Below are 72,089 nucleotides of genomic sequence, written 5' to 3'. Positions count from 1 at the left end.
ATTTGATCCCGGCATTTGATACCATAAACTAACAGTTTTCTTACGATATCGTTTCTATTTCTTGAAAGCTTACTTGTGAAGATAGTGAATCTGTATAATTGAGTTCAACTCTAGGGCGTTCATCAGACTTTATAAAACATAATAATTATTTTAATTCTCAAAAATATACCAACATAGTCTAGGTCGTGCAGTTATACCGCCATCAATGACGATGTCAACTACAGAAGAGGACACATGTTGGCGCTCTTACAGTTAGCATTCAATGGATGGAGATGTTGGACTGCAGAAGAACTTACGTATATGTACATTACAATGTCATTTCCGAACATTTACACAATTATCTATGTCCAATTTGTCTCTTTTAAGACGTGTCGGAGTGGTCATGTTCGTTTAACTCCAAAAACAATATATTTCGTTGTTTATATTAACCCTAGAACTACGAAGGGGGTTGTAACCACCCCCCCCCCCCCAGATCTTTTATCCGTCATAAAAACAACGCACGCGTTTACGCCCAAACGACCTAAGCTAATCATAGATACATCCTTTGCGCTCATTTTGGTGATAAAAATTTTCGGGGTTGGTGAGGCCCCAATGATTTTTATTTCGCTCTTGTGAAATTTTTTCAAGCGCTACAGACTTTTACTTGTTAGTTAGGTGGAAATGGTCATTTCCTTTTATATGTAGCAGAGAATTCGATCGCATTTTTGAAGAAATTTTTAACCGAAAATCAATTTTGCCTATACTTTCGTACATAGCCAGAATTTTCCAAATTTGCATGGGCTCCCTCACATTATGACGTCATAGAGACATTATGTGGAGAATGTTTGTACTTATTTTGGTGTCATTGGATAGAGGAGACCGTAGCTATACATTATTACCAAATATAATGGTATATAACGTTTATAAATGAAAATTAAGGGGAGGGGGTCGCCCGGGGAGGGTCGCAACAACCCTCCTCTTCGTAGTTCGTGTTACAAAATATGGCTCAGTAGTTCTAAGGTTAAGGCATTCATGAAAAGTTAACACTACTCCTTGGTTATTTGAATGGGTACGGAATGCAAAACATGTATTTTCAAACATTGATTAAATAAGATATTGTCTTTCTTTCTAGATTTGTGTCGTTTTATGAAGATATTAATTTCGTCACTCTTTACATCATAACTCGAGAATTACAATACGGTATATTAAGACAGTGGCGTAGCCAGGATTTTAAAATACTATTCGCATATTTTAGCCGTCAATCATTATCATTCAACACAATAACTCAACACAATGAGAAAGGACGACCACGATTAATGTTCAAAGTAGTGAATTTATTATGCAAATATTGTTTACATCGATTATTAATTGATACCGTAAATTCAAATTTCAAGTAAAGTTTTCCTTTAAATTTCCCATGTTCATTTCTTATTTATCTACTCTTTTTTAGCAACTACACCACAGCAGAAAACAGCGATAAAGTAATTCTTACGACCATATTGTCACCCTGCTACGATAGGTTTAACAACAAAGTACAAAATGGTTTAAGCATGCATCAGTCACGTAATCAGCGTAATTATTTCTGATTATTTCCTTTAATTAGTCTTTCTCGTTATTATTTGTTCTTGTGCAAATATTGGTGAATACATATGTTTAATGCATGCTTGAACCATATGTTATACTTTATTCTCACAATTACAAAATAAATGACTTCGGCAATTATCGTAGCAGGCTAACGATATCTCAAAATCAATTATGGGAAAATGATGTCACAATTGCCTGAGTTCAATTCGTTTTCGACGTTACCGATATTTATTTATTTATTTATTTATTTATTTATTTATTTATTTATTTATTATTTTATTTATTTATTTATTTATTTATTTATTTATTTATTTATTTATTTATTTATTTATTTATTTATTTATTTATTTATTTATTTATTTATTTATTTTTGGCAGTACAAAAAGGTTTTTTAATACTTGATATACACTACATAATTAAAATGTATTATAATTGTTATAATTATTATTATATATGCTTCGTACATGTTTGGTGCCAAATAGAAATAAATAATGTTGAAAGTTTTCTAAACATAACTTTTTTGATTTTCTTATATTTTCTTTCTTTGTTTTAGTTACAAATAAGAAATTGAGTCCGACTACCTTCACCATTTTATAGTCAGCTCTATGATAACGCTGATAACCATAATAACAGTCTATTGTAAAGCGCTCCACAGACTCCGAGTATTGCAAGTACAATATTGTATGCAACATATCTACGTTATTTAATCTATTGCCATTATATTTCCAGTAATGTATAAGTTCTAACGAATGTTAGATGACGAAAAATCGATAATATGTTACATATAATATCTAGTAGAAATATTTTATCGATTTTACGTCATCAAACATTCGTTAGAACTTAAACATTACTGGAAATAGAATGGCAATAGATTAAACAACGTAGATATGTTGCATACAATATTTTACGTACAATAAAAAGTCTGAATACTACTTTAGTCTTATAATTATCTAATTCTATCACGTGAATTAATATCAAATCTATATAGCATTATCTACAATAAAATATCATACTCATCTAACTTTATGATAAAGTAGCAAAAATAATAATATATACCGGTGCATATTTTGATAAACCTTTGAGAATAACAATGTTATTTACAATAAAGCATTTTATTATGTTTCTATATTTTGTCCTGCCGTTCTCTCAGGGTTTTTTTTTATAATTCTGTACATTTTCAGTATACTAATACAAAAATATTACAACTACCTCTATTGCTAAAAACTAATTATGATAAACACTGTAACACAATATGGCTATTGACATTGTTCTTATTTTTTTTTAACATGAATTTCATATTAAAAGTATAGAAGTTGAAAATGAATATAATAAAATATTGAATGACTTAGTAAATTTACAATACAATATTATAACAATCCTCAAGAAAGTACTTCTTCCAACAGAAGCATATGACTACTCCCTATTCCAGAAAAATACAGAACTAATTGTCTGTAATAAAAAAAATATTATATCCCTCATTAATATATTCTCGTTCATTAATTGGTTAAACGAGTATCATGTGACCAAAATAGTTTTGCTATTTTGCAAACTTGTTAAAAAGCCGATTGAGGAGGAACGGGGTACTATTCAAAGTACTATCTCCCGGGGAAATAGTTTTACTATCTCCCTCTCAGCGCGTCCCAGAGCGCGTATGACCTCATACTCGCGTCGCAGTTCCTAGTGGTCAGTGCAACTCGCCACATACACGGGATATCAGTACCGGTTCCGGGGTATTAATGTGTAGCAATTCGTTTTGTCTTGCGAAGCACACAAGCAGCACAGAAGTGCAGCTAAAATGCGGCGGTTTAATGGCATAAATCTGAGTTACATCAGGATCGATATCTTATATTGATGGTGAAATAACAAAGAACATGGTTACTCGTTTCACGGCGGTATTGTAGAGGTTACAACAGCTTACAACGTTTTCACGGTAAGCTATAGTCACTCAACTGTGTGCGTGCTTTGTGCATTCAATCAAAACAAAGCAAGGCCAGCGTAGCCTTGACTAGGCCTAGGCCTAGCCTACATTTATGTCTAGGCCTATGCCTTGTGTTTAATGAACAAAGAATATATTAATGAAGGATATAAAACAAATATTTACTGCTCTAAATTCGGGATCTGGTGGAATCTATTGGTCCCCGAGGTGAACTACTATTTTCCCTCGACCTGGCGGTCTCGGGCAAATAATAGGCTCACGGTCTCCAGTTCACCTCGGGGACCAATAGATTCCACCAGATCCCTCATGAACAGTAAATATTTGTATATTATCCTGTTTTGCCAAATGAAACATAGCTAAATCCTAATCCTTTAATTAGTCCAATAAAAGCCCAAAGACTTGTACTAAGACTAATTTCAGTTTATGCATTCTAATTTTTGGAAAAGACTTGTTTCGTTTTTATAACCAATCATCTAATTAGAGTAATACACAAAAATGGGAATTGGAGCAAAATTGCGACATCTACTCAAGATTTTGAATGTTTAGACTTGTTCCAAGTCTTTGATTTTTGTGACTCAATTGTCAGAAAATACTCTAAAACACAAATTTTACTTTTATTGCCAGCTAGGATTTTATTCCAAAAAAATTAGTTCTGTATTTTTCTGGAATAGGGAGTAGCTTTAAACAATGGGGTACTCGAAGTGGTAGAAATGATTACATAATATAATATCTCCTTTAGTGTTTGAAAGTCACAACTAAGCACTGACATAACAACCTCATTTATTAAAGATCGTGGCTGCAGCTCAACAACTTCAACCCCAATTCACGTTGGAAGAGCGTATTTTTATGGTTGTGACATTCGGTAGCACAAGGGGTGCATAAGATTGTTTATAGATCATCTTCCATTTACATATAACTATGAGAAGTATGTAGAATTGTTAACGGAAATGCTGGCAATAGTGGTCGCCCAAGAACAGCTAGAAGCCCAGCTGAACTTAATATCAAAATCTTATTGTTTTGTAATTATGGATGCAAAAACTTTTCTCAGTTTTACCAATGATGTCTCAGGGATATGAGAAATTACTTTATTTATAAGATAATTTGAAAGAAATTTCATGACTTCATTTATAAATTTAAAAGAAATATTATGAAATTATATGAAGAAATACCACTTTTGTGTCAGGTCTTTGATGTTGAATGCACGATAAGCATATCTGCGCGGTTCAAACATGATATACGCAAACTTGGCAAAAGTGGCCCAGCACGTTTTTTTGGACGATTTAATTAATCGGACATAACTTTTGAACCCAAGCTAGTAAAGAAACCAACTAAACGTCTACGTATAGCCAAGATATTACTGATTGTACTGTATATAACATTTGTGCCATAACTCTTTTAGTTTTTTACTGAGAAGTCAAAATACAATTGTATAAATTTTATTGTTACACCCTGTACATGTAAATGATAGCATCAAGTTTATCAAGAGTTCCTTCGTGAAATCAAAAGAATGCACTGTTTACACAACAATACAAAATTGTTTTTAACGTTTTACTGTTTTATCGTGATACAGGTATAATGATTCTCTTTTCCCACTTAATCTTTAGGCCTACAATAAAATACATGTTTCACATTCTGCTGTAAAATTAAAAATAGAATTATGTCGATGATTTTATCATTGTAAATACTGTTATCTTTGTCACTCAACACATGTTAAAAGACAGACAAAAATTGCACAATCTGTTGTAAAATTTAAATCATTTCCACGAAATACATTGCACATCATAATTATACGTTTGAAATGTTACACTAGAGATTTAAAATTCATTAATGATTTTCATCAAATCATAATTACATTTCCGAGTGTGCAGCAGCTGAATCCGATATTGCTTAAAATCAACAGTTTAGTCCTTTTCACAGTTTGGTTTTAACATTATGGTTCGTGTACATGGTTCACTCAGAGCCCCCTTCCTTTTGCGTGACCGTCACCTGTAGCATAGCAATGCATCTTGTTGCCCTCGTCTTCAATGCAATTATAATAAGCAATTGAATACCTGAGTGGAAGAAGGGCCCAACTCCAATTTTTTTACAAAAATGAGTTAGACCCATCATTTTATAGCCAGCAGACTGTTCTTCCTTGTGTGTGAAAGATGAGCCAAAATCCACGCTCTAAATAGTCTTCCATGTACACTTAATCATGGTTTTCATGGAAGAAAGGCCCAACTCCAATATTGGGTTAAAGAGGAATTTTGTTCATCCATGAAATCTGCTTTTCACTACAATAAACTTTCTTGCTAAAATTATTACCTGCTTCTACTTGTGCAATTAATGGATTTCTGTAGCTATTTATAACACATCTGCTTACGGAACTGGTACTTGCAGTATATTAGTGGAAGAAGGGCCCTTCTTCCACTCAGGTATTCAATTGTTACATAATCATTTCTAATCCTGCAAATGAATGTTCTATTATTAACCATACTGTACAGGTATTTGAATATAATATTCTATTCAATTTCCTAAAAGTGGCACAAAAGGGTTTTCATACATTTGTGTTTAGTGAAGCAGATCTCTGGATTGCCGAAACCAAAATGAAAGAAATAAACGGTATTTAAAAGCTAGGACTTACTGACGTTGATGTAAGCATTATATCCCAATAGTATTTTCTAATTGCCAAAGATAGCGCTTTCCACTTGCACAATTTTTTTCATTGGATTTGGCAGCCATTTTGAAAAGCGCCCTGAACTGTGACCTCCTGGTACACTATTGAAATTTTATTTTAGCGTTACATTACTGTCATCAATACTTAAACCGAAATCTGGTCAATTATACCTCATAATTGACTACACCAGGCACAAAAAGAAACTCGTCAGTTATATTCATCCTTGCTGTTCAATAACTTGATAATTTTGGATTATTCTGAAATATACATTTTGTTAATTGGACTTTTGCTTTCTCATTTGACACCCTGTTCGTGAAAACGAACAAGAATTGACCAAGATATGCGCCTCCAAAGCCTCAAACCCCAAAATCAAAAGTTGCATTTTCAACGATTTTCAATGGGAACGCATCGTTGTATTGCACACAAGCACCACGGGCCAATCCATAAAGCACACAGTGTAACAGGTACAATTGAATCGTTAAAATTGCAACTTTTTATTTTGGGGTTTGACAGTTTGGAGGCGCATATCTTGGTCAATTCTTGCTCAATGTTCACTAACAGGGTGTCAAATGAGAAAGAAAAGTCCAATTAACAAAATGTATATTTCAGAATAATCCAAAATTATCAAGTTATTGAACAGCAAGGACGAATATAACTGACGAGTTTCTTTTTGTGCCTGGTGTATATGGTAACCGTATAATACTTTTCTTTTTAATTTGGGCGGCCATTTTGAAAAGCGTCCCCAACGGTGAAATAATCTAATAAATTCTATCTTTTATCCGACTATTTTAAGAGCATAATTGCTTTTCATTGGATTTTGGCAGCCATTTTGGAAAAAAAAGCGCCCTCACAGGAAAGTTTTCAGGATACAGGATTCTTACCCTATACATTCTTGTTCCTCAGTTTCTCCTTTCATGTGTGGGACCTAGTTCCTTTTTAACCTGGTCTATTTGGCCGTTTTTCAGCATAGCTGTATGATAGGTAATTGCAAGATGAGTAACAGCTTCGCTGAAAGACGTTTTTTCTGGCAACACTGTCATTAAAATATTATCAAATCGTGTCTCACTTTACGGTGTATTGATGCCAATTTCTTTTGATTCAGTATCATTCATTCATTCATTCATAAAGGTTTATTAAGAAATTGTCATCAGTATAAAAACCGAATTGCAACAATTTTACATACAAATTCAACACCATAATAATAATTATATACACGATACGAGAAAATTACAAAAATATCAAAATAGCATTGACTAGTACATAGGCCCCATACACTCATAACTGAACTTTGAGCAACCGTGAGACCAGGGTGCCAAACGGGAGCAGCATATTCTGACAGCGGTCTTACGAAACCAGAGAAGATAGTGACAAGATCATCACGGGGTAAGTTGAAGTGCTTCAATAACTTGAGCATATAAAGTCTACCATTAGCCTTCTTAAGCAAGAATTTTGGCGGATTCAACAACTTGAAGGGGAACATTAGATATGGTAAGAGGAGCCTCATCAAGGGGCTTCCTCGTGAAAGACACTTTCATTGCAGCACACTTATTTGGGTTTAATTGCATGTGGTTATTTTCAGCCCATTGCTCAAAATTGTCAAGATGATCCTGCAGCAGTGAAGTTTGTGCACGCGATCTAGATTCTATAATTGATAGATCATCAACATAATTCAATGTGACCAATGGGGTATCAATGGCGGCGTCATTTACGACGGCGACGAAACTGAGCGGGCCAATACGAGTACCCTGAGGCACGCCTCCATTCAATGTTTTCCAGTCACTAGTTTTTCCGCGATAGCGTATACATTGTTCCCTACCATCCAAAAAGCTAGCAATCCAGGTAACGACAGATGGGCGAACACCTAAGGTAATTAACTTGTTCATGAGGATGTTGTGGTCCACTAGGTCAAATGCTTTACTGAAATCTGTAATAGCGATGGTACTTGTGTGTCCAGGTTTATCTGCGTTCATATGCTTGGTTCCGCAAGCTGATTTGGTGTACGTCATGAGCACACACAAAAGTATATACCAAGTGTGACGTTTGGAACAAAAAATATTTTTATCTAATTCAATCAGTAATTTTCAGCAACATATGTGGCATGTTTTTTACCCAAAACCAAATAATTAGATGTAGTCTATGAGGAAATATCCGAACTATTGTTCTTAATTATGACCTATTTTCATCATAATTTACGGCACACCATAGATTCTCGCGTTAACTTTAACTTCAAGCGGCTTTAATGGCAGAGTGGTTTTGAATACATAATCCTCTATAATCCTCTAGACGTTAAAGTTTGTGGTTTCTAAAGCAGTATTCAGACTTTTTATTGTACGTACAATATTGTATGTAACATATATACGTTATTTAATCTATTGCCATTCTATTTCCAGCAATGTTTAAGTTCTAACGAATGTTTGATGACGAAAAGTCGATAATATATTTCTGCTAGATATTGTATGTAACATATTATCGATTTTTCGTCATCAAACATTCGTTAGAACTTAAATATTACTGGAAATAGAATGGCAATAGATTAAATAACGTACATATTGTACATACAATATTGTACGTACAATACTCGGAGTCTGTATACGACGCAATGAGAAAGGACGACCACGATTAATGTTCAAAGTAGTGAATTTATTATGCAAATATTGTTTACATCGATTATTAATTGATACCGTAAATTCAAATTTCAAGTTAAGTTTTCCTTTAAATTTCCCATGTTCATTTCTTATTTATCTACTCTTTTTTTAGCAACTACACCACAGCAGAAAACAGCGATAAAGTAATTCTTACGAGCATATTGTCACCCTGCTACGATAGGTTTAACAACAAAGTACAAAATGGTTCAAGCATGTAATCAGCGTTATTATTTCTGATTATTTTCTTTAATTTGTCTTTCTCATTATTATTTGTTCTTGTGCAAATATTGGTGAATAAATATGTTTAATGCATGCTTGAACCATATGTTATACTTTATTCTCACAATTACAAAATAAATGACTTCGGCAATTATCGTAGCAGGCTAACGATATCTCAAAATCAATTATGGGAAAATGATGTCACAATTGCCTGAGTTCAATTCGTTTTCGACGTTACCGATATTTATTTATTTATTTATTTATTTATTTATTTATTTATTTATTTATTTATTTATTTATTATTTTATTTATTTATTTATTTATTTATTTATTAATTTATTTATTTATTTATTTATTTATTTATTTATTTATTTATTTTTGGCAGTACAAAAAGGTTTTTTAATGCTTGATATACACTACATAATTAAAATGTATTATAATTGTTATAATTATTATTATATATGCTTCGTACATGTTTGGTGCCAAATAGAAATAAATAATGTTGAAAGTTATTTGATTTTCTTATATTTTCTTTCTTTGTTTTAGTTACAAATAAGAAATTGAGTCCGACTACCTTCACCATTTTATAGTCAGCTCTATGATAACGCTGATAACCATAATAACAGTCTATTGTAAAGCGCTCCACAGACTCCGAGTATTGCAAGTACAATATTGTATGCAACATATCTACGTTATTTAATCTATTGCCATTATATTTCCAGTAATGTATAAGTTCTAACGAATGTTAGATGACGAAAAATCGATAATATGTTACATATAATATCTAGTAGAAATATTTTATCGATTTTACGTCATCAAACATTCGTTAGAACTTAAACATTACTGGAAATAGAATGGCAATAGATTAAACAACGTAGATATGTTGCATACAATATTTTACGTACAATAAAAAGTCTGAATACTACTTTAGTCTTATAATTATCTAATTCTATCACGTGAATTAATATCAAATCTATATAGCATTATCTACAATAAAATATCATACTCATCTAACTTTATGATAAAGTAGCAAAAATAATAATATATACCGGTGCATATTTTGATAAACCTTTGAGAATAACAATGTTATTTACAATAAAGCATTTTATTATGTTTCTATATTTTGTCCTGCCGTTCTCTCAGGTTTTTTTTTATAATTCTGTACATTTTCAGTATACTAATACAAAAATATTACAACTACCTCTATTGCTAAAAAACTAATTATGATAAACACTGTAACACAATATGGCTATTGACATTGTTCTTATTTTTTTTAACATGAATTTCATATTAAAAGTATAGAAGTTGAAAATGAATATAATAAAATATTGAATGACTTAGTAAATTTACAATACAATATTATAACAATCCTCAAGAAAGTACTTCCAACAAGAAGCATATGACTACTCCCTATTCCAGAAAAATACAGAACTAATTGTCTGTAATAAAAAAAATATTATATCCCTCATTAATATATTCTCGTTCATTAATTGGTTAAACGAGTATCATGTGACCAAAATAGTTTTGCTATTTTGCAAACTTGTTAAAAAGCCGATTGAGGAGGGAACGGGGTACTATTCAAAGTACTATCTCCCGGGGAAATAGTTTTACTATCTCCTCTCAGCGCGTCCCAGAGCGCGTATGACCTCATACTCGCGTCGCAGTTCCTAGTGGTCAGTGCAACTCGCCACATACACGGGATATCAGTACCGGTTCCGGGGTATTAATGTGTAGCAATTCGTTTTGTCTTGCGAAGCTTTACAAGCAGCACAGAAGTGCAGCTAAAATGCGGCGGTTTAATGGCATAAATCTGAGTTACATCAGGATCGATATCTTATATTGATGGTGAAATAACAAAGAACATGGTTACTCGTTTCACGGCGGTATTGTAGAGGTTACAACAGCTTACAACGTTTTCACGGTAAGCTTTAGTCACTCAACTGTGTGCGTGCTTTGTGCATTCAATCAAAACAAAGCAAGGCCAGCGTAGCCTTGACTAGGCCTAGGCCTAGCCTACATTTATGCCTAGGCCTATGCCTTGTGTTTAATGAACAAAGAATATATTAATGAAGGATATAAAACAAATATTTACTGCTCTAAATTCGGGATCTGGTGGAATCTATTGGTCCCCGAGGTGAACTGGAGACCGTGAGCCTACTATTTTCCCTCGACCTGGCGGTCTCGGGCAAATAATAGGCTCACGGTCTCCAGTTCACCTCGGGGACCAATAGATTCCACCAGATCCCTCATGAACAGTAAATATTTGTATATTATCCTGTTTTGCCAAATGAAACATAGCTAAATCCTAATCCTTTAATTAGTCCAATAAAAGCCCAAATACTTGTACTAAGACTAATTTCAGTTTATGCATTATAATTTTTGGAAAAGACTTGTTTCGTTTTTATAACCAATCATCTAATTAGAGTAATACACAAAAATGGGAATTGGAGCAAAATTGCGACATCTACTCAAGATTTTGAATGTTTAGACTTGTTCCAAGTCTTTGATTTTTGTGACTCAATTGTCAGAAAATACTCTAAAACACAAATTTTACTTTTATTGCCAGCTAGGATTTTATTCCAAAAAAATTAGTTCTGTATTTTTCTGGAATAGGGAGTAGCTTTAAACAATGGGGTACTCGAAGTGGTAGAAATGATTACATAATATAATATCTCCTTTAGTGTTTGAAAGTCACAACTAAGCACTGACATAACAACCTCATTTATTAAAGATCGTGGCTGCAGCTCAACAACTTCAACCCCAATTCACGTTGGAAGAGCGTATTTTTATGGTTGTGACATTCGGTAGCACAAGGGGTGCATAAGATTGTTTATAGATCATCTTCCATTTACATATAACTATGAGAAGTATGTAGAATTGTTAACGGAAATGCTGGCAATAGTGGTCGCCCAAGAACAGCTAGAAGCCCAGCTGAACTTAATATCAAAATCTTATTGTTTTGTAATTATGGATGCAAAAACTTTTCTCAGTTTTACCAATGATGTCTCAGGGATATGAGAAATTACTTTATTTATAAGATAATTTGAAAGAAATTTCATGACTTCATTTATAAATTTAAAAGAAATATTATGAAATTATATGAAGAAATACCACTTTTGTGTCAGGTCTTTGATGTTGAATGCACGATAAGCATATCTGCGCGGTTCAAACATGATATACGCAAACTTGGCAAAAGTGGCCCAGCACGTTTTTTGGACGATTTAATTAATCGGACATAACTTTTGAACCCAAGCTAGTAAAGAAACCAACTAAACGTCTACGTATAGCCAAGATATTACTGATTGTACTGTATATAACATTTGTGCCATAACTCTTTTAGTTTTTTACTGAGAAGTCAAAATACAATTGTATAAATTTTATTGTTACACCCTGTACATGTAAATGATAGCATCAAGTTTATCAAGAGTTCCTTCGTGAAATCAAAAGAATGCACTGTTTACACAACAATACAAAATTGTTTTTAACGTTTTTACTGTTTTATCGTGATACAGGTATAATGATTCTCTTTTCCCACTTAATCTTTAGGCCTACAATAAAATACATGTTTCACATTCTGCTGTAAAATTAAAAATAGAATTATGTCGATGATTTTATCATTGTAAATACTGTTATCTTTGTCACTCAACACATGTTAAAAGAAAGAAAAAAATTGCACAATCTGTTGTAAAATTTAAATCATTTCCACGAAATACATTGCACATCATAATTATACGTTTGAAATGTTACACTAGAGATTTAAAATTCATTAATGATTTTCATCAAATCATAATTACATTTCCGAGTGTGCAGCAGCTGAATCCGATATTGCTTAAAATCAACAGTTTAGTCCTTTGCACAGTTTGGTTTTAACATTATGGTTCGTGTACATGGTTCACTCAGAGCCCCCTTCCTTTTGCGTGACCGTCACCTGTAGCATAGCAATGCATCTTGTTGCCCTCGTCTTCAATGCAATTATAATAAGCAATTGAATACCTGAGTGGAAGAAGGGCCCAACTCCAATTTTTTTACAAAAATGAGTTAGACCCATCATTTTATAGCCAGCAGACTGTTCTTCCTTGTGTGTGAAAGATGAGCCAAAATCCACGCTCTAAATAGTCTTCCATGTACACTTAATCATGGTTTTCATGGAAGAAAGGCCCAACTCCAATATTGGGTTAAAGAGGAATTTTGTTCATCCATGAAATCTGCTTTTCACTACAATAAACTTTCTTGCTAAAATTATTACCTGCTTCTACTTGTGCAATTAATGGATTTCTGTAGCTATTTATAACACATCTGCTTACGGAACTGGTACTTGCAGTATATTAGTGGAAGAAGGGCCCTTCTTCCACTCAGGTATTCAATTGTTACATAATCATTTCTAATCCTGCAAATGAATGTTCTATTATTAACCATACTGTACAGGTATTTGAATATAATATTCTATTCAATTTCCTAAAAAGTGGCACAAAAGGGTTTTCATACATTTGTGTTTAGTGAAGCAGATCTCTGGATTGCCGAAACCAAAATGAAAGAAATAAACGGTATTTAAAAGCTAGGACTTACTGACGTTGATGTAAGCATTATATCCCAATAGTATTTTCTAATTGCCAAAGATAGCGCTTTCCACTTGCACAATTTTTTTCATTGGATTTGGCAGCCATTTTGAAAAGCGCCCTGAACTGTGACCTCCTGGTACACTATTGAAATTTTATTTTAGCGTTACATTACTGTCATCAATACTTAAACCGAAATCTGGTCAATTATACCTCATAATTGACTACACCAGGCACAAAAAGAAACTCTTCAGTTATATTCATCCTTGCTGTTCAATAACTTGATAATTTTGGATTATTCTGAAATATACATTTTGTTAATTGGACTTTGCTTTCTCATTTGACACCCTGTTCGTGAAAAACGAACAAGAATTGACCAAGATATGCGCCTCCAAAGCCTCAAACCCCAAAATCAAAAGTTGCATTTTCAACGATTTTCAATGGGAACGCATCGTTGTATTGCACACAAGCACCACGGGCCAATCCATAAAGCACACAGTGTAACAGGTACAATTGAATCGTTAAAATTGCAACTTTTTATTTTGGGGTTTGACAGTTTGGAGGCGCATATCTTGGTCAATTCTTGCTCAATGTTCACTAACAGGGTGTCAAATGAGAACGAAAAGTCCAATTAACAAAATGTATATTTCAGAATAATCCAAAATTATCAAGTTATTGAACAGCAAGGACGAATATAACTGACGAGTTTCTTTTTGTGCCTGGTGTATATGGTAACCGTATAATACTTTTCTTTTAATTTGGGCGGCCATTTTGAAAAGCGTCCCCAACGGTGAAATAATCTAATAAATTCTATCTTTTATCCGACTATTTTAAGAGCATAATTGCTTTTCATTGGATTTTGGCAGCCATTTTGGAAAAAAAAGCGCCCTCACAGGAAAGTTTTCAGGATACAGGATTCTTACCCTATACATTCTTGTTCCTCAGTTTCTCCTTTCATGTGTGGGACCTAGTTCATTTTTAACCTGGTCTATTTGGCCGTTTTTCAGCATAGCTGTATGATAGGTAATTGCAAGATGAGTAACAGCTTCGCTGAAAGACGTTTTTTCTGGCAACACTGTCATTAAAATATTATCAAATCGTGTCTCACTTTACGGTGTATTGATGCCAATTTCTTTTGATTCAGTATCATTCATTCATTCATTCATAAAAGGTTTATTAAGAAATTGTCATCAGTATAAAAACCGAATTGCAACAATTTTACATACAAATTCAACACCATAATAATAATTATATACACGATACGAGAAAATTACAAAAATATCAAAATAGCATTGACTAGTACATAGGCCCCATACACTCATAACTGAACTTTGAGCAACCGTGAGACCAGGGTGCCAAACGGGAGCAGCATATTCTGACAGCGGTCTTACGAAACCAGAGAAAATAGTGACAAGATCATCACGGGGTAAGTTGAAGTGCTTCAATAACTTGAGCAAATAAAGTCTACCATTAGCCTTCTTAAGCAAGAATTTTGGCGGATTCAACAACTTGAAGGGGAACATTAGATATGGTAAGAGGAGCCTCATCAAGGGGCTTCCTCGTGAAAGACACTTTCATTGCAGCACACTTATTTGGGTTTAATTGCATGTGATTATTTTCAGCCCATTGCTCAAAATTGTCAAGATGATCCTGCAGCAGTGAAGTTTGTGCACGCGATCTAGATTCTATAATTGATAGATCATCAACATAATTCAATGTGACCAATGGGGTATCAATGGCGGCGTCATTTACGACGGCGACGAAACTGAGCGGGCCAATACGAGTACCCTGAGGCACGCCTCCATTCAATGTTTTCCAGTCACTAGTTTTTCCGCGATAGCGTATACATTGTTCCCTACCATCCAAAAAGCTAGCAATCCAGGTAACGACAGATGGGCGAACACCTAAGGTAATTAACTTGTTCATGAGGATGTTGTGGTCCACTAGGTCAAATGCTTTACTGAAATCTGTAATAGCGATGGTACTTGTGTGTCCAGGTTTATCTGCGTTCATATGCTTGGTTCCGCAAGCTGATTTGGTGTACGTCATGAGCACACACAAAAGTATATACCAAGTGTGACGTTTGGAACAAAAAATATTTTATCTAATTCAATCAGTAATTTTCAGCAACATATGTGGCATGTTTTTTACCCAAAACCAAATAATTAGATGTAGTCTATGAGGAAATATCCGAACTATTGTTCTTAATTATGACCTATTTTCATCATAATTTACGGCACACTATAGATTCTCGCGTTAACTTTAACTTCAAGCGGCTTTAATGGCAGAGTGGTTTTGAATACATAATCCTCTATAATCCTCTAGACGTTAAAGTTTGTGGTTTCTAAAGCAGTATTCAGACTTTTTATTGTACGTACAATATTGTATGTAATATATATACGTTATTTAATCTATTGCCATTCTATTTCCAGCAATGTTTAAGTTCTAACGAATGTTTGATGACGAAAAGTCGATAATATATTTCTGCTAGATATTGTATGTAACATATTATCGATTTTTCGTCATCAAACATTCGTTAGAACTTAAATATTACTGGAAATAGAATGGCAATAGATTAAATAACGTACATATTGTACATACAATATTGTACGTACAATACTCGAGTCTGTATACGACTTAACTTCATTTCGCAAGGTCTCTATTATTATACCTACCACCTCCACTGCCATTGCTATTATTATCAGTATTTTATTATAATCAAATTTGTATTCTTTCATCATTATTATTATGTGTAATATTATTATTATTATTATTATTATTATTATTATTATTATTATTATTATTATTATTATTATTATTATTATTATAAATAGTTATGATAATGATGATTAGTGTGTTGTAATAATTTAATAACCATGTTATATTTATTTCATAAATATTTCTGTATGTGATGTTACAGATTTATGTGAAAATTAAATAATCTGAAAAATCTGAATCTGAATTCTGTTGCCTGCAAAAGCCGACGATCAGGTAAAAGGGAGCGTGAATAGATATTTGCGTTAATTTCATGATATGTTTAAAACGCATTGAAAACGCAAAATTGCAGTCATAAAATATATAATATTAGTAAATCACAAAAACGAATGGCAACGTAGGTATGTAGAAAAGAACTACAATAACAATAACAAACTATGTGCAAAAAGAGTTGTCTTTCGCTTTTTTGAAATATCACCAAAAATATCAAATTTTGGAAAAACGCCCCAAAATTTAAAACAAACACGAACCTTCCAAAATAAATACATATTCGCACTCGGCGGCCCAGTCACTACTTGCCGCTGTGATTTGGGGGTAATTCGTTGCTTCCCCTCTCCAGATATCTGTACAAGTTTGCCTTAATAAATGAAGACCTGGGCGCAAGAAGACCGTAAGTCCACTTGGCCCCTCAACATGTATACACTAAAGTTACGTATAGTTTCTTAGGGTTTTAAAATGTTTAATACATGTTCCAGGGTGAAAAAATCATGAAAGGTTGTGAAAGATTTGTTTTGGCCCCTGAACATGTATAAAACATTACCAAATAATACGAAACTATACGCAACTTGAGTGTATACACGTTGAGGGCCAAGTGGACTTGGTGAAAAGGATATACCACTGGTCATGTTTGCGTGTGCTTTTTTAGTGTATTGTATTATTTTTTTTTTTAAAAAGCTTTGCGTATTGCAGTTTTTTGTACTAAAATGAAGAAGAAAAAACCAACAAAAAACGCAGTCCGCATTGCATTTGAATTTTCACACCTGCTACTGGGAACAATTTCTTTTTGTGCATGTGTGTGTGTGTGCCTATCAATTTTAGGAATATAACTATCGGCAGCACCAGTGCAATCTCTGTAGCCATCTGAGCTCTCGCGCTCCGCGTTCGCAGGGGAACTAAGCCAGTTGAGGAAATAACATCGAATCTGTCGCATCATGAAATCTGTTTGAAATATTTACAGAATTAGAATTTGCGGGTAAGTATTTAGTGTCGGTTTATAACAAAAAAGTAATAATTGTTATGAAATTGCAATAATTGTAGGCATATGCCGTACTGCCCGACGGAGGGTAAAATTCATAATGGCGTGTTCAAAATTGCCACCCTCCCTCGGTAAAGCATTTCAATATGCCAATAGGGTGATCCACGCTACGCCACTGATCCTTTAAGGTTAGTAACTATTTTAAACTGTTGCGATTTGGTAGTTCACAGCATCTTGCAAATGGTAGTGAGCTTTGGCAAACATTGCATATTTTGCATTGATATAGCGAGCGTGTAGAAGAATTCAAATATCACAGATAGGCCTATCCTTTTGTAGGTTTGTTGTTCTTGAGTTGTGCTGTAAAGAGGGCTGATACAACATCACCTTTGTAAAATGTACATAACTCATTACCAAGAATAAATCAAGCATATTTTCAAAGTATATAATCTGAATAAACTTTTGCAAAATATCAAGATGTTATTTTTCAATAACAAATTGATTTAGATCTTGTTGCCTGCCTTGATCAACAATACTTAGTCAACCCTAAATACACTCCTTTGCACATGACAAATTTATAGTTATTTATTTCATTCTTATAAGGCCAATGAAAGTTGATTCCCAGTCTACCCGACCGGTCCCGGAAAATTGTCGGTAAAATAATTTAGTATTTCCAAATGTATCATCATTTGATCTCGTTTCAAAGAAACAACTATTCTCATAAAAAATAAATAAAAAAAACCGTATTGCGGCGTGTCGGTTTGAGAGGCTTTCTGGGAAATGGGAATGTTGTTATTTGAATAACTCTAGCTTATAAAAACAATTAAATAAATGAATATAGATTAAAGACATCATGACAAGTAAGGTAACAAAACTTATGCGCGGAACCAATTATGTAGGACCTATAAGTATCTAATCTACCTGTCTTTATATTATATCAGTTCTTAAAGAATATGCAACTTTACTTTTCATGAGCAGTTTAGAATTTGCTTAAAACACCGATTGAATTTTATTTAACGGTACAGATGTCATAAACAATTTGTATTCTCGCATGATTTCCCTCCACATGCTTCGATTATATCATGGCTGTTGCAAGACGTCGGAAATTATATATCTGAAAACGATGGAACGATTTTCAAGGATATTATTAACTGCTGTCTTATGCTGTTGCCTTACAACTACTGTCTACTATGTAAACTGGAAAACAGAATCTACAGTAAGCACTAATAAATAGGGATGGGAATGAAGCTGTCTATGTCATCATCATCATCATCATCATCATCATCATCATCATCATCATCATCACCACCATCATCATCATCATCATCTTCATCATCACCATCACCATCACCATCATCATCATCATCATACCATCATCATCATCATCATCATCATCATCATCATCATTATCATCATCACCATCATCGTCATCGTCATCATCATCATCATCATCATCATCATCATCATCATCATCACCATCATCATCATTATCATCAACTTAATCGTCATCGTCATCGCATCATCATAATCACCACCATCATCTTTTTTATGTCTACTGCTGATAGCATACAGTTTGCTATCTCTTGCTGAAAACAAACCATTTTGCTGTCTACTGCTGATAGCATACAGTTATTAATGAATTAATTTAATTAATTAATTTCTTTTATTAGTTAATTAAATTTTGCTTTCCCTGCTTAAAACAAACGTTTTTGCTGTCTACTGTTGATAACATACATGTTGTTATCTCTTGCTGACAACAAACATTTTATGTTGTCTACTGCTAATAGCATACAGTTTGCTATATCCTAAAAAACAGCAAAAATGATTGCTTTTAGAAGGAAACAGCAAACTCTATTCTATCAGCAGTAGACAGCAAAAACGTTTGTTTGAAGTAGGAGATAGCAACCTGTATGCTATCAGCAGCAGCAAAAACGTTTGTTTTAAGAATGAGATAGCAAAATGTATGCGATCAGCAGTAGACAGCAAAAGTGTTGTTTTCCGCAGGAGATAGCAAACTGTATGCATGCTATTAGCAGGAGACAGCAAAATGTTTGTTGTCAGCAAGAGATGGCAACATGTATATGTTGTCAACAGTAGAGTGGGGCAAGACAGCTGTCCCGCTTTGTCCCATCATTTGCTACGCCACTGGCTACAGGTATGTTTCTATAAAAAACAAATAGAGTAGTATTTCTTTTCCGTCTTATTGAAGACTTTAGGTGCTGTAGTTTGTCAAAAATCCGAGATTTTATATAAAACGCAGGAAACGTCGTTTATTTATTACGATGGAAATATTAGTCAATCGCATACGTTTTGTTCATAACACAGTACGTACAAGGCGTGCAGGACGGCAATACAATCTTGGCATCATTTTTGACACACATATGTCCATGTCAAATCATATATCATCTCTCTGTGCTAGTGTAACTTATCATCTAAGAAACACGTATCCGTCCTTTATCTGGACTTTGACACATGCAATCATGCCGTCCGATCATTAGTGCTTTCAAGATTAGACTACGGAAACGCCCTTCTCATGGGAACAAATGCCACTGACATTGCCTGACTTCAACGCCTTCAGAATTGGTCAGCCAAGTTGATATTCTGTGCCAACAAGACTATGATCACGCAACTCCCTTCCTGAACGAACTTCACTGGTTGCCGGTTAAGGAACGTATCACATTCCTTTACGTGTTCAAATGCGTCAATGGAATTGCACCGGCATATCTTTCATCTTGCCTAGCCTTATACTGCCCAGTCCGGAGGGGGTTATGCTCATCTTCTGATATAACTCGCTTGGTTGAACATAGAATCCAGAATTGGACACTGAAATTTGCCGCTAGCAAGTCATTCTTTTACACAGCTCCGCCATTGTGGAATAGGTTACCCATTGTCATTTGCACTGCCAACTCACTTCCATCATTCAAGAAAGCTTTAAAATCACATTTGTATAATTAATCATGTTATTATGTTCTCATGCATTTTGCTATCTTTGTTGTATATATTTTGTTTCATATTTGCATTATTGTATTTTTCATTGTTGCGCCGTGATCTATATGAAATGGCGCATTACCTCCATGATTGGCCTATACACTGCGCTATATAATTCGGCACATATAAATCAGAATTATTGTCAGTTTTTGACTCAAGACGCAAGCTTCTTTCTCAAGACTAACGACTATCATATCTGTTCAAAATATACATTCAAGTGCAAGGAACCATATCTGGTTTCTTTATACGAAATCATTTACGAGAGATATTCATCATTTTTCTACCCCGGTATCCAAAGATTTTCGTCTCATATCAAACTTGTGCATAGTACATTCACGTGTATCGATCCCGGATATTGATTTTAGTATCTCTGCTGACAAAGTAATTATTAGCCAGGCGATGTCGGTGTGTGGTAGTAAATTCCAATTTTCTTTGCTTTACCTCAGTTGTTAATTAAGGGACATGTCTAACAGTAATAATATTACTAATACTACCACAATGTCCTTGAAACCCAATTGAATAATGATCATGAAATAATTTCCAAGCTGTCACTAAATGTAAAGAAACATACGTGGAATTTATTCAAAATTACTCTCATGTGACGAGATTTTGAATAGATTCCACTTACGTTCGATGCTATTATGGAAATCGTAACCTCTCTAATAATAAATAACATTTACACCATTGTTTTATGAAAAGCAAAAATGCAATTGAAGACCTGAGCGCAAGAAGACAGTAAATCCACTTGGCCCCTCAACATGTATGCACGCAAGTTGTTACGTATAGTTTCGTATAGTTTGGTAATGTTTATACATGTTCAGGGGCCAAAAAACAACCTATAATGATGTTTTCACCATGGAACATGTATAAACATTATAAAACCTTGAGAAATTATACGTAACTTTAGTGTATACATGTTGAGGGGCCAAGTGGACTAACGGTCTTCTTGCATAATCATGAAAGTCAATTTACGTGGCACAAACTTGATATGCGCGAATATGTCATGTGGCTCAAAACGTTTTCTGGACGATTTAGTAAATTTGGCATAGCGTTTGTGCCTGGACTAGTAAAGAAACCAAAAAGTTTATCTGTCAACCAAGATATTACTGTTTCCACAGCATATAACATTGGTTTGTGTGTTGTTGTTTTTTTGTTTGTTTTTTTGTTTGTTTGTTTTTTGTTTGTTTCATTTTTTCGTTTTTTGTTTTTTGTTGTTGTTTTTTATTCCCTGTACTTGGGATTGGTGGGGGGAAAAGACACATAACAAAGATACGCTCGTATAAGCCACGAAAAAGCATGAAAATGCCCGAGATAGAACCAAGCCAAAACAAATCCAGGAGATTTCCCGAAAACCTATATCTCTGGTACTAAGATAATAACCACCAGTCCCCTGCTCTTAATCAACTACTACAATCAAATCACACATCATTGAAGTTATTTAAAAATTAAAACACATGGAGATGATCTGTGTCCAGTAGAAAGAAAATGCACAAGGCAAGAGGCACGGGCAGCCAAAGAGCTGGAAAATTACAGACACAGATCAACCCAATAGTTGCATCGACATAATAAACAACAAAAACATCAAGAGGATTCATTATTCATAAGAAAACAACATAATTAATTGTACACAGTAGTTATAAAAAAAAGTGAAATCTCCAATATCAGGGAAAGAAGACAAACCAAAACCCATCCACCCTAACACATCCACCCCAACACAAACAAGACAAAATAGGGGACACAAAAACACATACTCATACCAAACAAAAACAACATACATGGTGTAACAAAGAAAAAGAAACATTTCAGGGGTAAAACAAATTAAGAGGGTCAAGGTCAAGGGTCGATTTCTTAAAATGCTTATTAAGCTTTCCCTTGCTTTCAGCAATTTTATATTCTGTGTTTCTCTTAATTTTAACCAAATTTAAGAAAAAAGAAAAGAAAATTGATACAACTATCATATTCGGACAAATTGGTAACACCAAACATTTTTTTTAAAGTTGTTAAATGTAAAAGACTCCCCAGACACACTATTGATTAAAAAGCATAATTCATCCCAAATAGGGGTAACCTTAACACATTCACAAAATAAATGTACAAGTGTTTCAGGCATATTGTTGCAAAAATAACAGTTTGGCGAATCAGCTCTACCGATTCTATGAAGAAATTTGTTAGTACAGATTGCCCTATGAAATAATTTAAAATAAAGGGACCTCAATTGAGTTTCAATAGTACAATTAAAATTAGCACTATGCTATGAATATCATTCCATTCCACTTCATCCAAAATATCAAAAAATAGACCCATTTTTTTCAACCACCACTGCAGCACATTTCATCATAATAGAGTAAACATGTTTGTGAACTTTGGCTACACCCACAAGACCAGCGGAGATTTTAGTAAAAACGTCTTCCTAAATATTCTTGGAATTCTGAAACCCGTTCAAATAAATCCCATTCATTAGAGAATTATATTTTCTCCTATTCTTAATATCAAATTCAACAACTAAATCTTCAAATGTTTTGACCAAATTGTTACCATAATAAAGATTTTTTATTTTCAACCGAACATTTTTATTCCACCTGAAAATCAGACAAATCTAAATTCTCCTTTGTTCCTATATAAATACCAAAGTTTGATACTTTCCACAAGCTGGCAGTTAGATAAAGTATTCAAAACTCAATCAGGGGCATCAGACCTAAACAGGACTGTCCAGTCAGAATGAAAATTTTCCAGAACAGAAAGTTCCAAATGCTTCCAAAAGCTAGAATAGTCAGGGTCAAGCAAGTGCTTAATCCAAATAAATGTTTGAGCCTGAGAAAACACAAGAGGATCAAACATGCGAAGCCCACCATGTTCAAAATCACTACAATGTCCCGCTTGACTCTATCGTTACCCCCATTCCAAATGAATTCGTAAAACAAGTGATTCAACTTTGTAAAAAGGGTTTTAGGGATATTAATGCAAAGAACTGAAAACAAATAAAGAAGTTGGGGCAGCAAAAGGGATTTAATAACAGTAACTTTCCCATTAAGGGATAAATTCCTATGCTTCCAACAGTTAATTTAGTCTGATTAAGTTTGGGGATAAAATTGAGTTCATAAAGGGAGAGCTGACATTAAGTGAAAAAATAATGCCAAATGTTTTAAAAGTGTTTGAATTCCACCTGAGGCCATCATCCTGAAAAGGACAAAGATTGGTTCCCTTAAGACTACCAATGTGGATAGCTTCAGATTTAGACACATTAATTTTAAAGCCAGAAAAGGAGGCAAATTTATCAAGGGTGTTAAAAAGTGCCTGAAAAGAACTCAAATCTCCCTGTAAAAAGCATGTGGTATCATCTGCCAGCAAATTGATCTTTTTTCCATGTTGCCCACCTTGATTCCTTTGACATCATCATTTCTACGAATTCCTCCCATTATAAAAAGTTTTCATCCACTGAATAAAGTTATCCCTAAGATTGAACCTGGATAAAACCTCAAACAAGAAACCATCAAAGGCCTTTTCCATATCCAACAAAACAATTGAGCATGGAATGTCGTTCTCGTCAGCATATTCAATCAGATCAATATTATTATGAATATTACTACCAATATTACGACCCTTAAAGAAACCATTTTGATCTTCATGAATAAGACCATTAAGAACACCTTTAAGCATATTAGCCATTGTTTTTGCAATAAGCTTGTAATCAGTTGTTCAGCAGAGAAATGGGACGGTAACTTTCAACATAATTTGGATCCCTATCTTTTTGGGCAGCAAAGTAAAAATACCGTTTCGTTGGGATGGTGGCAAAATGTCATGTTCAAAAGAAAAGTTCAAAGATGCAATCAACAAGTCAACAATGTCCTGAAAAAAAAAACAATATAAAATTCCACAGGCAAACCATCAAAACCTGGAGATTTATTCTGGGGCATGGATTTCAGGTAAGTAACTCTGACCTTGAAATAGGTATATTCAAAGTCTCTTTCAAATTCTCAGAAAGTTGTGGAATGTCAAGCTGGTCTAAAAAGGAAGTAGTAGCCTGTTCAGAATCCTCAGTGAAACCAGAAGTGTAAAGATTATTATAAAATGGATGCAATTCCTTTAAAATCTCATCAGGATCTGTTTGAAGGGTGCCATGACTGCCATCATCCACAGTGAGACTACGAATAACTTTTTGTTTTGAAAAGTACGCTTCTCTAAGTTACAAAAGTACCTTGAACTTTTCTCACCGTGCTCCATCCATTTCATTCGAGACCGTACAGCCAAGCCAGCTGTTTCCTGACTGATAATGTTATTCAGATCATTTTCCAAGGACTGAAGTTGATTAATCAAGTTATCAAGGGTATCACTTGCATCATTATTATCATCATCATCATAACCAGAAATGTTTTTTCTAACTTTCTCAATGCTATCCAAAAGATCAGCCTTTGTTTTAGTCCTTTCTTTTTTCTTCCTGCTAGTGTATTCTATACAATGACCAGTAATAAAGCATTTCAAACTATCCCAAAGAATGTTGGGGTTTGCAAGAGAATTTGATTATAACCAAATTTAAAGGATGTCTCCGACAATCACAACATTATGCCTTGTATCAAGCACGAATCACATGGTTTTATTTAAAACAAACTCATATTGACCATAAAAATGAATTTTAAAAAAGCCGACACGCGATATATTCAAAACTCTCGCGCCGAAATTGTCTAGTGCAATGACTTTGCTCAATTGTTGTCAGCCTCCATTGTATAACTGAAACCTCATTGCACTGGACAATTTCTGCGAATATCGCGTGCTGAGAGACAGCTGCATGATTTTTAATTCGTTTTAAAAATAAAACCACGTGATTCGTAATTGATAATTAATTATCTATCATAAAAGGCCAACATGGTTTGTTTCCTGTAGCGCGCGCATTTCGTTTTTGACGGCTTATTGTGCGCATTTGAATTTTTTTCTCACTTTTTTTTTAGAGATGTCACAGGCTGACCCAAAAAAATCCTGAACTTGCGAAGCGAAGCGAGCGCAGCGAGCGGAGCTCTCACCCAACACGGCCGGGGGTGCGGGGCTCCCTTAAGGGCCCCCAGTGGGGTCCAGGGGCGAAGCCCCGGTGGGGGTCAAGGGGGCGAAGTCCCCTGAAGCCAGAAGGTTTCTGCACATTTAGCACCACAGGAAAGGCCATTTCAGAGGGTAAAAAGAACATTTCCTGGCTTTGTTCTACACTTTTAATAAAAAGTGCTTCCTTCTGCCAGAAAACATGCTTTAAAGTTTTGAGTTTCCTATACTTTTATGCACAAGAGACACTCTTAAAAAATGTTTTTTGGCTTTATTACATGACCAATATGGCTGATGCTGATATATGTGAAGCAAAAAACTAAGGCAATAATCATTTTTGTGCTTAGCATCCACTGCCGAAACCCCATCGTGGGCCTTGACGATCAGTGTGCTTTTAGTTACAATTTCAGGACGACAAACATTTTAGCAGATTTAGCACCCCAAAAGAGACAATTTTTGACATAAAAACCTGTTTTAGACTTTTTTTGACAAAATGCTTCCTTCACCCTAAAAAAGTGGTTTTAAATGTTCAGTTTCCTATACTTTTGTACATAAGAGACATTCTTCAAAGTTTTATTGTTGCCTAATAACATGGCCTACATGACTGAAATTGATATATATAATGGGCAATATAAAAACAATGATTCATTAAATTTTTGACCCCCCCACCTCTTTGGGTATGTGGGAGGGGCCTACATGGTGGGGGGGTACTAATGTGCATGAAGAATACATTGTACATTGTATGATAAGAGTAATTTGTAAAATTCGGTATGTTAAACATACAGAGTGATGTCACTACAAATTGGGACTAAAATAGTAGGCCTACACACACTCACCCACCCCCAACCAACCTCCCCCACCCCAAGTCCACCCCGACAGCCATCATTATCAAAATTTATTTTTAATGCTCATAAAATCAGGCAAACTCTTTTGCCCCCTGGTGATGGGTAAATATATTGTACTGTACTTTATTGTATTGTAAGGCCGAAGGCCTATATATACTGTGAAATAAAATCTCTCCATATGGAGAGAACTGAACTGAACTGATAAAGCCAAAGGATACCGCTAAAAGGTTCATATCAAACCTTTTGACCGAAATTTGCTTCCATTTAGACTTAAACATGACTTGATATTAGAGTATACATAGGCCTATATACATCAGTCTAGCATCATCTCAAACGTCATCGTTCCTTAATACACATTACATACTTCTTACTTGGGTAATATTCATTGAGGAAAAAGAGATGAGTTTTTGAACGGAAAACCCGACACATTTAGTATAGCGTGCTGGTCCGATAATGGACTAAAATTCATCAATTTTGGACGTGAAAAGGTGTTCGCAATAATATAAAAATTTGACCAAATGCATATTAAATGAGTATACCATTCTCTAGCCAAGTCATCCAGTCAGGGTTCTAAGGAATTTTCATTTTAAAATTGGAGATTTTCTCAGATCCGGAAACTTTCTGAGATTTGAGAAAAATCCGGAAATCCGGATAAATCCGGAAATGTGACATCTCTGGGGCCCGCCCGCACTCCGACTCACTCGGAGAAACCCACTGTAAATTCCCATTCCAATTTGCAGCGAAAAGGGTATTTTTTTTCCATTTCAATACATGGATTTAAAAAAACAAAAAACAAACAAAATACCCGCATTTTGCATTTGGACCTGCTTGAAACAAACATTTGTTTGGCATAAGTCATAATGTTGTGATTGCCGGAGTAGTATTTGGGCAAATTTTCGCCATTGCCCAATTGATTCAGGAATTGGGGGACGAGGGCCTCATTCTGTATCCTAGCCCCCAAGGAGCCACAATCCCTAGCTACGCCACTGATCATCAGCATCGTGTCATCGACATCATTGTGTCATCATCATCATCTTAATAATAATTTTGACGACATTGAATAACGTAATCTGTTTCAGATGTTTGATTTGCCATCACCAAAGCAACAATTGGAAAACGTTTACCACAACCACGGACCTGTAATGGAAATAGGTATGGAGGGACCACCTTGGACTCCGGATGAGAGGATCAAAATTAGGAAAACTAACATGATTAATGATCAGAAAACAAAGAACGGAGTAAGCTCAAACATTTATTTCATTACGAAAACAATTTTAATTTTCTTTCCTGCTTTTAGGTCCGGATTTGATAAAATATGGAATGCTGTAGGCATTTCGTGTTAAAAGTTCAATACAAAATTTTGGGGGGATAATTTGAGGGTGCTGAATTCAACACAATTGTTAATAAGGCTCAATGTTTGGGTCTCAACCTTCAAAACCAACAAAATGACCGCCATTTTCAACATAATTTGCCATATAAATGAGGAGTCCATCTATGCTGTCATTAAAGTTGTAACCAATTTGCTTTGGTTGCCATCTTGAATTTTAAAATAACCGCCATTTTCAGCATATTTTCTCTATAACTCAGCTTGTAAAATAGTGCAATACCCATGTTTATGGCGATGAGGATTCCAACTATGCTATCATTAAGGTTGTAACCAATTTGGTTTGAATTTAAAAATGGCTGCTATTAATTTGGTAATTTCTGAGGTGTTATTTTCTATACACATTAATTTTGAGTAAATAAAATGGTTCAGGAATGTCCTCTCATTGTTAATTGTTGGTTAACCCATCACTTGAATAGGATTTAGCCATAGCAAACAAAGACTAAAGTTATTTACTATAAGTATAAGCTTATTATCCTCTTCAACAATAGGATTAAAGATTGATGTGTGGACTGGACTGAAATGAGAAATTTGTAGGACAGTTATTGGGTACATTATGAATACAAGCTTGATGCACAATTTGGACTGTAACTCGAAATACAATTTGCCGACTTTACGAGCGGTTTGAGCTGGATGGTCACATATGACTGCAACCCTAAACCGCTACTCCAAGTTAAATGATGAGCCTAAATGGCCTCTGGCAAAAGCGACCTAAATAGACGGAAGACACTTGCCTGGTCTACTTTTTGGAGAAGTCCTTCAATCACTAGAAACAAAAATTAAGCTCTTCAACACCACCTATGTCACAGTGCTGATGTATGGTGTAAATCCTAGGTAATATCTAGTGATATGGAAATCAACATAAATGAATATGGCACATCCTGCTGCGTACAGTGTAATGCTAAACAACAGATACAATTGACCAATGTCACAAATGTAAAAATCTATGCTACCACCAACACTGGACCTCTGATAAATTGCATAAGATCAACATGATCAAAACAGCTACATTTAATGGGAAACAATCTGAGTATGCTAGAGGAAATGACCTATGGAACATATGTCCTGTACAGACCATCACATGGCAAGGAGGTGGCGCGGGTGGGGTTCTTTCGCTAGTCCTAACACCGCATGAGGAGCCAGGTCGACAAAGGGTATCGTATACTTGCCTGATATTAAGAGGTTCTTGCTGTGACACAAATAACATGCTTGGCCACAAATCTGAGTACAAGATATTGGAATAAAAATCGACTACCTTGTGATCGCCTACGCAGCCAAATGATAACTACTTCCAGCCAAATTTGCACGCTACAGAGCCTGAAAAATAAGATCCCGCGAATCACGAATTGACACATGTATGGCAGCTGCCATGGGGTGTTAACGGCAACGGGGAGGGGGGGGGGGGGGCCCGGGGCGCTAGCGAACATTGTCACGAGTCGTACTTGACTCAAGGCCAAAATTACCTTTTACCCGAACTCACACGAATGCACAACACAAATACACTGTTTGATTAAGCTAACAAAATCTTAAGTCTTTAATTGAAAGCACGTTATCATTGGTACAATATATGACAACAAATGCACATACACAATAATCAAATATAATCACTCTATCTATTTTGTACTTAGCCAGCATTCTTCTTCTTGGCGATCATAAAGTTCTTGCATTGTTCTGGACGACTGATGTAATATATTCACTTGTCCTGCGAAAATCAGCGAATTCCAGTGAACACTTGAGTTTATGAATATCCTTGCGTATGAAATCCTCACACAAAAATGGCGTTGCTTTCTCCTTGCGTTGCTTTCTCCTCCAAATTTAACTCCTTGCACTGCTTGCTCCAAACTCAACTCCTTGCGCTGCTTTCTCCAAAGTTGGTGCTATTTCCACCTTTCACACAATATTTTCAGGAAGCAGGACTGCGATGCAGTTGGCCCCACTTATTTTGACAGTTGCGTTGAATCAAAATACCAGACTTCAGCTAATTGATAGAAGAATATATTTCCTTTCTTAGAAGAAGTACGTTCTTTGACGCATTCTAGATCTTCTCCGACAACACTGGCAAATAGTAGTACTTTGACTACATAAAATATTTCTGGTTTGCAATTTCTTTTCTTTGAAGGAATTGGACTGTAAGCATTTTAGCTAGCTAGCCCTGATTAACACTATTAACTGTGACAATAATTGTTTACCTTCTCTTATATACCAAGCAGTTGGAAATCCCCAAATATTAATTTAGCCAAATGTGATTGTGGGAATTCTCAAGCCTTAATTATACCATTAACCTTTCTCATTACATCACTTCCTTAGGGGAATTCCATTACATCACTTTCATTTTACAACCTCAGGGGTTTCCAAATATTCCAAATTAGATATGATTCAACTTGTTTTGTTCAATTTGAGAGGGGAATTTCCCCCAAAATGGCATCACTCATGTAACTTTGTAAACAAAGATAAATCATCAAATTAAATCACATCACAACACGTCGCCAGCACAAGCGTCCTACGCGATCAATAACGTGTAGGGGTGCGTTTATGTATATTTATGTATATTTATGTATTTAATCATGATGGTATTAGTAGATGTTCAGGCCTGTGTTATGACCACATTCAGTAATGTAAAAGGCAAATAAATATGGCGGCCACCTTGAACATCAACAGTTCGGCCAACCCAAATTGGTTTCAACTTACATAACAGTATAGTTGGAATCCTCATCCTGATAAAAGTGGATATTGCCACCGTTGTTTAACATAATATGCTGCTTATCATACTTATAAGCCAAGTATATAGGGTAAAATATGCTGAATATGGCGGCCATTTTGATATTCAACATGATGGCAAACCCAAGTTGGTCACAACGTACATAGCATAGTTGACATTCTCATGGCTGTAATGTTTCAATGCTGTGGCTCAATACTACTTAAATGAGGCACGGTTCGTAACGGTTATCGCAGTTTGACATAAGACTATGATCTTTTTAGCCTGGCAGGGCTGATGCATATGATTCTGTGTCATATACTGGGGTACCCAAAAAGGTGGTTTTGTTACATTTTGATGTGCAGCTGGGATTTTGAAACACTGTCTCTTGAGTATTCCTTCACTTATGAGATTCAACTAGGTCTTAAATTGAGACTAATTTATTCTAGTTTACGCATGTTTTTATCCTGTTTTAAAATATTTTTGAATTATTTTCTTAATGACGTTTGGCATGAAATGTGCCAAGGCTGGCTGATGATTAGGGGGAGGAGGATTAGGGGGAGGGATTCATATCGTAAATTTGATTTAAACCCCCAATTAAAAATTTGAATCTAGTAAAACAATGTCTAAATGGATTTCCAGACATCTAAACCAAGTAAATAAATACAGAAGGTCATTTAAAAGACCAATACTTGCTCAGAATTATTGTAAATGTGGAAAAAAGAGGTGGGGTTTCATCTTCCCTACTTTGTGATTGTTTTTGCCCGCACTCTCTCATTTTTTAACCGATTTCCATAAAAAAGGTGTCAAAATGCTCAGGAGGATGAACCACTTCAAATGAGATGTGTAGGTAAAATGTTTGAACCATTTAATTTTTTTACTATGTAACACAAAGGTACCCTAGGTCGTGACACAGGACCATAAACATGGAAATGTGACTGGACACTATGAATCAGCCGTAAACTCGGCCCCGGTCAATTTTGTTTTATTTCGTGTTTAGAAAATGTATATCATAAGCTTTAAAATAGTATATCATTTGACTTCAAATGATATTTGTAGTTTATTTTTACTCTGCTCCTTCAACAAAATGGTACCTTTTTTTTCGGTTGTACATGAGTTTTTTTTCCACATTACTGGTAATTAAGTCATACTTGGTGGTCATTTCAAATCATCCCCGACTCAACGAGGTACAGGAATGTCCTCTCATTGTTAATTGTTGGTTATACATACCCAGCCAAAATACAATGCAATTGTAACGCACCACTTGAACAGGATTTAGCCAAAGCAAACAAAGACTAGAGCTATTTAATGATCTTATATGTAGAAGATTATTGTCCTCTTCAGCAAAATGATTATTGATTGGTTTAACGCTATCAAATGAGAAACATGTCGCGCCAAATTGAGACACCTATGAATACGACTTGCGGCACATTTTACACTGTATCTCAGAATACAATTTGCCGAGTTTACGGCTCATTCGTAGTGTCCACTCACATATGTTTCCGATAAAGCGTTAGTTTATTAGCTAGAACTATACTTTATCGAGGATATAGTATAGATATTCGACACCCTTTTCTTATTTCAGTTACGTCAAACATTAGAAAATCTGAATGCAGCAAGAAGATCTGCCGTGGAATCACTCAAGAAATATGATGTCCACGTGTCTTCCGGTGAATCTCCAGAATGGTTGAAAAATGCTTCGTCTTTTCTTCTGAAAATTCCTAGCTTGCGCTCAATATATCGAGACGCGTTCCCGAGCAAGAAATACACGGTATTTACGAGCGCCAATAATTCCTATTTTCGTGTGATTAACCCCAAATCTCAATACTATTTATGTGATACTATTGAAATAGAAATAGTCATAATGGATGGTAAAAACGTGACAAAACAATATGGTGGGGACCACCTGTTTGTGACTTTGAACTCCTTGGATACAAAATCAAGCGCTCTTCCTGACGGAGGAATCCAAGATCATATGAACGGCTCTTACACTGCTCGGTTCACGTTACGCTGGACTGGCAACCTCCGCATCTCAGTTAAAGTAATGCATTCTAGTGAAGCCGTCTCTGTAATAAGACGTGTAAGTGAAAACTTCCCCACCAGAGCTTCGTATGATGGATTCTTCTGGAATGGTAACGATGTGCAAGTTACAGCTTGTCACATAACGCCGTATTTTTATGTAAAACAGTGGGAGAACGAATCCTATGTTGCCGAAATTTGTAACTTTACCGATCCTATCACGGGAGCTCCGTGGTTCTGCGCTAAACCAGTGAATTTCTCTTGTTCATCGTATGGTAATCATTCTTATAGTATGCGAGATAATAACATCCTGGACATTTTTCTAAGTAAAGACGAAAAAGAAGAAATACTCAAAAGGTGCGTACAATCTAGTATACGTGATTTTGTTTTTTCACCTTTTAGATCCCATAATTCCTTGCAATTAAACCCGATATGTCGTCATTTGATGTCACATTGTTACTGCGCATTGCATGTCGTCGTGACGTCAAATGACGACATCTCTGGTCTAGCCGTAAAGAATCATTACCAAGCACGGTTGTTTGATGGCATGTGAAACTGAGTCATTTTAAAGAAAAGTTGAACAATGATGGCGCTATTTATCTAAAATCTTCTTTGCATCTTTACAAGGGGTAGACACTTGTAAAATGGCATTAGAACATCAGCAAACAGACTAGCAATTGACAGGGGAATTTTCAAAAAACTTGTTATCATGATATGCAAGGTATAACTCATATTATTTGGCTAATTTAGATTTTAAATATATGTAAATAGCCCCCTCAATTTGATCTAGTCACTATAGTCTGTCCACATAGAAGTACAGAGTAAATAGACCTCGGAAACTGGAGATATGAGAATAATTGTTTCAGTGCAATGCTTCTTTGGCGCGCCAACTGCTGCGCGATTTGTGCACCACGCTCTTTACGCGTCGCGTCGCGCTCGCGTGTGACGCAAAACATCGACCTCTGATGCCACAGATTTGGTTTGTACTTCGAAGTGGGCAGACTGTAGAGGGCGACTTGCTTGAAATGTAATGGTCACCGGGTCCTATGTCTACTTCAATACAGCATGATTTTGATTTTGACAAAAAGGTGCTGCTTAAAAATAATTGTATTTCAGTCCACCTCAAATTTATATTATGGCTGCCAAAAATATTATCATGACTTTACTTTCAAAATGAGACCTTTTCGTGGTGAAAATTAGGTGCGTTCATGAACCGTCGTAACGCCATAAAATGTATCAATTTCAACGTGGACCGCGCATATATTCCGTGCATTTGTATCAAAAAGCAAAATTGCAATCTAACTTTTTATAGAGCCAATCTCACACGCATTAATTCTTTATGGAAACCGCGCGTATGAATGAAGTCAATTTTTACACCTCAATGTTGCTTTATTGTAATGATATTATAATATTACAAAAAGGATTATATTAATTATTTATTGTTAAACATTCATTATCCTTGACTCTCTTTAGTAGAGTCGTACGATCACGGCGTTTGGAAATGGCTAGCTCTCTAATAATAGGTTAATAAACACGTATCAGTTGTTGGGAGTGAAATTGTACAAAATAATGCAAGCGTATCTGAGATAATAGAGAGATTGCGGAGAGGCGTTCAATGCAAACGCCATACGGGTTACGGATTTCTGCATTTTGCGGTAGAACGTCATAGTCCCGTTCACATCCAAACTAGCCTCCTACACATCCAGTTTGTGTCGGTCATAACGCTCGTCGTTCCTAGTATGTTCGTGATAGCCGCATAGAGTCTGAACCAAGACTACGTGTAAACGCAATTGCAATCATGATGGCGCCATGCTGAGACAAATAATCTAAAGGTAATAGGAAGCACCCATCGAACCAGAGAAGATAATCTTCTTTCAACGAACTACTTTCCTCGGTATTGATATGCAAATACGACTGGCTGTATCTATAATGCTCTAAGCATTCAGTCCAGATTAGCGATATTTGAGTTTTTGGAAAATCAGTATATCGGGCTATTGGAAAATCAGTATAGGCATATGTTCACACGTGTATGCTATTTGTCTAAATAATCTAAACAGAGTTTGGTGTTGGATGCCTTGGAAGTCTTGGTGTATATTATTCGAATAACAAGAAACAAACTCCATTATCATATAAATAATACCCTGTGTACTCTCTAAAGCAAAATGAAAATAGATAATCAGTCCCAGAACAACGCCAAATATGGATTAAAAGACCTTTGACCTTGGATGTACAACAGCATGTTATGATCTAATGGGAAAATGTGCACATCAACAAACACCATTTCTATCAAAAAGACAACAGCCGATATAATTTGAAACCACATAAATTACTAGAGTTGGTTCTTCTCTTGGATTTGGACCAAGCTTTAGAATATCGAATGTTGCGTTTTGAAATAAAACAAACCAGAAATTTATCACCCATTGTAAACGATATGGCACATGTACCGAATACATGTACATACATTGGCTGACCTTGTGGATTTCCTGGCCCAGCCATGCTAACCACATAAGGAGATTATACGATTAACCTAGTGCAGCTATTGTCATAGCAGGGTATTATTATGTAATACTCCTGATCCATATTTGGCGCTCTCTTGGACTGATAATCTAATATACCTAGTTACTACCCAGCAAACACAAATATATTACAGAAAGCGTTAAATGTCGGGTTAAAGGTTATGTGAGGGTCAAGGGCATTAACAGTTTTAATAACATTCAAAAAACCCTTTGTTCTAAACTTGCTGATAAACGTTCTAACACAATAGACACTTAAAAATGTTTGCCAAATTATATTTTACTATAGCATTTCGAATTTGTCTTGAAATGTTGTTATATTATTTTTTCAGTATAACACGATTTTTCATGATTTTTATATAAACCTACATCGATATGTTATCAAAACGTTTTAACTAAAACTAAAAACACATGCATTATCATGTTTTAAAAACATTTTGGAGTTTGCTGAATAGTATCCATAAGCAAAACACTTTGACAGCTGTTTAATGCACAACGAAAAAGCAAGGCGAAAAATAGCGTTGCACGAACTTCTGTTCCCCGTCCCAAACAGACAATTATACCGTAACACGACACAATCTTGCCTAAAACGCCTCTTCGCAAGCTGATTTTTGGACGGCATTTCCACACACAAATGAATAGGCAATCTACCCGTTCGAATTCGCGTCGAAAAAAAATCGAAATTTGTTCACTTCTTCAAATTTTAACCCCCAAAATGGATTTTATTACATGTCGGACTCTACTTGTTCTATTAGGATACTTTGATTCGTTTCATAACATGATAAACATAACATTTTTCTGCATTTTATAATGCGTTTTTTTGTCATTTTGGAACGTCATTTTTTGCTACCAACCGCAACGTAATCGCAATACGGTAATTCCACGATTGACCAATTCACAATAGATTTCACCCTCTAGAGGGCATAATAACCGATTTTCGACTAATGTAGCTTGCCGTTCGTGTTCCCGTGTCACGTTTCACGTAAATTTCGCAATCTCTCTAGCGATGCTTCTCATGCACGCGCTCCGAATGGGGAGAGCGTTAGACTCATCAGTACAAGTACATTGTTTTGTACAATTTCTCGAGTAACGAGTAATAAGCATTTACTAACCTATTTCATACACGAGTAAAAAACACAGTTACGTGATTTTTGCTGTTTTTATAACAAAATTATCACTACAATGTTAGAATATAGAACATGGCTTTTATGTCTAATTTGGAGGCAAGAAATAATTTCTTGTTTGTTTGTCTTGGAACTACAATTCTAGAGTAAATTATCTGTTTCGTCTGAGTAGGCAACCTGTGGTTGATTATCCTAGACGTTCAATCTGCTTGTTTGACTGTTCAACCAGCTTGGCGCACAGTGTCATCGCCCCGATATCTTCATGGCAGAAATCGCCATGGTAGATTGAATCCACCGCCACACATGGCCATTATACATATCGACCTGTTAAATATAATAGGCCGAAGGACATCTGACTAAGGCTACTGACAATAGCCTCGATTAGCTCGGTGACTCACCTCGCTGTGTGTCAGTCAAGCATGGTATGCCATAGGTCATATTCTTTAGACAACCTTCACGATTGGCCTATACACTGCGCTATATAATTCGGCACATATAAATCAGAATTATTGCGGAATTATTGTCAGTTTTTGACTCAAGACGCAAGCTACTGTCTCAAAGCGCAAGATAACGACTATCATATCTGTTCAAAATATATATTCATGTGCAAGGAACCACATCTGGTTTCTTTGTATGAAATCATTTACGGGAGATATTCATCATTTTCTAACCCGGTATCCGAAGATTTTCGTCTGATATCTAAATCGTGCATAGCAATTCACGTGTATCGATCCCGTGTATTCATTTTAGTGTCTCTGCTGCACCAAATAATTATTAGCCAGACGATGTCGGTGTGTGGCGTTCGTTTAGCTTTGTCTTTTTCTGCGAGTTTCCCATTGGGAAGGATCAGAACAAACAAACAAACAAACAAACAAACAAATATAAATGCATTAACCCGCCCGAAAAATGAATCAATCCTACGCGACACGAACGTTTGCGAAATCACCGCGAATAGTACACGGAGTGCCATTATACACAGTCAATGCACGCCACGTACACTTTTCAAACCGCTTTTTTGATTGGCTGGTTTGATATAAGAGTTGAACGCCCTAGATACAAAATCTACCATTGTGCACAGCACGTGCGAATATTAATATTGCACCATGGTAGATTTTGTATTCAGTTGAATTTACATATTATTATACAGTTAAAGAAAATGTACACAGCATACTGAAAATAAATATGTTTTATCTACAAAATATTTAAAAGAATCATTGGAATTAATTGATCCAATGGCAAAAGGTATGAATATCTCGATCAAATTTGAATTCTTTTTTCAACAGGCCATCGGAGATAACAAGCAGTGGAGATGCCATAGCTAGAGTTGCAACAGGTGATTAATAAGGTTTTATCATGTTTATGACATCCCAGCAAACACAAAACGTTATATTTTGGATTTTTGGTTTTGGTAAAAATATTTTAATAACATTAAATGTCGGGTTATATAAAGGTCAAGAAAATGTAAAACGTTTTGTATGAAAACACAATACAAATATATTTTTTAAATGTTTTCAAAATGTTATAAAATATTATTGCAAACATTTTTTGTCAAATATTTTGTCAACACTTAAATAACACTATGTTAGATTATTTGCAATAAGTTATCAAATAACGTTTTTGAATTTTATGAAAACGTTTTATACCCTTTATATAACCCGACATTTAAACGTTTTCTGGCAAACTTTTCTAACCTTTTGCGAATGATGTCGACAATTTTTTGTGTTTGATGGGATTTTAGACTTGTCAGAATAAAAAATAATGTAAAAATTGTATCACTATGTGTAATTATATCCATTTTACAATCATTATGTAGACACATTTTGTAGATTATTTTACTTAGTCTATATACTTTGTACAATCGTTGCTTGGCAGTTAAGGGTCTGTGCAATAATTATGAGCCCTGGGGAGGGTAATATTGGGGCAGGGGGCAAAGATTTTTGGCAAGCCGAGAGGAGGGGCAAGCAATTTTGGCAGGTCGAGAGGGGGGGGCAAGTAGTTTTAGGCACATATTAACGGGCACTTTTAAATAACACGCTCTAAAAATGCTTAGGAAAACACTCCAGAAACGTTAAAATATGCCAAATTTCTTGCACGCTACGCTCGCATCATAATATCTAGACCATTTAAAGTTTGCAAATCGGGAACCAAAAAATTAGGCATGTGCAAGGGGGGGAGAGACTTTTGGCAGGCTGAGAAGCGGAGCAATTTTTTCGTGTCGAGAGGGGGGGGTGGCAAGCGATTTTTGGCGAGCAATTTGAAAATTATTGCACAGACCCTAAGTAATATAAATGTTTTTTTTTTAATTTTAGATTCTTTACAAACCATGTCAACGTGTGCATCGCATCTGCTGCCTCAATGCGACATTAAAAATCAACCCGAACAAAATCCGAATATCGTGGGCGGCTTCTATCACATGGATAATTGGATTTCGTTACATTGCGACACCCATATCGAGGCAAACACTACCTTTCTTTCAAACTGTTTACGTGATAAAACACTGTACTTTTTAGGCGATTCAACTCTTCGCCAATGGTTCGTTTATTTGATTGAAAAGCTTAATGGGGAACATAAAATTGATTTAAAATTAATCGGAAATGCCAGTTTCAAAATGGGAATGGATTATTGGAAAAGCAGAACACTAAATATATCGCTATATTACCACCATCACGGTCTCCCAAACACTATAGATATAGCATCTACCTCTGATATTCACTACGTAGCTAACATGATCGATGCGTTACCTTCTGATGGACAAAATACGATCTTCTTTATCTGCGTGGCATCGCATTTTACAATCACCACTTCCGAGTTTTTTCACGATCGGATCAAAACGGTCAAACAAGCTATATTAAAGTTACATGAACGAAGTCCAGATAGTCCTGTCCTGGTGAAATCGGTAAATACGAGAGCACCGGGTGATATTCTCAGACCTAACTGGTTTCATGACCAATTAAATAAAGTTTTGTCGAGCGAGTTTGTAGGTTTACCTAATGTGCTGTTAGTAGATGTTTGGAATATGACAGTTGGACATCATACAGGTTGGGCTACTCATCCAGCAAATATTGTGATCAAAAATGAAGTTAAACTTATAATATCATATTTATGTAAGCCTTAAAGACCCATTCAGTGATCCCAGCCCAAGTGTAAAAAACTTAAAATTGTTTAATTGCTTATAAGCCATTCAAATGGTCATTTGGTGTTTTTGAAATGACAAATTTTGCAACAAACAAAGAAAACAGCAGTACTGACGAAGTAGAAGCCACATTCAAATACATGTAGCTAATTTAGATACTGTCAGTATCTAAACCGGGAGGGGGGCACTTCAATATGAAATGGATATAGGATTATAGGTGTAGGGCTGGCACTTTCGCACTAAGGGCATTCGGTGAGAGCAAAATGTAAAATATATGAGGTCATTGGGTGAGAGCATGATTTTTGGCCTTCGGTGAGAGCAAAATATGAAAAATATGGGGTCATTGGGTGAGAACATGACCTTTTTTAAATGGAATCTTTGGGTGAGAGCTGAAAAAGCGCCACAAAAACCTCGAAAAACATATTATATAGACATTTTTGAAATAATAGTTTTTTTAAAATATTATAATCACGCGTTTTAATCACCGTACACAAATGTCTTAGTCGTCTCGTAGACAATATATTAATCATGGACTAATTAAAAATATTAACAGGTTATAAAAAAAAAACCGATATTCCCTTTTCTCCTTATCCCATAGATGCCGTTGCTTGGTCGTTATTTTCCGTAAGAACAATTTCAATAGCCAAGTTATCTTTCCTGACTACGGAGCCTCGCGTAAAACAAATATTATTCGACTGCGTAATTTCTAATGATGTAATTGGGCTATCAGATGAGTCAAGTCATATTCTTTCTTAATAAATTAGTCTTTAAAATCGGGTTATTGGGTATACGGTGTTCAGAATAATAATGATTCCTGCCCTGGTTATAAATGTAAATAATTCTTTTTCTTACGGTAAATAGAGTGCATTTCAGTACGAAGCGGACACAGCAGAATCAATCCAGACTCTGCCATTTTTAAATATCTAGTTTCAAATTAAATCAAGTTTATTTCTTAATGCTTTGTTATTATGTTACTCTGCGAGTATGAATTATAAATAAAATAAACCACAACTTAAGGGATCTAAAATGAGCGTTTATTGCGTTTCGACAGTATTTTTTGTGGGACATGAGAGCACCTCAGACTTATCGAATTGCATTCTGAATACGAAGCATGTCTTTCTGATATCAAATAATTTTCATTTTTTTTAAATCACAATATAATACAAATTTTATGACAATTTGATATTTTTCAAAGTTTTGATATATAACAGTCCTCGAAGTAAATTATATAAATCTAATGACATATTCTTAAAGCGTATGTAGCAGGAGGAAAAGCCGACGGTCAATTGAAAATTTTGACCTTTCATATTGAAGATATGGATTTTTTCCCAAAAGACCTAATTTTTTTGGTGTTTTGGGAAAAAAAATCCATATCTTCAATACGAAAGGTCACAATTTTCAATTGATCGTCGGCTTTTCATCCCACCTACATACACTTTAAGTATAAATCATCAGATTTATAAAGTTTACTTCAAATACTGTTAAATATCAAAAATATCAATTTTAATGATTTGCCATAAAATGTGTATTAAATTGCGAATTTCAAAAATCAAAATTATTTGATATCAGAATGACATTCTTCGTATTCAGAATGCAATTTGATATGTCTGATGTGCTCTAATGTCCCACAATAAATACTGTCCAAACGTTCATACCCCAGCCCTTAATGGCCTAATATTCAATAGATAGTGAGCTTCCGTTGGTACTGTGTCATAATATCCAACATGTTTTCGCAATAACAAGAAACGATGACACGTTTTCACGACAACATGATGACCCAATATTCAAAATCTTTCACTTTCCTATACATTTGACACATGATATCAGAACAATAAAAAATAATTACAATTTCACTAATGAGTTTTTAAAAAAGACAACATCTATATCTGTGTAATCTATCAAAAGTTATATGGCATAGTTCTGCCTACTCTTAAGTGTTTCTGAAATTCTGATTGAATATGAGCTACAAAATCAATTGAAATCTTGCTTGTTATTAAACAATAGACAGGCTATTTCTCCAGGCATAGCTGCTTGAGTTTGTAGTGTGCACCTACTATGATTAAGCATCCGTTCAGATGCAATTTTGATAACCATGATAACACGCTCATGTGTCTAATGACAGTGATACATTATACAGTACACTATGCTATTATATTGTGTAATCAGTTCGTGACTGCAGGTTTGTTTTCACGCTAAATTAAGCTTTGGAAATATTCATGATGCATTATTAGCTTCGCATCATTTACCTGCATAATCAGAAATCATTTTTTCAACTTACTATAGCCTTACATATTGGAAATTGGAATTGAAAGAAACCCGGACTTAATTCAGAAGTCGGGTAACTTCTAACATTTTAAATAATAGACATCTATGACGGTGTAGCTTGAAAAAAAAGGGGGGGGGGGAATCCCATTCAGCCTGATGCGATGATGAACAAATTAAGCCGAATTTATACTTCCAAGTGAATATAATTATGCACCAGACTTGAACAACAACACACCAGTAGTTATCATATTATAGACCTCTGTGTAAACTTGCACTATGTGTGTGCATTTGCGTGAGGCATTTTGATGTCCATCATGCATACATGTACACCAACTTCAAAATAAACTCCTCAAAAAAGTTTGGAAACTTTCTAAAACGGCTATATATCAGAAATATTTGAAATCTATTTACATATTATATCATATCAATAAAAACGTTGTTCTTTCCTGTCAAAAATGACACCAAATTTGTGACCATAACATATTCAATGGTTGAGTAACTGTCTTTGACAGACAAGGAGGTCTCAAACAAAATGTGCCAAATCTGCCATTGTCTGCGCCATTGCATCAGTAAACATGAGTAAGGAATATAAAAATATCACACTGTTTCATTAAAAACGGTTTGGAAGTGCTGCAAACCTGATGTACAGGTCTTCTGCAGTCGATGTATTTCTTGGGCCGCCACTTCTGGGTCTGTCTTTGACATCTCCAGTCTGAAGAAACCTGGCTTTTAGCTTGGAGATCATACTGCTGGAAACTCCAAAAGTTGCCGCAACTCGATTCTGAGGTATGCCAGCCTGAAGCTGACCAATAACTCGAGCCTTATAAAGAAGTGACAAGCAAGTAAAAAGAGGTTTACTTGCGTTGATCCATTTGAATCCACCTGTATAACTGTTAATCCCATCCTAGAATTTTTCAGTCAAAATGGCATACTGCAAACAACTTTCCATTCATTCTTTTATTCATGCATTAACCCACTCATTCATTCCATTAAAAGCAATGAGATGAGCGCAGGCATTGGCTAATTTGGCATATTTACTTTGAGACCTCTCTGTCTTTCAAAGAAAGTTACTCAGCCGTGGAATAAGTTATTGTCACAAATGAGATGTCATTGTTGAAAGGAAAGAACAATGTTTTCACTGATATGAAACAATATGGAGATTGATTTCAAAAATATCTGATATACAGCCGTTTTTGACAAAATCTTAACTTTTTTGAGGAGATTACATAATCCTGATTTGTATTAATTTGTGTACAATTAATAGATTTTACACATTCGATCTTTTCAGTATCTATGAACTAGTTATGGTCCCTACATTGCATTTGATCCCGGCATTGGATACCATAAACTAACAGTCTTCGTACGATATCGTGACAATTTCTTGAAAGCTTTACTTGTGAAGACAGTGAATCTGTATAATTGAGTTCAACTCTAGGGCGTTCATCAGACTTTATAAAACATAATTTTAATTCTCAAACATCGACCATAACATAGTGTAGGTCATGCAGTTATACCGCCATCAATGCCGATGTCAACTACAAAAGAGGACACATGTTGGCGCTCTAACAGTTATTATATCACTCATACATAAATTCTAGACAGTTCATTGGTTGATTACCATTTGCCATTTTTACTATCACCCTCTCCGTGTGATAGTCTTTACCATCATGTGCTCTGGCGTAGTGCGCCTGCGCCAAGCCGTGCGCTGACTCTTGGACTCGCCGATTTAGTTATGGGGTGGTCCCCAAAATGTGAAATATATCACGGCAAAACATGGTGTTATGTTGATGAAAAATGTATTTCCTACCTTAAATAGTATTTTAGTAATAGAATTTAAGCATGAGTGATATAAAACAAATATTAACTGTCTTAAATTCGTGTAATGGTCGAAATATAATCACTCGGTGAAAGATGTATTGTTCCATTCCACTCGCCGTTCCGGCTCGTGGAATGGAACAATCCATCTTTCGCCTCGTGATTATATTTCGACCATCACACTCATAGACAGTTAATATTTGTATACCATTCAATGGATGGAGATGTTGGACTGCAGAAGAATGTACGGTACATTACCTCGTTTCCGAACATTTGTGACGTGTCATGTCAAAAGGAGACACTTTTGGGCAGGATCGTAAATAGAGAAATAGCCAAAAATCTGCCGGTGGGTGTTTTTTTCACAATTTGTGTTTGTTGCAAATTTGTGATGTTATTAATGTTAAAAATATTGTCTGATAGTTTCAGACCGGAATATAACTGGCATCTTGTATTTTTGGAGACATTTTTCAAGTTATTTCCTACTCTCAACATTGTCAATAATATCTTTAAAGGCCGATATCTCAATTTCCAATTTTATAATTAACTCAATATCTTCGCTTAGGAATGTCCGATTTCATTGGGAAAAACGGCGTTGTGGAGCAAAATATCTCATTATTTAAGATATGTAAAAACCTGCCCAAAAGTGTCTCCTTTTGACATGACACGTCACATTTACACAATTATGTCTGTCCAATTGTCTCTTTTAAAGCTTTTTAAGACGTGTCGGAGCTTGTCGGAGTGGTCATGTTCGTTCAATAACTCCAAAAACAAGAAATTTCTTTGTTTAGATTAACCCTAGAACTACGAGGGGGGTTGTGCACACCTAAGATCTTATCCGTCATAAACAAAACGCACGCGTTTACGCCCAAACGATCTTAGCTAATCTTAGATACATCCTTTGCGCTAATTTTGGTGATAACATTTTTGGGGGTAGGTGAGGCCCCAATGATTTTTATTTCGCTTTTGTGAAATAATTTCAAGAGCTACATGTATAGACTTTTTATTTGTTAGTTAGGTGAAATAGTCATTTCCTTTTATATGTAGCAGAAAATTCGATCGCATTTTTGAAGCAAATTTTTACCGAAAATCAATGTTCAACACAATGAGAAATCAACACAATAAGAAAGGACGACCCAGATTAATGTTCAAAGTAGTGAATTTATTATACAAATATTGTTTACATCGATTATTTTATTAATTTTAGCAACTACCTTACAGTAGAAAACAGAAATTAAGTAATTCTTATAACCATGTCGCCACCCTGCTGCGATAATTTTGACAACACAGTACAAACTTTGGTTCAAACATGGATCAGTTACATTAATTAATTAATTTATTTGTTTATTTATTTATTTTTGGCAGTACAAAGTTGATATACACTACAAATTATATATGTATTTACAAATAATTATTATAATAATAATATAATTATTATTATATATGCTTTATACATATTTCGTGCCAAATAGAAATAAATATTGTTGAAGGTTTTCTAAACATAATAAACTTTTTTGATTTTCTTATATTTTCCTTCTTTGTTTTTAGTTACCAATAAGTAAATGAGTGCGACTACCTTCACCATTTTTATAGTCAGCTCTATGATAACGCTGATACCATATAACAGTTTATTGTAAGTCTTATAATTATCAAATTCTATCACGTCAATTCTATATGGGCAAATAAATATCAAATCTATATAACATTATCTACAATAAAATATCATGCTTATCTAACTAAAAAAATATAATATATACTGGTGCATATTTTGATAAACTTTTGAGAATTATAATGTTATTTACAATAAAGCATTCTTGTATGTTTCTATATTTTGGCCTGCCGTTTTCTCAGGTTTTTATAATTCTGTACATTTTCAGTATATTAATACAAAAATATTACAACAATGTCATAATAATTATAATAACTATCTCTCTTGCTAAAAAACTAATTATGATAAACACTGTAAACACAATCTGGCTATTGACATTGTTCTTAGTTCGTTTTTAAAACATGTATTTGAAGAGCTGAATTGCAAAACTGCTTACATCCATTTTTGACTTTTTGAGAAAAACACGTTTTTTTAACTGTGTAATAAATTCATTTTGGTTTTGAACAAAGTCTTGATGGAAAGAAACTAAAAGAATAAGTTTGGTACAAATATTTAGCCTTCGTATTTATTTTATTATTACTTTTATATCATGCCTTTTATGGATGTAAACAGTTTTGCAATTTAACTCACATACCCTATTTCTAAAAAAAACATCTTTAAATTCATAGTTGAGCCCATCTGTTAGCATGGTATTATGCAACTAAAGGAGTGTTTCGTGATCCTAGCATCGTCTTTTTATGACATTTTTCATTACATATCCACGAAAGAAAGCATATTCCCAAAATTTCAGTTGATTCCGATTTTGCGTTTGCGAGTTATGCATGATTATGTGTATTACACTGCTCCATAGACAATACGTTGTAATTTCGTTCTGGTGCACCAGAACGAAATTCAAATTTCATGATATCTTTGCTAAACGAATTAATCTGCAAGAAATATTTTGTACATAAACATTATGTAGCCAGAGTATTCCAGTGATATAAAAATCTCAACTTTTTTTTGAGAAAAGTGGAGGGATGAGGCTGTGGATCACGAAATGCCCTTTTAACTAATGCTTTCAAAATCAAAAAGAAAAATTTAAATATCTCATTTACTTCTTTAATTATGATTTTTTAATTAAATTCGTCAAAATACCATTTTCGGCCATTTTTGGGGTTTGAAAGTTACAAACAATATTATTGAATGCTACCGTAAAATATCAAAAAAGTAAAACAACATTATTTTTCGGAGATTCTATAGCCGTTATAAATCCGAATTTCCGGAAATCCCCGAAGATTTCCTAAAGGGAAAATTTCTTTAAAAATATTAAAAGTATAGAAGTTGAAAATGAATATAATAAAATATTGAATGCACTTAGTCATTGATACGTAAACAATATTATAACAATCCTCAAGAAAGTACTTCCAACAAGAAGCATATGACTAAGTGCTTTGGTAAAAAACAATTTGTTCGAGTCCAAAATTCAGACCGGAGAAGAATTAAGGTATACAAGTTATATTCACCCCTGTATATCCTCAAAAAAGACAAATAAACTCCTCAAAAAACTTTCCAAAACGGTTATATATCAGAAATATTTAAAATTTATTTCCATATTGTTTCATATCAATACAAACATTTTTCTTCCTTGTCAAAGATGACACCAAATTTGTGACCATAACCTATTCCACGGTTGGGTAACTGTCTTTGACATATCCGGACCGACAGCAATGAGATGAGCGCAGAAAATGGTCAGCTTGGCTCATTTTCTTTCAGACCTTTCTCCTGGACCTTTCTTTCTTTCAAAGAAAGTTACTCAGCCGTGGGACGAGTTATCGTCACAAATGAGGTATCATTATTGACAGGAAGGAACAATGTTTTCACTGATATGAAACAGTATGGAGATAAGATTTCAAAAATATCTGATATACAAAAGTTGCATTTTAATGTTTTAAATCACGGCGATAGTTTGCTTGTTCGAGAACGCTTTGTGAACAAATCAATTGGGCATTCAATGGAACAAATTGCAACTTTTGAATTTGAATCTTAGATTTTGGATCAACTTGTCTACAATTCTTGACCAATTTCAATAATAAGGCCTTAACTCCGAGCTAAAAGATGCATCTATTGGCTGCTGGTTCTCATTGTTACACGTTTGTTTTTGTTGAGGATAAACAGGGGTAAAAATAACTGGTACCTTTTGCGGTCGGTATACGTAACATTCTTATCTAATTTACACTAAGTTTATATAGGCATTTACTTAATACTTAACTATACTTTGTGTAACATCATAAGTGCTAGAAAAATACGAACTTGTAATATGTGAATATTTGTTTATAAGAAACAATAATTAAATAACGTTAAATCAGATGAGTTGGCATACTACTAATAATCTCTAGCAATTCATAAACGAAAAGATCATACATAATAATCCTCTTATTCTGAAATATGTATAGTGCTTCATATACACACAAAAATCGGGAAATTTGATGGTAAACTGATCCCGTATATCATCCATGATCAGACTTGCAAATGGTATTTATTGGTCTTATTCATAATGAAATGATTAGTGCTTAAAGGGGGATGGACCCATTTGACAGCCTGAGATTTTATTACGAAACGCCTCATCAAAGGAAAGATCATTGTTTGTTTTTTTCATTACCCAAGGGCTGAGATTTCTACGGTATGAGCAAAAGCGCATTAACTGTCAAATGCTTGTCTATGGGTCAATGGGATTTTCCATTTAAAATCCACACTACCCCTGTGGAAGATTTTGGAAATATCTTCCACAGGGGAAGTAAGGGATGAATATTTGAATCTCTTACACCCTCTGAGAAAGATCTAACCTGAATCTTCTACAGAGGGAGGGTGAGTTTCAAATAGAGCTACCTAATGTGCTCATTCTATTTGAACTTCATACTCCCCCTGGCAGAAATTTTCAAAATCTTCTTCAGGGGGAGTGTGGATTTTAAATAGAATGGCCCAATTATATTTCTAACACTCTATAGACCATTTCTATGATTGGCACATCCAGACCTTGATGTGGCGCACATTGATATCACGCTCTTCTTGTATTCGCTTTCGTTATGTTATAAAACGTGATATCGATGTTCATCCCACTATAAACGACAGGGAAATGCCAATAATAGAAATGGTCTATAACTTAGATTAAAAGTATTTAGATGATAGATGTATAAAACATCATGTGATAGAATTGGACTACCAGTGTCCTCGTGTCCATTTCAGATTCCCGTGTACCCAGTGTCTATTTCATTCTTAATTCAGGTATCCGTTTACCCGTGTCTATTTCAGGTACCCGTGTACCCGTGTCTATTTCAGGTACCCGTGTACACGTGTCTATTTCATTCTTAATTCAGGTTCCCGTGTCTATTTCAGGTATCCGTGTACCCGTGTCTATTTCATTCTTAATTCAGGTACCCGTGTCTATTTCAGGTACCCGTGTACCCGTGTATATTTCAGGTACCCGTGTACACGTGTCTATTTCATTCTTAATTCAGGTACCCGTTTACCCGTGTCTATTTCAGGTACCCGTGTACCCGTGTCTATTCCATTCTTAATTCAAGTACCCGTGTCTATTTCAGGTATCCGTGTACCCGTGTCTATTTCAGGTATCCGTGTACCCGTGTCTATTTCAGGTATCCGTGTACCCGTGTCTATTTCAGGTACCCGTGTACACGTGTCTATTTCAGGTGCCCGTGTACCCATGTCCGGGTCTATTTCAGGCATTCTTTCTATGATTCTATGTGCTACAATATGATAAGGTGGTGATGTGCTCGATTCGGCGGGTGTGTTTACAAAGTCTATTATTAACATGGTAACTATATACTAGCGTCAACACTGTGACCTCTGTGTACCGACCCCTTTTGTGGTGATCCCTTCTTATTAGATCCTGTTTGTATTTTTGCATTACGGATAATCTCGCCCGTTTCAAGTACCACCAGCACGTTTCCGCTATGAATCTCAAACGTGTCACCTTTCTGAAGCGCCTCCATAATTGTCTGCTCATCGTTGAGAACCTTATCCCCTGCTATTATGGTAGGCCGTTCAATTTTAAGATTCTTCCGGCGCAGAAGTTGCTTCAGTTGTCGCGCTGATGCTCCTGGGTCAATCTCTATGCTTACGGAATCTGTTCCGGGTCGAATGGCAAAGGTTATGGAGTGTGTATGATCTGTAATGTGGCGTCTTCAGTAATACCAAAATGTGACACTGGACGATGGTCATCCAGCTCGCGTTTATTGTAGTATATTTTCATAGTATCAGCCGGAAGTTGTGTTTCCTCTTGAATGATCTCCTTTAATTGCTCCACTGTATCAGATTCATCAATGGTGACGGGTATGGTGTCTGTACGGGAGATCTGTGCATTGATACGCAGACGAAGTCTGAGATGAATTATGGCATTCTTGCGCAGATTGAGACTCTCTATAGTACAATGTTCTTCCAATGGTTTATCCCTGTACAGCAGTCGCTGCTGATGTGGTGGGATACCGCCATGTTTAAAGATGCGGACTTTTGCGCAGGCAACCGTTTCAGTTGGATCAAATTCGACAATGTTGGCAGCTCCTCGAGATGCTTTGACGGGGATTCGAACCTTCCCTGATGGTATAACGAGCTTCATGTCTAGAGCCATTTCACTGGGAACGTCGCTATCAGGTAACTCGCTACTATCATCGAGCAGACGATTGTTGATATACAGTCTTTGCCATGAGACTGGAATTCCTTCTTCAGCAGCAAGAATCGTCTTTAGCGTTGATATGATATGTGGTGCAGATACTTTTACGGTAAAGAACGGTTTGCTTTGTGGGTCGGCATTTCGGACGCCTTTTTGTACGATAATATACTCTCGGAAATTTTCTTCTTCCTCGATTATGCCTGCATCACTGAAAACTGACTCTGGTTTAGAATCCATTATTCCACTATCTTCAAAATCATCTCCATCTTCGGCGTCATTGATTGTATACTCCAGCTCACGCATGCGCTGTTCCAGTTCAATTCTTCCCAACAACTCTTCTTTTTGTTCCAACTCGTTAGCTCGTCGTTCAACTGCTTCCATTTTTGCTCGTAATTGTTGTAATTTCTGTTGACCTTGACTTTCATTCAGTCGTTCAGATTCCATTTGTTCTTGCTCTTTGACTATCAATGCCTGCTCACGACGAATCTGCTCTAATTCCATTCGTCTTTGTTCAAGTTCCATCATCTTAAGGGTGCGGTCGATCTTCTCTTGTTCCGCATTGCGCTGGTTCAAGATATACTGCAGATTAGAACAAGCTTCTTCTTTTGATGTGACTTTTGATTCTCGACGAGATAACTCTTCTTCATCCTGTTCTAATTTCTCTTCCCTCTCCTCGCAGTCTTTCTCTCTACTTTCTACATCAATCGCACGTTGTGTAATATCTTTATCCTTACTCTTCAGCTCATGATCTTTCTTCACAATGTCCTTATCTTTTTCTCTCAGTTCTTCCTCCTTCATCTTTTGTTCCTCCTCTTGTTGTCTTAAATCAGACAACTTCATCTTCACCCGTCGTTCCTTTTGTTTCAATCCATCCTCTCGTTTTTGCAAATTCTCATCTTGTATCTGCTGATCCTGTTCCTTTCGTCGACATTCATCTTCTTTCTTCCTCAGTATCGCGTCTTGTCGATTGATTTCTTCCTGCATAATTTTCAGTTGTTCTTCCAACCGTTTTGCTTCGATTTCTCTCCTTTTCAATTTGACCTCGCCCTTAGATATGATTTCTTCCTTTCTAGATACATCATCTTCACGGGATGATACATCATCTTCCCGCCTCCGAAGCAGTCTATCTTTCTGTCTAACCTTTTCTTCTCTGCTATTCAGTTCTTCTTGTTTCTTCTCTTGCATATCAGTTTTATGCAGTAAATCCTTAGTCCGTCTTTCTATCTCTGATTGTTGCTTCTTAGTTACCTGGAGCTGCAAGAAGAACAAAACTATAGGTTACATTGTGTCTTCAGTAAAAGCAGGGTCCACATTCAATTATTCCTATTGGATGTTGATTTGAGATAAAAGCTTGTGCTTATTGTTTTTTTTTTGGTTTTTTTTTTAAGTGAACTTTTTTGGTGGATACCTGTTTAAATTATATTTTTCTACAGCAATATCGTTCATACTGTAAAGAATGGAATGACATTATACAAAAGGTATAATTATGCTGTGAGGAACGAGAAAGTTAAGGAGCTACACGTATTTGCATTCGTCCACTGGGATGACTCGTTCTTTCCAAAATATCAAATACGATTAATTTCATTGGTTAGCTATCAAATACGATTCATTTCATTGGTTCGCTTACCTGTTGTTGTACATCGTCTTCTCTCCTCTTCAGACCATTCTCTTTTGAACGCAATTTGGCGTCTTTCTGATCCAATTGATTCATTCGTTCTTTCTGTTGCGCTTCCCACTTGACTAGATGGTCTTGCTGTCTGGTCCTCTCTTGTTCACGTCCTCGCCGGACAACCTCCACCTGGATACGACATTCGCCAGCTTCCTTCCGTGCCATATCTGCTTCCAAGTTGGCATTATCTCGCTCTTGTTCAAGATTCAAAACACGAGCTTCCAGCACCCGAATAGTGCCATTTGCCTCCGCGATAACCTGCATGGGTGGATACAAATGGAAATAAGTTCATTTAATTTTACACTCAAAACATTTACCTAATTTCAGGAAAACGTATTGATACTAGATCTGTGATTATTACTCGTGACCTTGGCAAACTTGACCAATCGGACCATTTTGTTCATTTGTGCAGTATTATAAATGAAATGTCAATATGGACAACTACCTGAATGTTATATAGATAACATAACATAGATATAGTTTGCATTATTTACAATAAGTCCTATAAAAGTTCATTACCATATCAAATTATAAAACATAATCACAGGTACGCGATGGAACATAACAGTTTTGCCGGTTCTAGTCTTTGCTGAGTTCGTTTGGACAGGTGATCCAGCGTTTTTGCTAATTGGATAAACAATGAATCACTCTCTTGTTATAATTTACCTGTATAGCTCTTTCTAATTGCATCGAGTGTCGTATATTATCCGTCTTAGTATCCGATAACTCATTCTGCAAGTCTTCTAATGTCTCTATGACATCATTGCTGTCCACCCCCTCCTCCTCTTCATCTCCTTCCCGTGTGTGTTCGTGGTCTTGTTTCTCATCGTGGTTTTCATCTGTTTTCTCGTCATTGTTAATTCTTGAGTAAGCCCCGCGTGCTGCTCGACCTACAGAGAACGGATACACAAAGGTAATTTATTGGAGATTTCAAATATTCCACGTTGTACCATATGTCAAGAGTTTTACCTCTCCAAAGAAAATTTAGCATTTATACCGGTCCGAAGGAAATTTATCCTGCATTAAACATGCCGATATGTTTTAAAATATCCGGCTAATGTCGCAAATTTTAATATTAAAAGCAAAGAACACACTTGTGACACAATTCAACATTTGCAAATGAGTTTTAAACGTATTCTAATGTAAGTTTTTAAAAAATGCAGTAATTTATAGTAACCCACAAGCCTCAGCACACTTGACAAGAATTTGATGGCCACTGTGGTCCAAGACACATCATATAAACTATTTATCACCATAAGGGATTGGCTGCTATCACACTCCCTAATAAACCATCGAAACCGGGATCAGCTCCCTGAGTCCTCGTATGGGTATTACCGAACCAATAAGCAGTTTGTATACGTCAAATAAGATGGTTAGCTCAATTCAGTATCGAAGTTACGTAATGTTACTATGTCAACGGGATCACGCGCTTGAGTTATGAACCACGATCGAAACAATCACCACACAAAGTATATGGCACTTGAAGGCATATCAAAATAGCGTGATCCGGTAACCAATTACGTAACCACTTCGATGCTGAATAAATCTACAATAACAAACAGTAAATTTAAAGCGTCAGGCTCGAAGTAGCTCAAAGGTAGGTCGTATAATGGTGAAACAGGTCTGGCTTACACCGGGGACTTACACAATCTTTTTATGATTACACATGCTGCTTCATTCACAAGCCACAAACACTTTCCATGAACCCACGTACAATACTACCGTCGCTAGAACTACCTCATCTCTATAGATGAGTTGACCTCAATGTTTATTAACAAAGGCAAGGGACTGGTATATCGATATGCTTGAGTGAATCCCATGCAACCACTACACTGTTCAATAGCCTTATTGTGATGTGGCGGGAGTTTTAAAAAACAATGGAAAGTGTGATGATGCGTGCGCATCCTGCCAGGCATTGACGTCAGAAGTCAACTCATCTATAGCTTCTTTTAAGAAAAACATTACTTTCCCAATTAAAAGCACTCACTTTCCATAGAGCTCCTTGGTGGTGCAACAATTGACTTGACATTCTCCCACAGCAAGTCACCTATGTGTGGATAACTTTGTTCTAATGTGTCCTGTAACACAACAAAAGCAGAATGACCTTTCTTTTGAAGTTGATGAACAAGATTCCAAAATAGCAGCTCAGCCCTTTCCTCCCGGCTAGTGCCACCATCTATTATCTGTCTGGTGTGTTCCCCGATTAGGTCTGAAAATAAAAACAAAAAAACAAAAAAATCGATTTACTGGTACAATAGAGGAGTGAGTGAGGGAGGCTAACAACATCCATAGACACACCAGCAACCTAAACACGTGATGTTGTTGACAACAAGTTTAAAAAAGACTTAACGTCTTGCAAGTAGAAAGCTCACGTAAATGAACAACAATTTTGTTTAATTCATCATACAAAAAATGATTTAATAACACAAGAAAAATGACACCAGTATATTGATAATAACCAACACTGTTCCAATTTCGTCCTGTGCCATGTTTTTTAAATTATTGGTTATGGTGTGGATCGTAGAGTTTTCATTAATGGTTAGGTCTGGGAGTAGAGACCATGCTTATGATTAGCATAAGTGTTACGATATGGTTAATATATTATTAGGGCAAATATTTAATTAAAGCTCTGCGTGCTGCCATAAGCTTTCGTCAAAATATCAATAGCTTTCTTAAGAATCACTGAACCAATACGAGGCTTGCGCTTGTTTGTACTCATTTTAATGCATTTTTCATACCGATACCAAAATGGTCATGTTTGTTTACAATTCTGATTTTTGTTAAGATATACGACCAAGATTGTATACGTTGATATACACTAGAGATGTTTTCGCCATTGAATGTGGATATCATAATTCTTATAATATCGTTATGAATACGGCAGAGTGACGAATCCGCAAAATCGCTGTTCTGAGTAAACGGCGTTTGAAAATATTAGTACCATTCCATCGGCCCTTCAAAAGATATGAGAACATTCGTGAGCACTCAGTTGAAATGTATATTATAGACGTGAATGTGCACTAATTATTTGCAATATTCGCAAATTCTGAAACAATCGATATATCCCTCAAAACAGGTATTTACAGCTATTCGGCTTTATGCTAAATCCAAAAAGTGTCAACCGCTGCGCAAAGAGTTGTATACGGAGACGAATCCGCATTCAACTACGTGTAAACTATAGCACTCATCCTTGATTTGGGGATTTTATTTCAAAATTGCTGGTTGTCCTAAGGCTATAGATTCTAAACTTGGTATATAAGTTATAATTAGTCATCCCCGTAATATTTAGTGAAAACTCCGGTTGAAATCAGGGATTTTAGAGTAGATAAAACAATATTGGCCTATATTTTGTGTATAATTTTCTGTGATTTCCCAATTTTGCGATGGCGCTCTGACATAATTACGCCATAGCGATATCATGTGGGGAATGTTTGTACTTATTTTGGTATCACTGGATAGAAGATACCTATAGCTACCAATTGGTATCAAAAATAACAGCATATGACATGTAATATAAAAAAATTCCGAGTTTCCAGCTATACTATACAATTTATCAGCCTGATTTGTACAGATAAGTATACGATTCGTCTTTTGGTCAAATTCATTAATCGCACTAAGGCGCGATTCGTCCAAATCACAATTTCAATATCTACGTCGGGAAGTAAGATTGATCATTAATTTTTGGTGGAAATGAAAGATCGCCTAATACATAATCACATGCATACAGTAACTCAATTTGCTCAAAACTCTCGATTCGTCACTCTGCCGAATTCATAACGATATGAGTGTTTACCAATGCAGATATTTACCTTGATCCCCCAGAAGCGCCATAAGATGTTCACTCCAGACATCGCAAATAAATGCTTCTTTACAGTTGCGTAAGGCATCGTCGTATCCCCGAGGAGCCGGTAACATGCTTCGATCTGTAATAAAGAAGAAAATAACAAATGTACAACATGTACAAGGTTAGTTTTGTACAGAAGAAGCATTTTGCCAAAACTCTATTTTTATACTCTTCTCTTTTATAAACTCCTCAACAAAAGTTTGGAAAGTTTTTTCAAGCATCTATATCCCTTTTTGTGTGACATGTTCATGTCGTATTGCATATCAATGTATAGCTATATGTACTTTATTCCCCTTCCCAAAGACACCACGTTTGAAACAATCATCTTTTTCACGCCTGAGTACACATCTTGTGAATGTAGTGGGTCTCAAACCCATTGTGCCAAATTGACCATTATTTTTACAATTAGAGGTTAATAACTGCGCATCGGTTATTTGGAGGGCATTGTGAAAAATCTAAACATTTTGCCTTTGGAACCGAGGAATATCCCGAGGGGCGTAGCCCGGGGGATATTCCGAGGTCCAAAGCAAAATGTTTAGATTTTTCACAATGCCCGACATATTACCGATGCAAAGTTTATAAAAATAGATGATTTTTACATCTTCCCTTGCCAAAAATCGATCAGGCTAAAACAGAACGACCAATAACAAAAGTGCGTATCACAATCTGTGCAAATATGGTAGCGCGCAATCCAAATACGGCAGCCAGCGCGCGCGCAGTTTGTTGGACGCACAATACCGCGCACGCAGAAGTCAATTGTGTGCGACATTGGAACAATTACGCATTTTGCGGTCAATTGTGAGATATTAATGACCTCGATTTGCGTTCGCGTTTTCGCAAATAATAAAATATGATTGGATCGCACGTTTATTAATGAGGTTATGAATCTACAACAACTACCTACATATTTATGTGGGATTAGAGAGAATGGAATAACCTGCCATCAGCCCAGACCACAAATCTGATTGAACACTTGTGAGACACTTGGTCGTGCTGTGCGTGCCAGAGTAGCCAATGCAACCACATTGAACGGCCTGCGACGAATACTGGTTGAAGAATGGAATGCCGTTCTACAACAAAGTGTGACCAGGTTAGTGAGCAGCATGCATGTAATGGGAGGAGGTGCCTGGCTGTTGTGGCTGTATGGGTTTCCACCGCTATTGAAGTTACTGACTAGTGTTGTTTGAGCACAGAATAATAGTCAATTTGGCACATTCTGTTCAAGACCCCACTACATTCACAAGACGTGTACTTAACCGCGAAAAGGTGATTGTTTAAATGTTGTGTCATTGTAAATGGAAATAATGTAGATATTTAATGATATGAACACGATATCAACATGATGAACATGTCACAAATAATCTGATATAATAGTTGCTTAAAAAAACTTTCCATACTTTTGTTAACATGATGCAGTCATGTCTACAGTAGAATTCAATTCGACCTTTGCAGGACTTAAACCCCATTAAAAGCTATTAAACCAAGATAACACTCATTGAAAGTAGCTCAACTGATTAAATCATATCTTCTCTGGTTAAATACACACATCATATGTTTCTGCTTTTACACGTACAATGGAGCAATGGCTGGGATTATAGTTTCAGTTGGGTGAACGATTATAAAGCGAGCGCTAGAGAACAATTCTGTGTGGGCTTTTGTTTACGAAATGAGACAAAACTCTGCTTATTGTTAACCAGCGTTCTTGAAAATGAGAAACATGGTGGTTTGCAGACTTAACACGGTTTGGAAATAATTTCTTCATATTTTTTGGTGTTATCTGTCGTTTACATATCATTCCTAAAACACCAAAGTACGAATATTTCCAAACATCTAAATTAGCTAAAAATTTAGGACATGTTACAAAACTATATTGTCTAGAATTTTAGAAGAGTACTTTTAATATTGGCCGGTTATTTTTCACACAGCGACGTTAACTAGGCAATGTACTATTACCTATAACATTAACTAAAACACCAAAGTACGAATATTTCCAAACATCTAAATTAGCTAAAAATTTAGGACATGTTACAAAACTATATTTTCTAGAACTTTAGAAGAGTACTTTTAATATTGGCCGGTTATTTTTCACACAGCGACGTTAACTAGGCATATCCCCATTCTTTTAACGTAGGCTATTTGTAGAGGTCACGCGTCAATGGGAAAGAGCACTGTGTATTATGTATAGGAAAACGGACAGTAACTGCAGTATGAGGAGTATATTTTAAAACACTCAAATATTAAAAACATGAAATAAATATGTACACATGAAAGAATTGCAGACTGGACTAGTGGATTTGAAACAATAATAATAATGATGACTGGCAAGAATACTAAAGTCAGTAAGTTGCTTTAAGGAGATTGCGTAGGGCAAGGAACTGTACTGATATCTGTTTGTATGTACATCTAAAAGAGCCACATTTTGGTGGCCTTCTGATCGTCATGCGGGACCGATACTGGTTTGGTGGGAACCAGGATGAGAACTTCGCAGAAGTGCTTGCTTTCTGGGCAAATTCCTTGCAGATTTGTCTCCTTAAGACAGAGTTTGGGGTTGGGGTAGCTAAGGAATCTGCATGGGTAGTATAATTATTTTCTACCAAGGATGTATTTGCATCTGAAATTCGTCAGTATATGAGATGATCAGGCCCATTTTTTTAGAATCTAAAAAACTTTTCCCTCTGCCTGAAGCTTCTGTTAATGAGACGAATTGCAGTAGTTATGGTAGTTGGTACAATACTATTGACGCCAGTTTAATCTCCATACATCAGTACCATATCAAATGATTAAAATGTTATATCCTCGATTATTTAATATTGCATATATAGATTATCTTACGCACACCGGTTTGTGAGTCAACGGCATGAGATCTGTACACCTGTTTTGTATCGGTGTTAAATTCCATCAAACTACTTATTTTTCATAATAAACGTATTTTACGTATCAGATATTTCAGATAAAAAATAATCAAGTTTGATTCAAGGTTAATTATCGTCATTGCATTTACTATAAAGATAATGTAAAGGAATAGCTGTAAAGGAGTAAACGGTATGTTGATATTTATCACAAATCTTAGAGAATTGGAGAGAACTTGATATGACCAATAAATATGACTAGACTGAATATAATTATGTTACTGAAATTCCTAGAAAATCTAGAGTAATGGCACTTCATATTATGTTTTTTGATTACACCCTTTACTAAGCGATTGTACCACCCCATGCATTTCTATACCGAAGCTCAACTATTTTAGTACCAATGGATGGCTATAAGTTTCCTCTACCCATGCTGTGATTTCAAAATAAGTACTAACGTGACCATATTATGGCGATATTAATTTTGGCTTAAAAATCGTACAATCAATTTTCACTGTATTTCTGACTATTATAATGAATGGAAATCATCAATTAAATTTTTTGGTAAGAGCAAAATAAAAATGGCTGGTCTTCATCAACCCCCTATACCCACTTAACTCTGTTATCGGTAATGTGAGCGCAAGGAATGCACTTACAATTTACTTAAGTCATTTGGCCATAGGGTGCAATATAAAAGTTCAAGTTTTGAGATATTTTCTCTCAATATCAAGAGCTTTCTCAAGAACCACTGAACCAATGCTATGCTTGTTTGTACTCATTTTAATGCAATTTTCATGCTGATTGTAAATACGTTCATGAAAATCGTACAGTTTTGACCTTTTTGAATTCTTAAAGGAAAGGAAATTTGACACTTGTCGTCTGCAATCGATAGCCGTGTGGACAGACTTAATATTTGAATGTTTTAGTGCACCAAGAAAACCCTGTTAGAGTGTTGGTTGGTAAAACAAGCGTTAATAATGAGACATTATTTACAGTTATTAAAAGTAAGGAAAACAACATGCGATTATAAACCAAAATGATCGATCTATCTGGTATTGCCAATAACTATTTGGCGAACCTAAACGTAACAAATGAGAACACAATGTTACCATGGTAACGATGGCATTGCCATTGGGCAACGAGAATAGCTAACAAGATATTGATTGATGACTTTGATAACGAGAAACAGATAATCATTATTTAATACGAATATGTACAGTGGCCATCTATATACATAAATACATTAAACATAAATACATGCAATTATGTGACCCTTAAGCTGCGTTACATTTTGTATTTGTATCCTGTTGTGTTGTAATGGTTATTATATGAAATGGCAGGTAAAATAATTTTAACAACTTTCCTGAGGAATTGTATTATCTTGTCGAAGTATTTTTTCGTTGTCTATACTGTCTTATCTTCTGATATATTTTTCTTGTTAAAAGAACAACATATTATTATTATTATTATTATTATTTTATTATCAGAGGAATACCTACTTGCACAAAAGGTCAAAGGTGCTTCAATAACCATAATTTCTGACTATATGCATAAAGAAAACAATAAATGAGATTGATCTGGGTTAGATTGATCTGGTTTCAGTCTTTTTTTTTCTTCAAGATAAACACTTGCAAGTATATTGCAGGAACGATTGAAGTCCATCCAGTGATTCCATTTTGTTGTCGTTCCGTTGAAAAGAACTTCATTTCATTGTTTCGTTGGACACTAGAGCGACTGGGGTTTAAAATCAGCATTGGGAGTCAATCTGATCAGTCCCTGGGCTGATCAATTGTAATGTTGCCTTGCTACCTGACCATGCAGACATCAATACTCATCATTTAATTATTATCATTTCAAATATTCTTTGATTAATTAAAATGTTCTTTCAAATGCTTTCAAGCATAAAACATAATGCAATTAATGAAGTATGCGTCAATAGTTGTAGGTATGATATTGAAAATAAAAAAGTTCATTCACTTGTATTATCATAATGTTTGCAAGTGCACATGCTACTTCTTTTGAAGTTCATTGACAAGTAAAGGTTCTTGCCAAATTCGTCACCCATTCTTTGTATTTTTAAAACACTATCGCGTGAATTATTATGGATTTAGCCCTACATTATTTTTGAATAGATTCCTAAAGTTGACAATAATGATTTTCAATAGCATAAATTTGCGCTAAATTTGTGTTGCTTAAACAAAATGTTTACGACGATTTATCAAAACCCGGACCCATATCTAAGGATTTTTATGTAAAATCCTACCCATTTTTGACGTTTTGGGACAATTTTTCAAAACATGGACCCATGTCTAGGGATTTTCTGTGTAAAAACAACGGACCAATTTCGGCGGCACGTCCCCGTCACTTCAACAAGGAAGTCAGTACTAAAACAATGAGTTATGTAAGTGAATATTGACCTGCAAAATTATGAATAATTATTCAACATGCTATTTTTGGTGAATATACTTCATAATTGATGGGCATATACCAGGATTGACTCCATTAAAATATCAAGTTCAATAAGCATTGATCATGTGATCGTGCAGGTGATTGGTTCTCACGCGTTATACAAGATGCTGTTTGCCAACCTCATCCGTATATTGATGGAGTGAAGAGGACACTGAAGAACACCAATGTCGTATAATAACCAAATTACTAAATAAAGTAGCATGATAGCAGCCGATAGATGGAGAATTCTGTTCTGCATATTTTGTTTGATACCTCATTAGGCACTATGAAATTCCCCAACTTAACCAATTTGATACCTCATTAGGCACTATGAAATTCCCCAACTTAACCAATTTGAATGAGAGTATTAAATGTGAAAATTTACATAGACTTTTCCATCAAAATAACTATAAATATAATGAACACCTGTGCAGCGCAGTGAGCGTTAATCTGTTGCGCTGTAATGAGCCCGATACAAAAGACGACAAGAATAAGCCATGAAGGAAGAAAATCAAAAGGTGTCATTTTGGAAACACTTGGGGAAATAAAGTGGCATCGTACCGAATGAGGTATTAAAGGACGCGGAAAAAAAAATCTCCATCTATCGATCATTTTTGCAATTTAGTTTGAGCGTATTTAAGAAATCACTATTATGTAAAGGTAGTTTTATGCACAGTAGGCATTACTTTCAGTGTTTAAACTTAAACTCTCACTGTGACATGGTCACATAATTCTCTTGCGTGAGAAAATAAACCTCAATATTTGGTGTATCCACCCATTGCCAGCGCAAGGTCATGTACGCGACGTGACATTCCCTCGACCAGGTTTGCCAATGTTCCTTGTGGAATATCTCGCCAGCAAGCAATGAGGGTGTGTCTAAGTTCATGCAGGGTGATTAGTTGGTTGTCCATGTTACCTAACCTGTGGGATACTTCTGCCCATAAGATGCAGGCTTCGTGCGGCCATTGCACCAAAGTCTCAATGAGAGATCGGTCTTCCCTGGCGGTTGTCTTTCGTGGCCGACCTGACCTTGGTCTAGGTGTAGTAGTTCCGGTCTCTCGACGTCTCTTTAAAATTTTAGAAACTGCACCTTATATAATTCCTAAAGCGGCACCAATATCTTTCTGTTTGTAGCCGCCATTACGTAACTTGAGTCAATGACGCGGGCGGGGTTGGTACAATTTGTGACCCTACTTTTCATACCCGACTTTTCATACCCCACCTGACCCGACTTATTTTTAAAGTTTTGTTAGATATTCGCAGTTTATTCCGTTGGTAATCAAATATTAAGCAAATACCATACACATTTCCTTAATATTATTCATAAAGAACAGCGTTTTCAAGCATTTTCTCATCTCAAATTTCAAAGCCTCGTTCAGCCATATTTAGATACAAAATTGTGATTAGTATTGATGAGTTTTGAGCCCTGTGCAATTCTAATCGCCTGGACTAAGGGATTGTTCAGAAATACTTTGGGGTGGCAAAATGGAGGGGTCAAAAAAGTTTTAGTCTCTAAAAGGGGAGTCAAAAAAGTTTTATGTCTTCAAAAAGGGGAGTCAAAAAAGTTTTTGCTCCTGATAGGGGGCGGGGGTCACAAAAAAGTTTTAACAAGAAAATACCAAAAGAACAAGAAGATACAACATTTCTTTTTGGAAGCTCGAAGACTTTACATTTATCCAGTCTCTATAAGAAAAGAGTATATGTATATATTCCACTGATAATACCGGGTCAAAATGATGCAACCGACATTTTTTTCGTCTTTGCCCCGAAATTTATATTTTTCCACTGACCAAGAAAAATTACGCCCCTGATAAACAAGTCTAAAGCACTAAAAATCTTGAGTATGTGCCCAGATGTTTCTCTCAATTTGTTATTTTTTTTAATTAGTGGTTCTAATAATGAAACATGAAAAAATTAGAATGCATACAATGAATTTAAACTTCATACAAGTCACCCTATAAAACTTGCATGTTTCAGTGTAGGAAAGGCTTATAAATTAAAAAAATGAAGGAAGGGGGGGGGGGCAAAACTTTTGACTCCAATTTCCAAGTGCACAGCCCCCCCCCCCAATGTTCTGAACACTCCCTAAACCTGGTTATAAAGTTTGCTCAAGCCAATCAATAAATGTTTGCTTAATCACAATGCATTGACCAATTAAGCCTTGATATGCTAGCTTGATTGAACTTGCTTGGAGCAACTGAGCGGTACACTGAAGTCAATACTCAATTAATCTCAAATGTTGGTAGCAGTGAAAGTGCTGAATAACATGCAATGACAATATTGACGTTTATAATGTCACCATGCGTAGATCTTAATGTGACAGACAGATATACTTCCTCATGAAAAGGTAACTTATGAACGACTGGTTTGGAGATTATGGCTGCGCACGAGGAAGGGCGATGTTTATAAATAATAATTTCTAAATCATAATTTTTCACCAATTACACTGATTTAGCCTTTTCAATTCGTAGTATTCATTGAAATATCTATATAAAATGATTTATCATAACGATAAAAAGTTGGGTCAAGTGTGGTATGAAAAGTCGGGTATGAGAAGTAGGGTCACAAATTGTACCAACCCACGCGGGCGTATAAATCTCGCACCCCGTGATCAGAAATATCGTATACAACAGACAGATGCAACAAAGTAAAGCTGGTTTCTTCACACGGTAATGCAAAAGCCAATGTAAACCTTATAAATCATATCGCTAAAACAACTTTGGACACTAGCGAGCGACTGGGGTTTAATCTGATCAGTCCCTGCGCTGATCAATTGTTAATGTTGCCTTGTTATCCGACCATGGTGCAGACATCAATACTCAATGATGGTAAGAAATCTGCACTTAAAAACAGGACTATGCAAAAAAAAATTAAAATATTCCAAACTTTTGTCCATGGGAACTGAAATAAGCGACATCATGCAATTTCAAATTATAATCGTTATGCTTAGTTCAGACTGATAGTCCATGCTTAGCTACATAATCAAAATTAAATTATCATGGTTATTGGCAAATATTGTTACCATGGTTACCTGGAACACATAAATCATAAATTGCGTTTTGTTCACTATTTATAATAATAATAATAATAATAATAATAGCTTTATTTATACACGGTAAAAACATGTTCAATACAGTATTGTTCATCCACATGTCCGTGCGGATATCAAAAATATTACTAACAAACACAAGTTAAAAGTTTCAGTATAAGGTATCACTATCACAGAAGATTAAAAATTATGATATAAAATAAGGAAAATATTCAAAAAATAGCGATCAATTATGATGAATAACCAAACAATATAGGTTTTGAATTACACACGTTGTTTGCAGAATTAATTGCAAGATATTGATATCGCAAGCATGGTCTAAGCGATATTGGGTAATTTGGAGCAAGTGAGCGATTGTGTAATAATAATTATGTTGCCAGGGTTATCAAAAATGTGGAAGTGGTAGAGCAACATACGATACTATAATTACCTTATCAAGCCACAAGTGGATATTACATTTTTCATCTACATTCATTGAATCAGTGGCGTAGCGTGGGTCATCTGATGGGGGCACCGACCATGATTGGGGGCACCGGGGCTGCCGGGGCTGGGGGGGGGGCACAAGCCGGTTTTTGGCAATTTTCCTATGGGGGGGCACAAGCCGGTTTTTGGCAATTTTCCTATGGGATTTTAACAATTTTGCAATCGATTGGGGGGCACGTGCCCTCCATACCCCACCCCCCACCCGCCCCGTGCCCCTATGACGCTACGGCACTGCATTGAATGTCACTCATTGTGATACCAACGCAGTTAAGGGTTTGATATTACCAAAATAGTCTTGAATATAATACCCGGGGCTCTTCTATAATACGTGACAATTATGTATACGACGTATGTCTTTTCCCGAAGAGCACCTAAAACATAGTCAGAAGCATGTATGAATCAGTAGCTCAAAATTCTCGATTCGTCACTCTGCCAAATTCATATAAATGAAATAAAGTATACAATGAAATAATTATAATATAATATAATATAATATAATATAATATAATATAATATAATATAATATAATATGAAAACAAAACCTAACAAAAATATAACCAAAGACCCAGCAAACACTAAACGTTTTTAAAATGTTTTAAACAGGTTATTTCATGGATTTTGGTTTTGGTAAAAATGTTTTGGTAACAGTATTAAAAGTCGGGTAAAGGTCATAAAAGCGTTTTGTTTGAAAACACACTACAACAAAATGTTTGAAATGTTGTAAACATGTTATTGTAAAATATTTTGCAACCATTTTTGCCATATATTTCGTTAACACTGAAAGGAGTATTTCGTGATCCTAGCATCCTCTTTTTATGACATTTTTCAGTAGATATCCACGAAAAAGCATATTCCTAAAATTTCAGTTGATTCCGATATTGCGTTTGCGAGTTATGCATGACATGTGTATTACACTGTTCCATAGACAATACGTTGTAATTTCGTTCTGGTGCACCAGAACGTAATTCAGATTTCACGATATCTTTGCTAAACGAATTAATCTGCAAGAAATATTTTGTACATAAACATTATGTAGCCAGAGGTTTCCAGTGATATAAAAATCTCATCTTTTTGGAGAAAAGTGGGGAGATGAGGCTGTGGATCACGAAATGCCCTTTTAAATCACGTTATGCTAGAACATTTTACAGTAAGTTTTCAAAAATGTTTTTAAATGTTATGAAAACGTTTTATACCCTTTATATGCCCTTTATATAACCTGACATTTAAACGTTTTTGACAACCTTTTCTAACCTTTTGCGAATACGTAATGTCGAAAACGTTTTGTGTTAGATGGGGAATAAACTCAATAAAGTGCTAAGCAAAAATTGCTAGCTATAAAGCTGATAATAAATAAAGCAATATCAGTAATATGGTACTTATACTCATTAATGATATTATTATTTCAAGTGTATCTCAAGATCAATTCCGGAAATGGAAAAGAGCAATGAGCCTTGCACTTTATGACAATAAAAGTACACTGATGCATGGTAGGTGAGGTTAAAAATAGTATAGTTGCTATGCAATTGAATTTTAATGATATTAGCATCAAATTAAAAATAAATAATTGAAACGTTAAAAAAAATTAAAAGGTTTGCAGCTGGTATAATGTATAGTACATAGTATACCTACTATGGTCTGAGGTTTAAATGGCTACATATTGCTGTATAGAAAAGTAAAACATGTTTGTCAACAATCCCGTTCGATCGCCTCCATAAAATAACACAACAAATTGCCAAGTTTCGGATGAATTGTTAATTTGTTAATATTATCTACATGTACCTTTTCAGACAAAAAATGTTTCATATTTTGAACAGGGGCGTGGCCAGCTTTTTTTCGGTCAGGGGGGCAAAATAAAATTGCGGGGGCACAGACGAAAAAATTACAGTTGCATCATACAATACAATAGAGACAAAAGGCTTTATTGGGACGATGTGCGCGCGTAGCGAGCTAAAATTTGGTATTTTACACTATTTTCGCCCATTATCAGGATGGAACGGGCTTTATCTTTACAATAGGAAGCAATTTTAGACTTCTACGCTACTCAATTTTAGTACACTCACCGGAGCGCTTTCACCGGGTCAACCGGCGTCTTCAGCGGATGTTATTGCTCTGAAGATTTGTTGTTGCTAGTGATGTTGTTGGAACACCTCCGATGACGTCATAGATGTAGATGACGTCAAGCTTGAAGATGTGGTGGCGCCCCTTGGTTCCGGGGGTCAGGAGGTTGTCCCAAACAGGGTCGATGTCTAACCCTTTGTCACGGTTCAGTCTGGGTCTTTTGGTTCTGATATGGATGGCTTCCAAGACCCTACGAGGGAAGTCCTTAGACTCCCTCTCTAACACTTTCACGTTTTCCCAGTCAATCTGGTGCCCTTTGCTCCTGCCAATATGTTCCTTAATTGCTGACTTAGAACTGGCCGCTTTGGATTTATGTTCTGTTAGCCTCTTTTCGAGCTTGCGTCACAGTCTTTGCAAGGGATGCTATACACAACACCAGATTGTTTCTCTTGTTCAGTTTTGTCCTTTGGGGAGACAAGGGATCTACGTAGGGTATTCTGCGGTTTAAAGGATGTGCTAACACCAGCAGAATTAAAAGCCCTGCGTAACCGTTCCGAGAGGCCTTCCACGTACGGCAAGGTGACAAAGATGCCCTTTTGCAGCTATCGTCGTCGCTGTCCTTATTTTGTTCTTTTGGTTTAGGACGCGCCCTGAACAATGTCCAGTCTTTGTAGCCACTCTCGTGTAGCACCTCCTTCACATGCCTTATCTCCTCCGATTGTCGTCAGGATCAGTGACAACCGTCTCCGCTCTGTATAAAAGTGTTCTCACGACGCTCAGTTTATGCTCCAGCGGATGGTGTGAGCTCAAGTTCAGATACTGATCCGTGTGAGTAGGTTTGCGGTAAACTTGGATTTTCACAGATCCGTCTTGTTTCCGAGAGATTAGCGTATCGAGGAAAGCGAGTTGCCCGTCTCGCTCTTCCTCGCGGGTGAATTTGATATTATTGTCCTGACTGTTTATGTGGTTCGTAAACTCCTCCACATGCGACGATTTAATTACGCAGAATGTGTCATCCACATAACGATACCATGTACGCGGTGGGTGAGGAGCAGACGCTAAAGCAATGCGTTCAAAGTGTTCCATGTAAGCGTTCGCTGCCAACGGGCTACAAGCCTGTGAGGGCTGCCCATGGCACACCCATCTTTTTGCTGATAATTTTGGCTCCTAAACACAAAATATGTTGTATTAAGGCAGAAGCTTAACAATTGGATAATATTGTCAACACTAAGGTTTTCAGCACTGTCTACTTGCCAACTGTTATCATTTTCCAGCAAATGTTTGATCACATTCAGGGTATCCTTGACTGGGATAGATGTAAACAGCGCAGTGACATCAAAGGATATCAGGGACTCATCCGCATGTACAACAAGATCCCTAACCTGATCAACAAAAGTCTGAGTGTTCTTTATATGATGCACTGTTTGGCCGATAAGAGGTGAAATTATGTCAGCGACAAATCGAGCTAATTCATATGTCACAGATCATATGCTAGAAACGATAGGTCTCAAGGGAGCACCGGCTTTATGAACCTTGATCAAGCCATAATATTTGGGTATATCACATACTGTAGGGTATAATTTCCAGTATGTTTTACTGTCAATCGCTCCACAATCTTTCAGTTCTTTAAGTAATTTCACCAGTCTAGCCTGAAAAATCTGAGTTGGGTCTTTCTTCAGTTTAGAATACACATTGTCATCACTGAGTAGTGCAAGAGCTTTTTCTTCATAGACCGTTTTATCAATTACAACTGTGGCTCTACCCTTGTCAGCAGGGATTATTTCGATGTTTTCATCCTTTCTCAGATTATTAATTGCTGATCGCTCACCGCGGGTTATATTACTAGCGGGGGGTTTGGCGGTTTTGACAATATTTACCACCCGGGCTCTTAATTCAGCAGCAGTTTTATCGGGGAGATCTTTACATGCCGATTCAGTCGCTCCAATCACATCGTTAATGGGCAAATTGTCCGGACTTACCGCGAAATTTAGTCCCTTTTCTAACACTGACACTTCATCCGACGTTAGTTGTTTTGATGATAAATTAACAACCCATTTATCTTTACTGACCGTTCCAGATTTATTCACATTTTTCGTCGAATTCTCGATGTTTTCCTTCTCAGCAACGAGCCGTTCAAACTTCCGAATTTGGCTCTTTTTCACCGCGTAGTGTTCTGACAGTTGTTTTGATTCCGTGAACTTTGACACCTGTAAGAAGTCAGGTTCCGGTAAACACCCGCGCAGTTTATTTTCAATTTCTTGATGTTTTTCTTTAAAAATGTCAAGCGTAAAATTGGTTTGTCGGATTCTCTCATTTAACAAGGATCTTTCCGCACGTTTAATTATGATCTTAGCTTTATGTCCAGTTACTTCCGGGTTCGGAAGGCGGAGGTATTTGGGTGTGATTCGGTTGTTAAAACACGTAAGGTTAAAACGTAAATGGTTTCTGAACCTTGCGATTTTGAGCGATGTTTTCTCAAAATCTCTCACTAAGCGAAGGCAATCACTGCCAAAATCGCGTTTAATATAATGATGTATATTCATACGTAGCGGTAAACGTAAATAGGAAGCAATTTTAGACTTCTACGCTACTCAATTTTAGTACACTCACCGGAGCGCTTTCACCGGGTCAACTGCCACCACATCTTCAAGCTTGACGTCATCTACATCTATGACGTCATCGGAGGTGTTCCAACAACATCACTAGCAACAACAAATCTTCAGAGCAATAACATCCGCTGAAGACGCCGGTTGACCCGGTGAAAGCGCTCCGGTGAGTGTACTAAAATTGAGTAGCGTAGAAGTCTAAAATTGCTTCCTATTTACGTTTACCGCTAAGTATGAATATACATCATTATCTTTACAATGTTTACAAAAATTTTGGTGAAAAAGGGCTCCTTGTCCTTTTTCTTTTCCTTTGCCCTTCTGATTTTCTATTTTATTTTTTTGTCAGAGGGCACTTTTCTTTCACCCCCCGCTGGCTACGCTACTGATTTCGAAATTTATTCCCCTACACATCACAAATACAAAATAAAATCAACACCGTCCTTTAGGTTTACAAGTTATCATACGTTGAATTTGCATGTTAACGCATCCTAAACACTTATATCCGTCCAAACTATTCTAAATGCTACCGTTTATCGAAGCGACATGTTTAGATATCTGTATTATAATCTAAACACAAGCTAAACACCACTGCTTAGCTTGCGTTTACATTATAGTTGATGTCTGATATTTAAACATAATGTAAACACAAGCTAAATATATGGTATTTAGGATGGGTTTTAGATGCAAAGTCTAAGTACGATAACTTGTAAACCAAAGGGATTTTGAATTTGTGATGTGTATGAGAATAGGTCTCAAAATATGAAACTTTTTTCTGTAAAGCTACATGTAGATGATAATAACAATTTGGCAAAACGCCTAACGTGTACAGCTATGGATTTCCAGTGCATCTGTATTTATATATACAAAATCACTAGGAAGGGTTAAATTTAGGGTTTAGGGTTTGAATTTTGGTTGTTTGAGATATTTTATAAGTAAGCAAATTCATGTGCAAATTCAATTTCGGCCAAGTTGTGCCTTTTTATCGTGCTATATATTAGACAGAATTGGCGATGGCACGAGCTGCAGGACGATAATGTGTGTCTAACACCCGAAAAAACCATTTTTTAGATTTTCTCCCAAATTTAAAAACAAAAAAATTGAAACTTGTCATCTGCAGTCGACACCCGCGTAGAGACAGTTAAACATAATTATTGTACAATTTGCAATTAAAGAAATAAAATCGAAATATGGCAATAAATCAAGCTTGAGCTATTGTTATCCTCAATCGTATAATGAATGTGATCGATAGGGAATATTATAATATTAAATTTCTAATTAAAACCTTGTACATTTTGAGTAATTTTCTTCGATGTATAATTTTAGTGTTTGTTAACATCAGCAACAGTTAGATGAATATTTTAATTTGAAATATGACGGTCTGAAATAGTGCTCAAGTGGATAAGAAGATACTTGTACATCGTCAACAACCAAAGGAAAACCAACAACCTTGTTGTTTGAATATAGGGGGTGGGATAAAATACCCCCCCCAAGTTGACGCCTGTATGTGGGTTTCTGACCAAATTAACCTCATTAGTTGACCATTAACCTAAAAATGCCAATTTTCGCGCTCTTAAATTTTTAAATTTTTTAAATTTTTGCTAACCTTAAATATCACAGATATACTTTTGTAGGTCCTGTGGTTCTAGAGTGTTGTAAAGAGGGCTGAAACAACAACACTTCTGTCAAACGTACATAATTCATTAACAACAATATTATGTATATCGTTATGAACACGGCAGAGTGCCGAATACGCAAAATTGCTGTTCTGAATAAACGGCGTTTGAAAATCTTGGTACCATTTCATTGTTCCTTCTAAAAATTTAGAACATTCTTGAGCACTCATTTGAAATGTATATTATATAAGTGAATGTACACGATTTATTTGCAATACTCGTATGTTTTGAAACAATCGATATTTTAACAGCTATTCGGCTTTATGCTGTAGCCAAAATGTCTCTAACACTGCGCAGAGAGTCGTATTCGGGCTCGAACACGCATTCAGCTACGTGTAAACAAGAGCACGCATCCTTGAATTGAGGCTTTTGTGTAGAACTTACTGGTTGTCCTAAGGCTATGTAGACTTAACTTTATATAATAGTTCTAAAAAGTCATCCCTGTAATATTTAGCAAAAACTCGAGGATTTTAAAGCAGAAATATAAATTGTTAGCCTATATTTTGCGTATGATTTTCTGGGATTTTCCAATTTCCCGGGGGCGCACTCACATTATTAAGCCATAGCAATATCATGTGGGGATGTTTGTACTTATTTTGGTATCACTGGATAGAGGAAACCTACAGCTATACGTATCAAATATATTAGTATAGGACATTTAATAATAGAAAATTAGGGATTTCCAGCTGTACAATACTATAGATCCACCTGATTTGTAAAGTATACCATTCGTCTCTTTGCCGAATTCATTAATCGCACTTAGGCACGATTCGTCCAAATCAAGATTTCAATATCTATGTCAGGGAGTAAGATTTATCATTAATTTTTGATGGAAATAAAAGATAACCTGAAACATAATCATTAGCATACAAAAACTCAATTTGCTCAAAATTCTCGATTCGTCACTTTGCCGAATTCATAACGATATGATTTGTAGAATGAACTTTTGCAAAATATCAAAGAGTTATTTTTTAGAAAATTTAAATTTAATAAAAATCGAGTTTCTTTTGGCTGTTAGTCTACCCTTAACGGCGTATCGATGATATAGTTACCTTGTTCAAGTTGCATCTTCACATTGTCGTCGGCTACTTTGTTATCTTTTGTACTCTTTCGTAATTGTTCGGCAAGCTTTCGATAACCGTTCTTCATCAAAACGTCATAGAATGTGAGAAAAGCTTTAGGTCCACACGAAGTTAAGAGTTCAAGCAACCTTGCTGATTTCAGCTTAGACGTCTTGTGACTATTTATGTCTTCAATTTGCACAGGATGGAGAGTACCTAAAGTAGCGAGTTCACGCATCACTTTATCTGCGCTTATCTCTGCAGATATCTTATTGCTTAGCGCCAGAAGCGCATTACGCTGAGGCGCTTCCATGATGTAAACAAACTGGAACCAAGTTTAATTTCAGCACAAATTTGGTTTGTTAATCTCCTTCCTTCAGCACTGATCAAGAAAACTGCTACATGATGCTACACCAGTCGCAGTAGCCCGCATCTGGTCATTGATGATCAAGATGAATCGGTTGGAATATGTCAAGCAAACTCTCCAGGTTATTATAAGATGAATACTCTCAATCATTACATTATAGATATACAGTGACTGGATAATATCAGTGAAACATAATGTATCAAATAATCAGGTTTTCCCGAATCGAATTTGTTAATTTTCTCAAAACACAAAGCAATAATAATCCAGTAATGGTGTTAAGCTTTGTACCTTATACTACATGTGGTTTACGTCCTAATGGAACCAGTACAAGTTCAATTATGTTTGTAATCGATGGATACCAG

The 72,089-nt window shown here is 35.7% G+C and overlaps 1 protein-coding gene across 1 annotated transcript; it reads right to left on the bottom strand.

Annotated features, from left to right (window-relative positions):
* Positions 1 to 47,369: 47,369 nt before the first annotated feature.
* On the bottom strand, positions 47,370 to 71,847 carry LOC140169447 (uncharacterized). Its single transcript, XM_072192711.1, is given in 7 exon segments — positions 47,370 to 49,114; positions 49,117 to 50,874; positions 51,248 to 51,547; positions 51,956 to 52,179; positions 53,277 to 53,498; positions 55,099 to 55,212; positions 71,352 to 71,847. Coding segments are annotated over 7 exon segments (3,285 nt in total). The 5' UTR covers positions 71,674 to 71,847; the 3' UTR covers positions 47,370 to 48,769.
* Between the last annotated feature and the right edge of the window lie 242 nt (positions 71,848 to 72,089).

Source organism: Amphiura filiformis, chromosome 1 (assembly GCF_039555335.1).
Source record: "Amphiura filiformis chromosome 1, Afil_fr2py, whole genome shotgun sequence".
Classification (NCBI taxonomy): Eukaryota; Metazoa; Echinodermata; class Ophiuroidea; order Amphilepidida; family Amphiuridae; genus Amphiura; species Amphiura filiformis.
This window is presented reverse-complemented; position numbering and strand designations above follow the sequence as displayed.